Source organism: Onychostoma macrolepis, chromosome 07 (assembly GCF_012432095.1).
Source record: "Onychostoma macrolepis isolate SWU-2019 chromosome 07, ASM1243209v1, whole genome shotgun sequence".
Taxonomy (NCBI): domain Eukaryota; kingdom Metazoa; phylum Chordata; class Actinopteri; order Cypriniformes; family Cyprinidae; genus Onychostoma; species Onychostoma macrolepis.
Genome location: NC_081161.1, coordinates 41,440,461 through 41,512,549, shown reverse-complemented (window position 1 = coordinate 41,512,549; position 72,089 = coordinate 41,440,461). Strand labels below are relative to the sequence as shown.

At 36.7% G+C, this 72,089-nt stretch overlaps 3 protein-coding genes across 9 annotated transcripts in view; all 3 read left to right on the top strand.

Moving 5' to 3' along the window:
- arnt2 (aryl-hydrocarbon receptor nuclear translocator 2) overlaps nt 1-2,209 on the top strand; it is a 91,783-nt gene extending 89,574 nt beyond the window's left edge. For all 5 annotated transcript variants that reach the window (XM_058781724.1, XM_058781723.1, XM_058781726.1 and 2 more), the window contains one exon: nt 769-2,209. In XM_058781724.1, the coding sequence (XP_058637707.1) occupies nt 769-867 (99 nt within the window). In that variant the 3' untranslated portion in view covers nt 868-2,209. The remainder of the gene's footprint in view (nt 1-768) is intronic.
- Nucleotides 2,210-20,436: 18,227 nt separating this feature from the next.
- On the top strand, nt 20,437-61,403 carry abhd17c (abhydrolase domain containing 17C, depalmitoylase). The gene is made up of 3 exons (XM_058782279.1): nt 20,437-21,387; nt 43,655-43,834; nt 59,435-61,403. The coding sequence occupies exons 1-3, from the start codon at nt 20,903-20,905 to the stop codon at nt 59,652-59,654; spliced, it is 885 nt and encodes a 294-aa protein (XP_058638262.1). The 5' UTR covers nt 20,437-20,902; the 3' UTR covers nt 59,655-61,403.
- Nucleotides 61,404-67,690: 6,287 nt separating this feature from the next.
- Nucleotides 67,691-72,089, top strand: part of LOC131543563 (cell migration-inducing and hyaluronan-binding protein-like) — a 141,644-nt gene continuing 137,245 nt past the window's right edge. For 2 of the 3 annotated variants that reach the window (XM_058781025.1, XM_058781023.1), the window contains exon 1: nt 67,696-67,824. The gene's annotated coding sequence lies outside the window, so the exon portion shown is untranslated. Of the gene's footprint in view, nt 67,825-72,089 lie in introns of all 3 variants that reach the window. The other variant, XM_058781022.1, reaches the window with a different exon arrangement.

The following is a 72,089-nucleotide window of genomic DNA, read 5'->3' as shown; positions in this document are numbered from 1 at the left end:
ATTTTATTCATTCTCGGTTTTATTTTTTATTATTATAATCCTTTTTTTATTAAGTATTTATTATTAAAGAGTTATTTTAATAGAATATTATTATAGAATTTTCTAGAATTTATTCATATTTTGGTTTACCTATTATTTTTTATATTTGCAGTTTTAGTATTTTGACGTTTTTGTAATTTTGCTATGTGTTCTTATTTTTATGATTTTTTTTTTTTGTAATTTTAGTACTTGAACATATATTTTATGTCAGTTAGTTGTCTAGGCAGTGTTTCTAATTTTCATTGGTTTTCTAATATTTATTAATTGAATATTTAATATATTCATATTTAATATAATATTTATATTTATGTTCTTGCCAGAATTGATCAAATGTATTGTAGCCTTAAATGGAAGTAACTTTGGATAAAAGCATCTGTGCCTTATTTTAAGTTTTAGTTAACACTATCAAAAATTCCTCTGAAATCATATGATTATTTTGTTTTAGAGACAGAAATTTAAATCATTTTTTGGTGAAAATCATCTCTTCAGTTGTAGCTCCTAAATCTCATTTGCAAATATGCTGCATTATTGCTGAGCTGTGATAAAAACCATTTGAGAGAGAAATATTTTAATTTCCCCCAGACTTTTGTTTGCATTATTTGATTCTAATACATTCTCTTAGTCGTGCAAATTCATTTTGTAGCATCTCTTGATGTGGATCGGCTATTATAGTTACATTCACAGACACTAGCTTCTGATTCAACATCACGCTCTGTTTCTGTTCCGCAGGACATGCTGCCGATGCCGGGAGATCCCACCCAAGGAACAACCAATTACAACATCGAAGACTTTGCCGACCTTGGCATGTTCCCGCCGTTCTCTGAGTAATCGGAGAGACTTTTGTTTCATTGTTTGTTTCTTTTGGTTCGGACTGCAGTATCTTCATCTCACATGTGACGCACATGACGCTGCTGAAACACATTTCTGCATTCACACACACACACACACACACACACACACACACACACACACACTTGGCTTGATCCCTCATACACAAACAAAAGAGCAAAATAGATATATTCCCAGTCTGATGCTCTTCTTCCTCATTTAACCATCATGTGATGATTAACTGCTGCCATTATCACAAAAAAAAAAAATGAATGTGTAAACAATTTTTTTAATAAATTTGCATTTACAGTCACTTTTGTGAGCAGTAAAAGTGCAAGATTATTTATGCCAAGGCATAATTTACTTGTAATTAAGCAGAATCAATAATAAGCCTAATTTGCATAGAAAGCAGGCAAAATCATGTCTGGTTTGGGTGAAATGTGAATATGACGCAGGATTTTGCATCAAATTACTGTATGTTAAAGTTAGGATTCAGCCAGCAACCTCAAGTCAAGACTGTTTTCACACACACACATACATAAATATAATGAAGAGATTTCCTTTTTTTGACGTTTTTATCGTACAGAAGTATTTTCACGATCTTTCGAGAAGTGAAGGATCGTTTTCTTCACGTGTTGCACCTCATTTTTCGTTGCCAAACAGCATCTCGCTGACAAACAACGCTGAGATATTTTTACGCTTACCGTGTAAAATGTAGTCTATGTAGTGATGTCTATAACCTAGCTTAACTAATAATAAATGTAGACGGATGTAAAGACAAAAACCGTATTTGATTTGAATTGAAATTTTTCATTTGCAATTTGTTTTTGGTTTTTTTTACTTTTACATTTCTTACGAAAACACTAGCAACAGTGTCACTTTGTGAAGTAATCGACACCAGCCTCATATGAGCAGATGCAGCGTAAATATCAAGCATTTTGTGGTGTTCATTGTAATCTTTGTGGCAGCTGCGATTCTTACTATTAACTTTTGGACTAATAACGTGGAAGCTCGATCATGCCACAACTCTGGACTGATGGAAAGACCTTGACATGAAACCCTTTTTGGAAATCAAATGGATGTTTAATGTAAATAATGTGATTTTTATGTCGGACCATGGTTTATTTCACATACAGCTATATATACTTGTGTAGGTTTAATATCATTGTGTGCAATGTGAGTACATATTTAACTCTCTGTACTTAGTTAGCCCGTCCATTGTACAATGAGTTTAGGATTGTATAAATTGTGTAAATGTGTTCCATTATTTTTGTGTAACTTTATGACGAGAAATTGTGCTTGTGACAATAAATTCTCATTGAATATGTGGATTTCAATCAAACTGAGTGTGCTGCATTCATTGTGCTGCTAAATCGACACATTAACCTGTTAATATAACCTGTTTATATAATAAAAATATTTAAAATGCATTTCATACCAAGTATAGTTCAAATCTATTAACATATTTACTGTCATATCGCTCGAGACTTACTGATATCAAAATTATAATTAAACTTTATTTGTGGTATCACTTGTGTACAATGCACATTTCTTAATATTAAGCCTAAAATGTGTCACCATTGATGAGGATTGTATGATCTTTGAATAATATCTGTCTTTAAGTGCAAGCCGTTTAAAGTGTGTCTGAAGTATACTTGCAATAGTTCCACTTTAGCACAATCAAATATACTTCAGTGTATCTTTAGTTGGGCTTCAGCACTACTTCCTCACGATTAAAGTGCATTAAGTACAAAATTAGTTGTTCCAATTTAGCAGACTTTTAAGTATACTAGTTTAGTTTACTAAAAGTACAATTGCAGGGTATTTTTATTAAGCACATACATATGTAAATGTATTTGTAGTATACTTAGCATAACATGAAAGTATTTCAAATACACTGTATATTTATTTTTCACTATAGGGATTTTCATGAATTTTGGTGAATATTTTTCATTTAGGGTCTTGAATGTGCATGAAACGTTTCAACATACAGTAGATGTGTTTTGGAAAGGCTGTTATCCATTTGTCGACTACTTCCAAAAAAATTCTAGTTCTCATTTTACCTATACATGCAGCAATCAGAGTTGCATGCACCATATATGGTCTGTATACATACAAATGTATTGCTGCTCCAAGAAACATCAATGGACAGATTGAGACTTGCTGTCGGTTAATTTATGCTTCCTTATCCCTCTTGTTTAGGTTGTTGGTCAGGGAACAGGAAGGGATTTGACCGCAGGGATTACTCATAAACACCAGCAGACACTAAATATGCTTTCTGAATTCAGTTGGACGTTCAAGCTGCACAGAAGAAGAGTGAATGCCTTTGATTCTGCGGTCGGCTTATGAGGACCTGCTCTGACCTCATTTATACAGTGGGCCGTAGTATTTCCTAAACTCTGTCCTTATTGTTTTTATGGAGATTTTTGCTTCAAAAAGTGAACTTAGATGAAAAATATGTGCATAAATAATTTTGATTTACATGGAACAATTTTCTGTTTTTTTTTTTTTTCTTGCTGGTATTTATTCATAATCTGAGTTAGCTTTTATTTTAAATATTTTAATATTTTACTCATTTTGTTATGTGATTTTGTCATTGTTATTAGTTTTTGTTTAATATTTTTTATTTAGCTTGAATTTGTTTTTTGTTTTTTTCCCTGTGTGTTTATAACTTTATAACTTTTGACCAAAAAGTTCATAATTTCAATAATTTACATTTTTGTTAGTTTTTATTTTTTATCAAATATTTATATTTTACATTTTAGTTAAGTTATTAACACTGGAGAAAACAATATTACACACATTTTAGCTGAAGCAATGATTTGAAATTAAAAACATCTAAATATGGATTTCTTTTTCTTACATACACACAGCTTTTCGCTTCACAAGACATTAACTGATGGACTGGAGTTGTGCGGATTACTTGTGGGTTATTGTGATGTTTTTATCAGCTGTTTGGACTCTCATTCTGACGGCACCCATTCACTGCAGAGCATCCATTGGTGAGCAAGTGATGCAATGCTACATTTCTCCAAATCTGTTCTGATGTAGAAACAAACTCATCTAAAATGGCCTAAGGGTGAGTAAATTTTCAACAAATTGTCATTTTTGGGTGAACTATTCCTTTAAAGAAAATCGCAATTTCCAGTTATGTAATATGGTATGTTGTAACCCATGTGGTAACATTCACACATGCTCATCTTGTATATGACCGTTCTGACATGACCTGAAGATAGCAAGGCAGGTTTTCTTCTACGTGGATGTGAGCGCACCGAGAGACCATATCAGCTTGTCATATAATTGCATTTCTGTACACTGTCAAAAATGTTCACGTCAAGTTCCTTCTGGGTGAAGCATGACATGACTTGACTGGCTAGAAGCGTAAACATCAGATCCGTTAAATCACGTTCATCGCGTGCCTCTCAGTTTAATGCAGGAGTTCTTTTCAGATGTCTTCAGCATTCCAGGGGATCTCGATGCTCTTTGATTAGACTGTCTAAACACTCGCACGACAGCTCAGATGCTTAGTAGAGAAACTTGAGATGTTTTGCAGAGGTCAAGTCTGGCTGCATTCACTGTCATTCCCGCGTGTTTTCATTGATGTTTCGTAACAGCATGATGAGTTTTCTTAAACTAATGGAATTCGCTGTCAACAGTCAAGTAGGTCATGTAAATAATGATGAAGATAACTGAAGATGTACCCGAAAACCATGTTAGAAAGAAACAAATCCATCATTAAGGCATTTTAACATTAAACAAATCGCTTCAGACCAAAATATGAGTCCATAATCTGTAATAATGCTTTCTTCAGTGAAGACGTCCATCTCCTGTTGTTGTCTCACATCAGAATCCACCAACATAGAACTGTTTTGGACTGTTTCCGCTTGTAAACGATGCTTGATCTGTTCAAATTTCTGATCTTTTCACAGGAGAAAGCAAAGTTATGGAGAGCAATAAGCAATAGTTTTGAAGTTAAAAACATCTTAATTATGTATTTGTTTCTTACAAACTTGCAGCGTTTCACTTCACAAGATGTTAACTGATGGACTGGAGTGGTGCGGATTACTTGTGGATTATTGTGATGTTTTTATCAGCTGTTTGGACTCTCGTTCTGACGGCACCCATTCACTGCAGAGGATCCATTGGTGAGACAGTGATGCAATGCTACATTTCTCCAAATCTGTTCTGATGAAGAAACAAACTCATTTCCATCTTGAGGGTTGAGGGTGAGTACATTTTCAGCAAATTTTCATTTTTGGGTGAACTATTCCTCTATTAATTTGACACAATTTAAGATCTTCTTAGACTGAAATCTAAAGTTCAGTGAATGCATTTATTTGGAACAATGAAGGAGATGAATTCAACAACAACAAAAAAGCAATGCAAAGGGTTGTCATCCTTCGTTATAGTTCTGAATAATTGTAAACACTTTTGACTTAGTAAAAGTTTCATTCCCCATCTCTCAGGCCTGCAGCTATGCAATCAAACCCTGTTTTTGTTTTGGAATGCTACCGGTGCGTTTATTTAATGTTGCGTGCACTATACACTGTCATATCTGACAGGATCAGGTCAGGCCCTGTTGGGTTTTGCAATAAAACCATTAACAGGTTTTGAGTGACAAATAAAAATGTGACTTTCTGCCCTGCTGTTTGAATTGCTTCATATGATGTGGAAAAGAAGATGGTATGGATTGCTCTGTCAGATTAACAGGCAAGCATCATTCTGGCCTTCGGCTTTAGACAGCTAACTTTGAGTGTCTGTCAGATTTCCCATTCACCTCAATGGGAGTTTCTCTGCTGGCGCTGCTGGATGCAGGATGCTCCTGCTGTCTGAACTCACTGGAAAACTGACGTCATGACAGCAGCACTGACTACTAACGGCAGCACAAGAGAGCACACATTCCCAAAGCCTTCACTAGTGACAATCCTGAGCTGTGACGGCAAAGACAGTGAAAGATCAGCCCATTTCAAGCTGTTAACGCTTATATCTGTCCTTTGTTTGTTCATTTATTTAACATTCTGGCTAATTTGATTAGGATTTAAGATACTATCAGTGTTGTAGTTTCAACTTTGTTTAATATATTTTGCCACTCAAAAAAATGCTGAAGCTTAAATTTAAGATTTATTTGAAATGCATATAAAATTTCCATTCATTTAGATGACATAGTTTTAACATAAACTTAATGTGATGCATATATGTCAATCTTAACTGAAACCGCTAAGAAACAGGCAAGATTTATAGTTTATTATTAACTATTTGCATTTATTTGATTTTACTTTTTCAGAATGCATTTATTCAAATAGCTTAGAATCATCATAAATTGATGTGAAAACAATTACATTTCTTCAGTGAAGAAGTATAAACATGGTTAAAATATCTGTAGAACAAGCAAGTTTCAATTAGTTCAAATTTATAAGATTGAAACAAATATATATTTTAGATGTATTAATGATAATATAACTATTACTGTTTTTACTATTAGTAGTTATCATCTTTCAATGATGTATGACAAATATGCATCACATTAAGTTTATCAGTTTGTTAAAATAGTTTAATCCAAATGCATTTTATATGCATTTCAAATACATGAATCTTAAATTTAGACCTAATTTTATTTTATTTTTTTAATTTCTTTATTTTTTGAGTTCATGTTTAAATCTTTACCACAGAATTTACCAGATTTTCTTGCCAAAACAGTATAAAAATGGGGAAAAGGACTCAAGTTCAGTATGATATGTTGCAAAGTTTTTTTTCTCTCCCATTTTTAAACTTCAATCATCTGTAAAAAATGCTGTACACGTCTCTTTAAACATTTTTGTGTCAAAATAGTATTGACCTTAAAACAGCTGTGCCTGTCCTGATACATGACATATGTTCAGAGATGTTTCTTTCTGATTTCTCAGAAATTTCCGAGGCCCCTAAAACAACAACCCATCCCGCTGCACAGTACTTGCCCTCAGTTTGAGTATCTTCAGTTAAGTACAGAAACATTCGATTTTTTAGTGTCTCTTTTCCTCTTTTCGACTCAGTATTAAATTACACTGCCTTCTTTTTTTGGGGCTAAATTCTAAAGCGACAAAGAGATTTTTTTTTCCCATCACGGAGGCCCATGAAAAATCAAACACACTTAATCCTGTCATTAGTTCTCCAGTGCTTTGGGAAGACAGAAACTCCCAACTTCATTAGAGGGGAACAAGCTCAATCTTGGTTCTGATAAGATTCCCAGAATCTCCCCAGGACCTCAATTAAGTTACGTGTAACCTCCACGTGTGAAATGTGAGATGGTTTCTGGTTCCTCTTGAATGTAGGTTGACATTCTTTACCTTCCAAAGTGAAACTGTGGTGTTGGTGATCATTAGCTACGAGAAGCTCCCTTGGGCGAAACTTCCTTGAGGTTCCTACACAATGTTTACAGCTAAAACTCTTAAGAAGACATCAATTACTCGGAGGACCTGAGGCGAAGCTGTGATGGACACATCGATGAAGATATTTTGACAACCTCCTCCGCCTTCAAACCATTCAAAGAGAGGGCAGCTGGCCCCTGAAAATGTTTCTTTACTTTGAATGCGGTGTGATGGTGTAACAAACAATAAATCCATTCCTTTTTTCTCTGAACGTTAGACAAGAAAATTGAAGTTTTGACACATTTGTAATTTGCCTTCTTTTCTATTATTGTGGTTGTTTGTTTTTCTGCCCACGTTTGTGGGTTTATGTGATCATACAAGGAAGTTTAAAAAAGAACTCAAGGTACTATTATGTAAATACAGTCAGGCTTTTCTATGCGTCACTTGCAGTGTTTGAATCCGAAAACAAGTTCAATAAAAGATCGACAGGTGGGCTTTTATCATTAGCTTCTGTATAAACTGAGGATGAACTGATGTTTTGTTTGGTACCGAGAAGAATAAGAATATCTTTAATACATGTTCTTGCATGTGTCATTGAATAATTGGGTATGTTTACATGCACTAATTTTCATCAGTCTGAATCCAATTAAAAAAATGAAAAATAAAACATACATAGACAATAGCAAGTGAGTTTTTAATTATATTTTGACCATAGAATGATGAAATGTCCCTAGTTTTCAAACCGTAGATAGGCTAACATTATGTAGGCTATGTTTACATGCACTAATTTTCGTCAATCCAAATGAATATAATTCGATTACTCTTAAAGTTCACTTTATATGAACCCTACACTTTGGCCTTGTTTACACTGCAGGTCTTGACGTCCGTTTACACGTTCTTTCAATTGTGACCCATATCCGATTTATGTGTTTAAACTTGACCCATATCTGATTCATGTGTTTACCATACCATCTGAAACATTGCACATGCTTAAAGGGGGGTTCTTGGCACCACTAGCCAAGATGAACGAACGCGAAATATGCTTGATGCTAGCTCTGCTATTTATGCAAAGTTCTCCTGCGTTGTTGTCATTTACCGCCCTCCACACGTGCTTCCTCCTGAGAATAACATGACATCTTTAAACCGCGGAGAAGTACCAATTGTCGCAGTTTTAATGATTTACAGAACACCTGTTTACATGACAGTCGCATTGGCACATCTGATTTATATCCGATTTATTTCCACATTTGAATGAGACCTGAAACCGATCTCGAAATATCCGACTGCATCGCCACTAGAGCTACCGTGAGTATAAATATAATTTTTGGTTGTGGCTAGAAGGGATAGGCTACAGCTAAAACCGGAAGCTAACAATAAATTACATTTTCGACCTATTAGATTAGATGTTTTTATTAACGTCTACACCTACCCCATCCCTAACCCTACCCCTTACAATAATGCAAAAACAGTAATTATTGTTGTACAGTGTGACTAAAATTACGCTATATTGATATGTGCATGCATAGTAGTTTTAGGTGTATCCCTTCTAGCCTTAACCATAATTTTGGCCATGATGACATGTCTTGTCAGAAAGCTGACATAGCCTATATGTCAGACAAGCTGTTTAGCATATAATTATTAACTACTATTCAGTCTCCTCCACCGATCTGTTCGTAGGACGTAGAACATGTAAACATACACGTCACGGCACTTTTTTATTTTTTTGTTCGATTGCAAAAACGGTCGAATTCAAGCATTTGATTCATTTTTCGTTTTTACAATTACAATGTGTTACTCTAATCAAAAGTCGTTTTTGGAAACACTACTCCTTGTCTGACTTTCAAAACCTACATAGTTGCTGAAATCTACAAATATTGTTAGTTTTCACACCATCCCAGTGACTGAAAGTGCAAACCCTAAACCTTAGCACACCAAGTCACGGTTTTGCAAACATGCCTGCTTTCAATTCCCCCAAACCGCAGCCAACAGCGCTTTCAAAGCTAACAACCCAATCCTGGGTGAGGGATTGCTCACGTCTTGTATAAATATTGTTATTGTGTTCAGACAGCTTTCCAAAGTCATCTAATGGTTCTTCCATGACCGTATCAGCTAACCGCTGTTTCCAGAAACAACTCGGTTCAGGTCATGAAGTGATTGACCAGTTCTCTAGCCGACTTAACCTGGTAAAAACCAGTCGTAACAGTTACAGAAAACAAAAGCCGGAGCATTCCGCAGTCCAGACGTTGCTAACATAAGCTTCCAGTCAGTTGCTGTCCATTTGAGTAAATCCTTTTTTACTGCACCATCTGGAGAATTTTGCCACTGTCTTGTTCTATTAGAATATGAGGGAGAGCGTATAGTGAGCGCAGAGAACATTCCCATGTACTGCGATGAGTGATCCGGATGTTGTTGTAGAGTTTGGAGCCAAAACTTCAGATGCTGCTGGGATACTGTGGGAATGCCCAGGCAGGAGCGATGAGGCAGAGGGATGATGCATGGTGGGAAAGTAACAGGAAAAACAGTCCTGTGACATCACTGTGTTTATTTCCCCTAAATGTTATTCTCCTGCACATTGGTGTGTGTGTCATTGGCTTCTGATTAAAAATCCATTGTCTGCATTATGTATGCTGATGTTATGACTTAGACAAACAATGGCAGTTTACTGGAATAGTTTTGTCATTATCTACTCACCCTCGTGTCTTGTAAAGCTCACAAATCGAGGCAGGAGTTAGACACGTTGCTCAAGGTTTGACGTCACCGATGCCAAACACCATCAGTGTTTCGTAAATGTCATTTGAGAGCTGCAGCAGCGGGGAAGATTTTCATCCTGAATTGTTTTTATTTCCATTGTGTAACATTTATTTAAAAGTTTCTCTCACGGTCCAGACATTAAACAACATTACTTTGTTTATCTAAATCCACAGCCGTAATATCTCATGATGATTTTCACACGTAAATTCAGCTGCAGACAATGCATCATAGAAAGACAACATTCATTTGGGTGAATCTCACAAACATTTTCTTTTGCCTCAAGGAAATTATGCTGATTTATTGCATTGTAAGTATGTTTTGTAAGAATAATGTTTTTGTTTTAGTTTATTTGTTATCCACATCATATACTTACATATTTACTTAATTTCTATAATGCATTTTAATGTGAATTTTTAACTGTAGTTGCTTGGTATATAAGAACTTAATAATGTAGGAATTAGAAAAAGGAGAAAATAACCTTTAATTATGCTTTCATTATGGTACATTTAATGTGTGTATATACACACACACACACATATATATATATGTGTGTGTGTGTGTGTGTGTGTGTGTGACCCTGGACCACAAAACCAGTCAAAAGGGTCAATTTTTTGAAATTGAGATTTATACATCATCTGAAAGCTGAATAAATAAGCTTTCCATTGATGTATGGTTTGTTAAGTTTGACAATATTTGGCTGAGATACAACTATTAGAAAATCTGGAATCTGAGGGTGCAAAAAAAATCAAAATAGTGAGAAAATCGCCTTTAAAGCTGTCCAAAATTAAGTTCTTAGCAAAGCATATTACTAATCAAAAATTAAGTTTTGATATATTTACGGTAGGAAATTGAAAAAATATCTTCATGGAAAATTATCTTTAATATACTAATGATGTTTGGCATGAAATAAAAATTTGATAATTTTGACCAATACCATCTATTGTTGACTATTGCTACAAATATACCAGTGCTACTTATGACTGGTTTTGTGGTCCAGGGCCACATACAGTGCCCTCCAAAAGTATTGGAACAGTAAAGACAAAATTGCTCTGTTGGCTGTGGAGTAAAGACATTTACAAATATGATTAAAAGATGAATATGAGACAAAACTACAGAATGTCACATTTTATTATTGGGTGATTCAACACATACATGTTTTACCAGCTAAGAAGTTGAGCACTTTTAGAGTTCATCCCTCTATCTGATGTGAGCATAAGTATCGGAACAGTTGCCTCACAGGTCTTTCTAAGTGATCAGCTGTGTCCTGTTGCATTAATTCTTCAGATATTAAAAGCAGGGAATGTGTCGTATCAGTTATATCCAGTACTTCTGCATTCTGAATCTTGCATTCGATGATGACACACAAACCAGGATGAAGACGAGGGAGCTGACTTTGAGAGAAAAGCAAGCAATTTGGATGCTAAAAGAAAAGAGGAATTCAATTAGAGCTATAGCAAAAACAAAGGGCATGGAGAAATCAAGAGTTTGGAAACCACCAGCGACACCAGCAACCAACAACTACCTGATCGGCTGAGAAAACAACAGTGGTTGATGACAGACAAATCATGTAAAATCACCAACGACTTCCAGAAAGCTGGGTTGATGCTCTGACAATCTACTGTCCTCAGGAGACTTTGACACAGAATCACAGATGCTACACAGCAAGATACAAACCTCTGACCAGCTCCAAAAATAGAAAGGCAAGATTAGAGTCTGCAGAAAAACACAAAGGTGAGCCAGAAGAGTTTTGGAACTGTGTTTATGGACCGATGAGACAAAGATGAACCTTTATCGAAGTGATGGGAAAGCAAAAATGTGGAGAAAAAAAGGGAACTGCAATGATCCCAAGCATACAGCCTCATCTGTAAAGTATGGTGGAGGTGGTGTCGTGGCATGGGCATGCATGGCTGTCTCTGGAACAGGCCCTCTCAACTTTACTGATGACTTAATGTATGATGACAGTAGCAGAATGAATTTGGAAGAGTACAAAACCATCTTGCCTACCGATATTCAAGAAAATGCCACTAGATTCATTGGGAAGTGCTTCATATTGCATCAGGACAATGACCCAAAACACCCTGCCAGTTCAGTCAAGGAATTTATAAGGGCAAAGAAATGGAAAGTCTTAGATTGCCCAAGTCAATCTCCAGATTTAAATCTGATTGAACATGAATTTCACCAGCTGAAGAGGAGAGTAAAGGCAGAAACTCCCCAAAACAAGCAACAATTGGAATTGGCTGCATTAAAGGCTGGGGAAAGCATGTCAAAGGATGAGACCAAGAGTCTGGTGATGTCTATGGGTCACAGACTCACTGCTGTGATTGTGCACAAAGGATCTGCAACTAAATAATAGCTTTTAATCTTTTATATCTGCCTTATGTTCAACTGTCCCAATACTTATGCTCACATCAATAAGTGGGATGAACTCTAAAAGTGCTGTTCTTTTTATTTGGTAAAACATATATGTTGAAACGTCTAATAAAATGTGACATTCTGTAGTTTTGTCTCATATTTGTCTTTTAATCATAATTGCAAATGTCTTGACTCCACAGCCAACAGAACAATTTTGTCTTTACTGTTCCAATACCTTTTGGAGAGCACTGTATATAAAATGTAAATAATATAGCATTTTTTCCACATGGCCATAATGAGAATAGATTGCATTGCAATAATTAGAAAAAAAAAAAGATTATATAATTATATAAATTATTTAATTATTACTTTTATTATGCTTATTTATATATATTTTATACATTATGCTTATTTATATGTATTACAGTCATGGCCAAAAATATCGGCACCCTTGGTAAATATGAACAAAGAAGGCTGTGAAAATGAATCTGCATTGTTAATCCTTTTGATCTTTTATTTAAAAATTTAACAAAAATATAACCTTTCATTGGATAATAATGATTTAAAATGGGGGTAAATGATTTAAAATATCATTATGAAATAAATGTTTTCCTCTAATACACATTGGCCACAATTAACGGCACCCTTTTATTCAATACTTTTTGAAACCTCCATTTGCCAGTTTAACAGCTCTAAATTTTCTCCTATAATGCCTGATGAGGTTAGAGAACACCTCACAAGAGATCAGAGACCATTCCTTCATCCAGAATCACTCCAGACCCTTTAGATTCACAGCTCCATGTTGGTGCTTCTTCTCTTCAGTTCACCACTCATTTTCTACAGGGTTCAGGTCAGAGGACTGGAATGGCCAGCAGAAGCTTGGTTTTGTGCTCAGTGACCCATTTTTGTGTTGTTTTTGAGGTTTGTGTTTGGATTATTGTCCGGTTGGAAGATCCAAACATGGCACATTATAAGATTTCTAACAGAGTCAGTCACTTATTGATTTTTTTATCTGTTGGTATTTGATAGAATCCATGATGCCATGTGTCTAAACAAGATATCCAGGACCTCCAGCAGAAATATAGGCCCACAACATCAAAAATACAGCAGTATATTTCATTGTACACATGGGGTACTTTTTATCCCTGTGTTCACCAAACCCATCTTGAGTGTTTGCTGCTAAAAAGCTCATTTTTTTAGTTTCATCTGACCATAGAAACCAGTCCCATTTGAAGTTCCAGTCGTGTCTGATAACTGAATATGCTGGAGTTTGTTTTTGGATGAGCGAGGAGAATTTTTCTTGAAACCCTCCCAAACAACATGTGGTGATGTAGATGCTGTTTGACAATTTTTGTTTTAAAGGTTTTCTGACCCCGAGACTCAACTATTTTCTGCAATTCTCCAGCTGTGGTCCTTGAAGAGTCTTTAGCCACTCAAACTCTCCTTCTCACCGTGCATTAGGACGATATAGACACACGTCCTCCTCCAGGCAGTTTCCTAACTTTTTATGTTGATTGGGAATTCTTAATTATTGCCCTGATGGTGGAAATGGGAATTTTCACCGCTCCAGCTCTTTTCTTAAAGCCACTTCACTAATTTGTGAAGCTCAATTATCTTTTGCTGCACATCAGAAATATATTCTTTGATTTTTCTCATTGTGATGGATGATTAAGGGAATTTGGGCTTTGTTTTCCCTCCTATTTATATTTCTGTGAAACAGGAAGCCATGGCTGGATAATTTCATGTTCATTATCACCCTGGAGTGCTCAAAATTGTGAATATGAATGGGAATATATTTCAGAGATATTTTACTCATAAGAATTTCTAGGGGTGCCAATAATTGTGTCCAACGTGTATTTGAGAAAAACATTTATTTCATAATGATATTTCCTCCCATTTTAAATTCTTATTATCCGATGAAATATTACATTTTTTGTGAATTTTTAAAATAAAATATCAAAAGGATTAACAAAGCAGATTAATTTTCACAGCCTTCTTTGATCATATTTATCAAGGGTGCCGACATTTTTGGCAATGACTGCATATATGTATTTATTTACTGACAGATATACTCACCATCCATATAAACAATGTTAAATGAAGTCAAAACATGACCTGTTTTGACTTCAGTATTATTCTCATTGTTTTTTTTTTTTTTGCAGGGTCTGAGTGGTTATATTTTTTCATGTTCCCTATTTTCCGACATTATGGGCCCAATTTTCATATAATGAGATACTTGAGTGTGGCAGTGAATGAAATTACCTGTAGTGATTGTTGCAGGAGAATGCATGTTATGACTGAAGTGCAATATAGTTGTTTTTCCTGTTTTTGATCTGCAAGTTTCCAGCTCTCACAACGCTGCTGTCTGGCGCATTAAAACCCAATCCTGTGAGGTTCACACGATCCTGATCATTTTGGTTCAAAACCTGAGTGTGATGTGCTTAGGTCTCCTGAGATCAGAGGAGTCAATGCCCAGAATCCAGCTGTCTGCTCTTTCATTTAGACACATGTACAGCCCTGCAGACACAAAACTCCATTTCACAACCAACAGCTGAAAAGTGAGCAGACTTTGGTGTTTTACCAACTATGTGTTTGGAAGGACTTAGAGAAAATGTCTGGTATCGCAGCTATTTGAGAAAATTGCTTTGCAATGCTTTTGAAATTTATTACAAAGTTCATAGAGGACAGCTGCTGAATGCACATTGTGTATTCTGTGATGGCATGCCAACCAACAGGCCAATTTTATCAATGTACCGTGAGAAAACGGATAACTGATTTCACACCATTCTGATTCTATTGAAGAAAAAGTTTACCAAAAAAAGAAAATTTGCTGAAAATACACTCACAGCCAGGCCATCCAAGATGTAGATGAGTTTGTTTCTTCATCAGATTTGGATAAATGTCGCATTACATCACTTGCTCATCAATGGATCCTCTGCAGTGAATGGGTGCCGTCAGAATGAGAGTCCAAACACCTGATAAAAACATCACAATACTCCACAAGTAATTCACACCACTCCAGTCTCCATCAATAAGCATCTTGTGAAGTGAAAAGCTGCGTGTTTGTGATAAACAAATCCATCATTAGGACATCTTAAATGTAAACCGTTTCTTCTGGCCAAAATTTGAATCCGTAACCCATAATAACACTTCCTCCAGTGATAAAATCCATTCCCTGTTGTCCTGATGTCACGTCACAATGCATGACATATTTGTTTAGAACTGTTTTAGACTATTTTCATTTATAAATGGTACTTGATCTGTGCATATTTTCTCTCCTGATTCAGACGAAACAGCTTTTTCACTGGAGAAAGCAATATCATGGATAAAGAACTAGTAGAAGTTAAAACGCCTTGATGGATTTGTTTCTTACAAACATGCAGCTTTTCGCTTCACAAGATGTTAACTGATGGACTGGAGTGGTGTGGATTACTTGTGGATTATAGTGATGTTTTATCAGCTTTTTGGACTCTCATTCTGACGGCACCCATTCACTGCAGAGGATCAATTGCTGAACAAGTGATGTAATGCTACATTTCTCCAAATCTGTTCTGATGAAGAAAGAAACTCATTTACTTCTTGGATGGGCTGACGGTGAATATATTTTCACCAAATTTTCATTTTTGGCCAAACTATTCCTTTAATTAAATCATTTTAAATAACTAACTAACAGGTTTTAAGCAGTTAAATTGTTGTGCTTAAACCACTTATTTAAAGACCCCCGAATTCCAGAAAACATAATCTTCTTGGCCTTGATAACACGGCGTGGTGCATATGGTGATGGAGATACAGCATGTGGGTGAAGCCACGCTGAACGAAGCACACAGTCAGACCTGCTCTTTTGACCACAGGTCTGTTTTTTCCATAAATAATGAAAGTTATGCACAGGAAAAATGGGTGCATCTTATCTCCTCGAAAATATAAAACGCAGATGGAGCCAGAGCAATCAGCACCCAGTGCATTTCCCATGCATCCACACTTCTTCTGAGCAGGTCCCACAGAGCATTTCTACATCCACGAGCACATTATTACTATCTAGGAAATGTGCTTCATCCTCTAGGGTATGATAAATCCATTCCACCCTGGACTCCATATGCTTTTTACTGATTAGGTGAGAATATGAGGAATGTTAATCCAGGCTCCCTCTCTTTCTTTTCCCCATTCCATTCAGGACATTCCCAAGAGTAATATTCTGATGTTTGTGAGCCTAAAATGACTTCAAAGTGTCATAGTTAGAAATTTCTGTCACATTATGACAGAATTTTCCCACTGAAATCTGATTAAAGAAAAACTGCAAGTTTAGAAATATCACTGGAAATGTGAAACACTCACAACAAAGATAAATGCAGAAACCTCTGGATTTGGTGTCCTATTTCTTTCATTCTTATGTAAATACAACAAAATGAATGTTTCAAATGTGTGAGAACATTATTAGCACAAAGACTTCAATTCGATAACCACAATGGCATTCAGCATGGTAACAATTTAGATAGGAACACATATTCACTATTAGAAGTTTTCCCTCAATAAACTTGTAATTACTTCTTATTGATAGTACATAAGGTAGATGTTATACCCTATTGGGTAGGATTAAGGGATCTAGAATATGGTTATGGAGAATAAGGCATTAATATGTGCTTTATAAGTACAGCCAATATGCTAGTAATATGCATGTTAATAAGCAAAATATGTGTCGTCTAATCTAAAGTGTTACCAAGTAAATGATGAAGTTAGATTTTAACAGAAAGGCTAAAATGTTCATTGTTATGTATCGAAACAATTATATTATTTTATAAATATGATTGTGTGTGTGTGTACATACACATATACAGGTACATCTCGATAAATTAGAATGTTGTGGAAAAGTTCATTTATTTCAGTAATTCAACTCAAATTGTGAAACTCGTGTATTAAATAAATTCAATGCACACAGACTGAAGTAGTTTAAGTCTTTTGTTCTTTTAATTGTGATGATTTTGGCTCACATTTAACAAAAACCCACCAATTCACGATCTCAACAAATTAGAATATGGTGACATGCCATTCAGCTAATCAACTCAAAACACCTGCAAAGGTTTCCTGAGCCTTCAAAATGGTCTCTCAGTTGTCCTGAATCTGACAGTTGTCCAGTAAACAATCATTGACACCCTTCACAAGGAGGGTAAGCCACAAACATTCATTGCCAAAGAAGCTGGCTGTTCACAGAGTGCTGTATCCAAGCATGTTAACATAAAGTAGAGTGGAAGGAAAAAATGCACAACCAACCGAGAGAATCGCAGCCTTATGAGGATTGTCAAGCAAAATCGATTCAAGAATTTGGGTGAACTTCACAAGGAATGGACTGAGGCTGGGGTCAAGACATCAAGAGCCACCACACACAGATGTGTCAAGGAATTTGGCTACAGTTGTCTTATTCCTCTTGTTAAGCCACTCCTGAACCACAGACAACGTCAGAGGCGTCTTGGGCTAAGGAGAAGAAGAACTGGACTGTTGCTCAGTGGTCCAAAGTCCTCTTTTCAGATGAGAGCAAGTTTTGTATTTCATTTGGAAACCAAGGTCCTAGAGTCTGGAGGAAGGCTGGAGAAGCTCATAGCCCAAGTTGCTTGAAGTCCAGTGTTAAGTTTCCACAGTCTGTGATGATTTGGGGTGCAATGTCATCTGCTGGTGTTGGTCCATTGTGTTTTTTGAAAACCAAAGTCACTGCACCCGTTTACCAAGAAATTTGGGAGCACTTCATGCTTCCTTCTGCTGGCCAACTTTTTGAAGATGCTGATTTCATTTTCCAGCAGGATTTGGCACCTGTCCACACTGCCAAAAGCACCAAAAGTTGGTTAAATGACCATGGTGTTGGTGTGCTTGACCGGCCAGCAAACTCACCAGACCTGAACCCCATTGAGAATCTATGGGGTATTGTCAAGAGGAAAATGAGAAACAAGAGACCAAAAAATGCAGATGAGCTGAAGGCCACTGTCAAAGAAACCTGGGATCACCTCCATGCCACGCCGAATTGAGGCAGTAATTAAAGCAAAAGGAGCCCGTACCAAGTATTCAGTACATATACGGTAAATGAACATACTTTCCAGAAGGCCAACAATTCACTAAAAATGTTTTATTTTATTTTATTGGTCTTATGAAGTATTCTAATTTGTTGAGATAGTGAATTGGTGGGTTTTTGTTAAATGTGAGCCAAAATCATCACAATTAAAAGAACCAAAGACTTAAACTACTTCAGCCTGTGTGCACTGAATTTATTTAATACACGAGTTTCACAATTTTATTTGAATTACTGAAATAAATGAACTTTTCCACGGCATTCTAATTTATTGAGATGCATACATATACAGATAGATAGATGGATGGATAGATACACACAAATTAAAATTTGTTGGATAAAACAATGGATTTACTTTTGTTTTTAGATAGCAGATATTTTTGTATGACTTGGGGCATGTTGCCAAAAAGTCAATTGTATAGTCACAATTGATTTAATTAAAAATGGGGACAAAAAAGAAAAGGCTGGGATTTATTTTTTGTTTATTTATGTTTTCATTGTCTATATTCTCTTGGTTGTTTCAATGTATTATAAATTGTGCTCAGTTTAGAACAAGCGCTCGGTGAATGACTTGTCAGACTTCCAAAAAGAGCAAATCAGGAGCCCAGGCACGTTTAGCAGGAGTGTCTGTAACCTTAACAGTCCAATTGTTTGGTGTTTTAAGAACAAACTGTCTTTATGATTATAACTGTGTACAGAAAGCATGGCAAGACTTCATTGCAAGCAACACTGAAAACTGAAAGTGAATGACAGAAACCGTTGAACACTAAGCAGAACTGTGTCCAGACAACACAGAATTACTGCAGCAAAGAGACAGCAAACCTCAGTATTCACCTTGAAGACTTTGTTTCCACAAAAACCAAAGTCAACAGCTATGAAAGACCTGTAACTGCTAAAAAGTTAAGCACGGATACCAATGCTAAAACAATGTGAAAAAGATGGTGTCATGGCCATAAAATCTGGACAACATCTGCCCTGTCCAGACAAATCACTTGACCTGAATGTTATCACACCACTGCAGGAAGTTCTGGAGAGAAGAGTGAGACCTCAAACATCTCTAAAGCAGCATTCAGCTGGAGCCTATTCAGATGCTGTATGAATCTATTAATCTATTTAGAAGTTGGAAGCTTAAAGTGAATGGTGGTAAAACATCTTAATACATCAATAAATATTGCCTATTTCCCAGGTGTTCACATTATTTTGCCCAAGCCCTATATATTTCTTGTGCTCTTAAAAACCCTTTGATCTAAAGGCTTCTGCTCAAATGCCTGAAATTAGTTCCCAGCATACATGCATACTGTTAAAACATTTAAGCATGAACCTAATGAAGTTGATTAGAGAGTGTGCAGTGCTGAAATAAACAAAGAAGCAACTGAAAAATTCTAAAGTTTTTATTTGTTTAATATTTTGAACAAACATATTTTTTACTTTTTTTATAGTTTTGATTACTTTACAGGAAGCACCATCTTGCATCTCTTCTTCTTCTTTTTTGTTCAATGGCGGTTGGCAACCAACGATAAGGTGCATTGCCGCCACCTACTAGAGCATGACACTCAAATCTGGCTCGCGAGATCCACTTTCCTGCAGAGTTTAGCTCCAACCCTGATCAAACTCACCTACCTGTGCTTTTCTAATGATCCTGAAGACACTGATTAGCATGCTCAGGTGTGTTTGATTAGGGTTAGAGCTAAACTCTGCAGGAAAGTGGATCTCATGAGCCAGATTTGAGTATCCCTGTAAACGTAGAGTGTGGGCCTGAGTCAACTACCTCCCAGATAATAATAATAATAATAATAATACATTCTTAAATGATGTTAGTTAAGCCAGCGACCATTAAGTATATCTTGAATGAATGAATGATGTATTTATATATGCTAACTTCTATAGAACTTTGTTTCCCAATTTCTTTCTTTAATGTTTCTCTTTCTGTGATGTAGCCTACTTTTGGCAGTGACCTAGTAGCCTATGTGCTCCACTGATTCCTCATCCTGACATGATCACATAAACCAGTTGGATGTTTCCCTATTAGATGTAATGTTTTATTTAATGCACTGTGTCCCATTCTCAACAGTGTAATTATACCTTGTATTTTGTTATTTTCTTTACATACCCTCCTACTTCCTGCTTTTTCCTGCACGGATTTCTGTTACTTCCCTATCCCGATTACCATTCCTTAATATATCCTGACGCTCATCCAGCAGCAGGAGCCGGATATCCGCCACGACCGGAAAAATCCCATATTTGGGCATTCTTAGCTGGAGCAATGGCAGCTTACATTGTATGCGAACGGCTAGCTTGACGCTGATTGTGTAGCGTAAATTATCGATTTTTAGACATTTCCAACCCATTATCGAGACGGATGAGTAGCGGATTGGAACGTATATATTTTTGAAAATGTCAAAAACCCAGTACTAGCGACCGCTCCGTCAAACCACCACCAAACCGAAACCACTTAGCACGGCGTTAGCATCCTCGACACCGTTCGCGTATTCTGTCGCTACTCGCCCCGACTCTCACCCGGTATCTGCCGCTCTTCATGCCCGAGCAAGGCCCGAGGATGAACAGCTTCTCCCTCGGCGAATTGTGTTGGCTCTTCTGCTGCCCGCCGTGTCCGAGTCGCATCGCGGCTAAGCTGGCGTTCCTGCCGCCAGAGCCCACCTACTCCGTTCACACAGACGCGAGCGGCGCGACGAGCCTGCATCTCACCGAGCGCGCCGACTGGCAATACTCCCAACGCGAGCTGGACGCCGTCGAGGTGCTGGTGACCCGCACCAGCCGCGGGAACCGGGTCGGCTGCATGTTCGTCCGCTGCGCGCCCGCTAGCCGCTACACGCTGCTGTTCTCCCACGGGAACGCCGTGGATCTGGGCCAGATGTGTAGCTTCTACATCGGCCTCGGCTCCAGGATCAACTGCAACGTTTTCTCCTACGATTACTCGGGTTACGGGGTCAGTACCGGGAAACCGTCCGAGAAGAACCTATACGCTGATATCGAAGCGGCCTGGCAGGTGCTGAGGAACAAGTGAGTGTTTCTGAGCAGGTGCTTCTGTGTTTGAGCGCCAGTCCCAATTGTTCTGTGATTGTGTGGTGTTTCCATACACATGTATTCCAGCACTACTGTTTTCCTTATAAATACATGGATGCATGCATTCAATTTCATTATATGTGACCCTGGACCACAAAACCTGTCATAAGATTATTTATACATCATCTGAAATCCGACTAAATAAGCTTTCCATTGATGTATGGTTTGTTAGGATCGGACAATATTTGGCTGAGATGCAACTATTTGAAAATCTGAAATCTGAGGGTGCAAAAAAATCAAAATATTGAGAAAGTCGTTGTCCAAATTAAGTTCTTAGCAATGCATATTACTAATAAAAAGTAATTGTTATTTTGATATTTATGCTAGGAAATTTACAAAATATCTTCACGGAACGTTATCTTTACTTAATATCCTAATGATTTTTGGCATAAAAGGAAAAAAAAATTGACCCACAATATATTGTTGGCTATTGCTATAAATATACCCATCCTACTTACGATTGTTTTTGTGGTCCAGGGCCACATATTAGGTTTTCTTTTCAAGAGATAAACTGGTAATTTAGTCTGACTGAAGTTTACAAACTGATATTTATAATCAAAAGCAGGGCTATCAATTATCATTGCATCTAAACAGATTATGCGTCATTGTTATTAGGCTACTTGTAAAATATACACATTTTAAATTGTAGTATACCAAAAAATAAACAAATAACTATATTCTGCATATCAGCTTTTGGATGCTCCAACTTGATGATGTTGTTGTTATTATTATTATTATTATTACTATTATTATTGGTATTGGTTGATCTCTGTTATTGGTTCGGTTTTATTATTTAGTATCCTGCTGGTTTAAATACTTCTGAATCCTCTTTGTACCAGCCCACTTTTTTTTTCTAACTTGAGTGATGACATAACCAAATAAGTTGTTGCATAACCACGTCACATGTCACATCACTGACTGTCAGTCTTAAAAATTTTAATAACTTGTTTTGTTTTAAAGTTAGAGCTTGACTGATTTGTGTTTTTCTTTGGCAGGTGCTGATATCGATATCTAAAGTAGGGTGGCTGATAAAATGCCAGTGTGAATCAATTTAATGATAAATTAGTTGTAAACAACCTTATGAAAGTGAATGTGCATTTTGCAAAACATTTACTTAATATTCACAAAATAATATACAAATTATTCAATGACTTGTTGAAGCTAATCAATAGAATTTTGGGAAAGTGGGAAGATAACAGATTTGGTTAATCAATTTGGTCAATCAGCCTATTTCGTCTGAGCTTTGCACAATGTGAGCTATATATATATATATATACACACATATTGCCAAAAGTATTGGGTCGCCCCCTTCTAATGAACAGGTTTGACTACTTTAGTAATTTCCATGAGTACACGTCTTAATGTTTAAGCATATAATGATATTCTAGGGAATTGTGTGCTTCTAATTTTAAAGCAACAGTTTGGACAGGACCCTTTTCTATTCTAACATGACAATGCCTCTGTGTATAAGGCAAGGTTCAAAAAGAAATGATTGATTGAGTCAGTGTGGAAGAACTTGACTGGTCTGCAGAAAGCCAAGTCCTAATCCAAGCTGGACACCTCTGGTGTGACTTTAAATGCAGATCTTGAGCCAAAAGCTCTTTACTAAACACCAATGACTTGTACATACACTATATGGACAAACGTATTGGGACACCCCCTTCTTTCGAACAGAAAAAGGCACTTCCAAAACTGTGGCAACAAAGATGGAAACATAATTCATGTATTTAAAAATTGTATTTCCATCTCTGTTGCAACAGTTTTGGAAGTGTCTAAAATGACTGCACCTATATGTACAAGTCATTGGTGTTTAGTAAAGAGTTTTTGGCTCAAGATCTGCATTTAAAGTCACACCAGAGGTGTTCAGCTTGGATTAGGACTTGGCTTTCTGCAGACCAGTCAAGTTCTTCCACACTGACTCAATCAATCATTTCTTTTTTAACCTTGCCTTATACACAGAGGCATTGTCATGTTAGAATAGAAAAGGGTCCTGTCCAAACTGTTGCTTTAAAATTAGAAGCACACAATTCCCTAGAATATCATTATATTCTTAAACATTAAGATTTATACTCATGGAAATTACTAAAGTAGTCAAACCTGTTCATTAGAAGGGGGTGACACAATACTTTTGGCAATATAGTGTGTATATATAGGAATTCAATATTTGTTGGTTGGATGATGACAATCTGGCTCTATAGCGGTGGAAAAGGTGCAATAGGCCCAGAGTTTGACGATAGGCTCTGACTTTTTTAAATCAATTTAGCTAAAATATTTAATGTTTAGAACTTGTCAGTTCTTTCTGCTGAAAATCCGTATCAGAGTTTCTGCTGAAATTTCAGCAGAATTCTGTGGGCACAGTTTCCGTGTGGGCTTGTGTGTGGTCACAGCCTGTATGCTGAATGGTCATTCTGGGTATCTGCTGGTCCTTCATGTTGATTCAGCTCTTTAGTCATGAGAAGTTGAGTACTGCAGGCAGGTACCACATGATGCACATGAATATTATCTCACTACATTGAACCAAGAAAACCTTTGATTGTACCTTTGGCTAAACTGATCAGTTTGAACAACAACTGACCACATGTTTTGGTCCATGGATGGTATATTAACCATTGGACTTTCTCCTGACCAAACAGAAAAGCTTGTAATCTTCCAGAGGCAATCCAAGACGAAATGCCTTTAGAGACTAATGATTTATAACCGGTTAAGATCCTTTAACAAACTCATTAGAAAGTTGTGTTTCTGGCAGATTGAAGACAATTCCATAAAGTGCCTTGTCTTTAATAATATATAACGGGAGATGTTTACACTGGAGTGTAAATGTCTGTAATTATTTTTGAAGTAGGAACATGATCATTTGTTCGCACATCTGGCAGTGGTTATGTTGTCTAATGAGTAGTGGAGGCTGGTTGAATGCAAAATATAAATGGTTTGTTTGGTTGCCCTGCAGGCAGGATTTTAAGGCACATATGCATGTTTGTTTTGGCAAAATTTTACTGAAGCATTGTATTTATTTTCATGTAGAAGCCAATATGTTATGCCAATATGCTCAGTGGAAAAAATGAATCTAAGATGGTGTGCACAAAGAAATAATCTTAAGTATTATTTATGCAATGCTTAGTTGAAAATGGTCTGTTTTGCTTCAATATTTTTGTGCTGTTTGTATGTTGTTTTTATTTTTTTATTGCATTGCATTATTAGCAACATCCTGTCCTTTTTAATGGCTGTCCTGTGGTTACTGGTGCTATTTGTCAATCAAACTTTCCAGAAAACCATTAGGAAATAAAGCATTTTTCTGGCCATAAGGAAGCTCAAATACTGCTTCGTAGCAATAATCAATTATTTATAGAGTTTGAGTCTTAGTTAGTAGGTTCCTGTTTCTACTGTAAATGCTGTATAAGAGAACAGAAGTAGTGTTTGCTTTTAGGATGCACTCTTTGCAGTTTTCCTTTTACAGAGTTATTCTAGGTAACTAAAACTGAAAAAAAATTAAAAAAAGTCACTTGAAATAAAATTAACTCGAATTAACTTGAAGTACTAAAATAACTGAAACAAAAACTAGCTATATATAAATATGTAGAACTTCCTGTGTAACTACTGTACTGTGTGCAGTAGCCCTTCAGATTGACTCGCTTTAACCTTCCACCGTGCTGACAGCTCTACCCTGAAATTGATCCGGTGACATACCGAGTGTTGAAGTACTCGTATGGCAGGGTAAATTAACTCGGAGCCTCTCGTACATTTGCTAGCACAACAGTAGTAAGTGACGCATTCTCTGTAGGTTCCACAGGATGTGCAAACGTTTGCTGAACGTTAATGTCGTGTTTATTTGGTGATGCAAAGATCATAATCATACTGAACTGTATTTCAGAGTTGACAAAGTAATCTAAAATTCATTGGATTGTGAAATTAGTTTTAATATTAGATGAATGCCAGAAACAACAGTCCAAGGACCTTGCGTGCTCCTGCAGTAGGAAGCCAGTAAAATACAAATGTATAAACATGGCCTTTTTGAAAATTGTTTTAAGTTCTCCAATGCTGTCGTATGGAACATCATGTTTTGGAGAAATGCAATTGGAAATGTCATTGTTCCAATCGCTTGGAGAAATAGCTCACCAACTACAAGCCATTAATGTCTATAGCAAAAAACGTTGCAGTGCGAGTTACATGATGAAGGTTTGGGATCTGCAGCTTAGGCTTATTACCTACTAACAATTGACGCTGTCCATTACGGATATGAGTTTAAAGTTTAATAATCTGAAGTCGAGAATTCTCTGAAGTTGAACTGCTCTATTTGTATTCAATGCAAAGGCGGAATCCTTCAAACTCATTTGAATAAATTAAAACTCATTAAATTGAGAACATAGCTCACAGTACATTTTAATGCTAATCTGTTTTAAGTATTACCATATCAGCACCTGACACCTTTTTGAGGCCATTTGCTCCATCCAAACATTTGGTGGTTTTATCCGAGGTGTTTGCTCAAGTAAGATAATGCACAAAGGATTTGACTTTTTAATGTGTTATTTACCTCCTCTGCACTTTCTCCTGGGGTTTCTGGCCAATATTTGGTCCATTGTGCAGTAAGTCCTTTTCTGTTTATGGAACGTTATGCATTTCATATAAGGCTATAGGCAGAATTACTGGGACAGTCTGGAGGAAAATCCTTTTTGTCCTTTTCAACAAAACATTTGAAGGCCAAGGTCTGTTGGGAGCATTTTCTCCAGCTTTGGCATAGTGAGCAGTTTCTATAAAACTGTGCTTCTCACTATTAATCTGTTGTGGGTTTTTTTATGGTCTAGAAATGATAGAAGACCCACACGTTGCCGTATCTTGTGAAATGTCCTATATTCGTTCAGTCAGCAGTGTTTCAGTCTCACGACCCTCTTCAGGCAATAACGTTGTCTGTATTCTGTGCACCTGCTTGCGTCCGTCCAGGTGTGTGCGGGGTTTGGGGGGTTTATGCAAGTAATAAATTAACTTCAGAGGCTTTCTGAAGGAAAAAGTCTGTCAATTAAACTTTCCTAAAGTCATCGGAAAAGGAAAAAATCTTCCCCATAACAATTTTAAAACTTAGTGTTCATTAAGTTCAGCCTGACAGTGCAGGTTTCACTGTAGCGCGCTCAGAGTCTCTCCTCTTCTCAGTGTGAATTATTTACACTGCTCCTAATGAACCAGACAGAGCTGCCTTGGATTTTTGGATGGCAAATTCTGATACTCGGTCTGTTACCTGCAAATCCATGGCTACGGTTGATTCTTATGCTAAACTTGAGATAAAAAGGTAAGAAAAGTAGGTTAAAGTTGCCTCTTTTTTTTTTTACTTTTGTAGCATTATCTTACCTTGTAGCAAAACCATAATTTAGCTTTACCTGATTAATTTCCACCCTTTTTGCCATCTTTCGAATTAAACAGGCTTTATTTGATACTATACCCTTTAAGATTTGTACAAGTGACCTCTTAAGATTGATTAACCTTTAAAAAAAAAAGTGTAGGATTTAGTGTGAAACAATTTACTCAGAAATTGCTTGTGTATTTCACAAAGAATTACTTTTCTTGTCAAATATACTCTAATCTTCAAAATTAATTTTATTTACTACTTTTGAAAAATCATTTTTACAGTGTGCACAATAGTTCATCAGGATGTGCTAAGCTGCTGAAAACTGAAGCATTGTTGGTGCATCAAACTAATATTTAAAGAAAGCACTTGGAAAACAGTCTTGTTTTTCACAAAATGTCCATTTTAACTTGCATCATTGCTTTTTGCGTTTCATGTAGTCCTTAGGCAGTGGTTTATGTATTCTTTGCAGAATTTCTCTAGTTTGCAATGGGACAAATTGCTGCTACTTGGGAGGCTTTCAGTGGAAATGCAACAAATGCCTTTGAGTTATGGCACTTCCACACGTGTGCACATTTTATTCAGCTTTGCTGCTATTGTAGCCTCAGAGCTTGGGAGGATGAAACAAGTCAAAAAAGCTTTTAGGGGAAAATGCAACTGCACTAATCAGTCACATTTACAACGAGTACATTGTATACTCCCATGTAGTCTGAATACAATTGTATTCTTACTGGAAAAGAACATGGAGACCCAGTAAAAAGATCAGTTGTAGCCAACCAAAAATAGCTAGATTTGCCGTTATTGTTTTTAAATGATGTCCTTGTGTTAAGGGCACCAAGTTGTCGATCAAGCTTTTCCCGAAGCCATGTGCATACAAAACAATTTTTCCCCTTAATGATTTTATGATGGTCGTATTGAATCGTTCGATCCATTCAGAATGCGTAACGCTGAAAAAAAAAAAAACACTTGCAGTCCAAAAACACTTTCATATCTTCAATGTATTTACCTTCAACCTTCAAGGTTCCTGTTTCTACTGCTCATTTTTAAGCCACACTCTGTTTGCATGTCATGTAGCCCTTAGGCAGTTTCTGTTAATTTAAGTAAGTCTTATTGCTAAATTTCCCTGTTAGACTGGTGGAAATGTAATCGCAAACCTATTCTTTCATCCACTTGCTTCTCGCCTCTTTAAACACTGTTTCCCCTTTCACTAGCCAGCGTTTGTCCTGCTTTTAACGGCAGAGCTTCCTCCGTAATTACTGTACTGTGTGCACTGGTCCCTCAGTTTGACTCTCTTTAACCTTCCTCTCTGCTGACAGCTCTGCCCTGAAAATGATCTGCATGGCTGATCAATGGTGCACTCTTGGACAGCTAGATCTTCACACTTTTCTTGAATTCTGGGATATCTCGTACCCATTTAGCAGTCCAGAATGAATAATTTTTTTTTTTTTTTTAGGTCCCTTAACCTCCATCTGAAAAGGCTTATCATTTTTGGAGGGTAGCAGTAATTACGTTTTTACATTGAAATCACATAATTTTAGGGTTCATTGCGAACCATTTTTAGCCTACAAATCAACAAATTTCTCTCTTAACAGTCTTAAACATTTAAGGAAAGTAGATTTTTATGGTCTCTGAAGAAAATCTGCCACAATGCTAGGATGTAGAGTGGGGGAACTATGACGTTACTTTGTATGCGGATCGGCTGTTAGCATGAAACTGGTTCCCTCGACAAAAAAGTCAATAGGATTTTTCCATAGGCTTTTGGATTATCGCAAAAAATAAGCTCCGTGTTCAGTCATAGTTCATGAAACTTGCACGTTTTGTCCATCAAGATAATCTTCACGAATATAACTGAATTTTGAAGCCTAAATAAAAGTGTCAAAACTTAAAAGCTAAACTTAGGCTATAAAAGAACTACACCACCACGGTCGCTCACGTTCAACGTCACCACCACCGTGCTCCCGACAACTATTTCAAACTTATTTTTAACGTGTTCAGTGAAAAGTATTTACTCTATATATGAATTTTAATCCACGCTACACAAACCTTTTCATATAAACTGGAATAAATACAAAACTAGAGCCTAACTAAAGCTGAAATGAGACATTAATAAATAGTATGGTCAATAAATGAAATAATCATAACTAAAGGACATTTGAAAGCACGTATTTCTGTACTTTCCGAAATAAGGAATTAAGTCAATAAATCCTTGATTAATATGGTTATTTTAATTAAAAACGTGTCTCCACGTACTATTCAATAAAATTCTATTTTAAGTGCATTTAATCTATTAAATAACAGCGAGTTTTGGGATATGGTAAGATATTAAACTTATTTTTGTGAATAAAGTACCACGTTTCAGCTGTAACTTTATGGTGGGTACACAATGTTATTTTATCCTTGCTTCTAGGAAATCCTCAATCTATATGCTTTCTAACAGCTTCATGTGGCCGCAAACATTTCATTTTAACGTAGCTTTAAGCACTATGCATCATTAAAGTTTCACTTTAACCACGTAAAGCTGGTAAATGTGGTGTTTACATGAAATAATCGTACGAGTTTACCTTATGGTCTGAACCCATAGTCTCCTCATCAGTAGGAAAGCGATAAAACGAGTATCTTCCATCTCAAGACTTGTTACATTTCGGGGCAAAGCAAAAAAACGTTGTCGAACAAAAATATAAAATGCGGGAAACTATTCATTGGTTATTCTACGATTAATTTTATTACAAATTATACTACAATTGGAAAATACTAAATTGATAAACTGTTCGGTGTGATGATGTTGAATGTCTCCGACAGCGCCTGTAGTCCCATTTAGCAACTTGTTAGCAACCGTCTTTTTTAAGAAACAGAAGTTTAAAAAAAATCACGAGTGGGGTGTAACTGGTGTGTTTTATGTCGTAGAATAAAACGTGAAAGTATCTTCAGCCTGTGTGAACCACGGACCTTATTTAAGGGATTTAACCAAACTCCAATTCATAAAACCCATTGACTCTGGGACGATGGAACCGGAAGTGCTAAAATGCACTCGCTTCCGGGTTTTTGCCTACAAAGTGACACAGTTCCACCACCCTATTGAGTAGGGTGTTAATTTGTGGTTGGTAAGGTGTTTTGGTTGGTTACTTACTGACAGATGACATTGCCTCCAATTTTCTACGACATTCTGGTCTTGAAGTCCCTCCTTTCTTTGTTCCCAATTAGAAAAATCATAAATGTGATCACTTAGAATTCATCAAACCCCATTAATTGTGGTGTCATTCATGTCTGAAGTGTAATATTTGGGGTTTGGGATTTCAGACCTAAGTGTGAGCGATTGTGACTTGTAAATCCAGGAGTGAATGATTTAAATTGGTTGGCACTTAAAAGTGTTTATTTACTGAAATCAAATCTCTTCCTGTTGGCAATCCATCCCGTCTGCCGTTTCCGTGAAGACTGCCGTAAAAGAGTAGGTAGTTCCCGTTCATCGCGTGTCGTTTTTCCACCCCTGCCAGTTAATCTCATTTCAGAGCGACATCCGTTTGTGATCCCCGTGAGGACTGCAGGAGAACAGACAGCCGTTTTTAATCAGGCAGCATTCACAGGTACTATTCACCATATGAGCTTGAGCCCGAGACTTACATGGTCCATGGCTCCACATTCCACTTTCCCATTTAAGATTAAGGTTTTTCTCCCTTTCTACACAAGACATGGGCTTCCTACTGGTAAACTGTGTACAGCATAGCAGTAAATCCCAAATGATAAGAGAGGAGCAGCCGGTCACCAGAGCCCCCCAATAAAAACAGCAGGATACCGACAAGAGTAGTTTTAGTGTTGTGATGTACTGAGATTGTTTTGCACCAACCAGATAGAAAAGAGGGAAAATGTGCTTCTATTAAATTACTTTTAGTTCAATGCAGCGCCCCACTTGCTGACTTGAAACAACTCAATTTTAGTAGGGGATGTCCTGCCGACTTCTTTCTGACATCTCGCCCTCATCTGTTAGAGGTCTGTCATGCCCACAGATTCAAAATGAAATGGAGGTGATGGACTAAACGGTTGTCTTGGGTGTTTCTCTCTGGTTCCTAAAGAAGTCAGAGCAGGATTACCACACAAACATTTGAAGTGGACTGAATTAGGATGTAGTTTTTGGAGTCGTTAAAGTGATAGTTCACTCAAAAGTGTACATTTGTTATCTAATCTCCTTCACTGAATGTTCTGGGGTCCAAAAGTACCAGCTGACTTTGACTGTATGGGCAGAAAACATTCTTTAAAAAAAAAATAATAATTATATGTATGTGTATATATTATTATTATTATTATTAATTTTTTTTTTTTTTTTTGTATTCTTCAGAAGAAAGTTAAACTTTTTTGGTCCCTAAAGCCTGGGAACGAGTTTGCATTTAAAAAAAAAATAAAACTATTGGGTTTATCATTCTGAAGTCAGTGTTTATTTTTCTTTTTTTTTTTAAAATGGGTTTTTGGTTAAATACCTGAAATAAGGTCTGTGGTGAACACAAGCTCGATATTCTACAACACAAATACAGCAGTAATACACTACTCGTGGTTTTTGGGGACATATAAACATCATCATGGTGGACAGGTAAACCCATCTACTTTCTAGTTTGCTTTTAGAGCCTTGTGTTAACTCTTGGATTCAAATTATACTAACTCAAAGCTTCCCAATTTGAAGATTTTAAAGTTGTCAGAAGTGTAGTGGTGGTGACACTGAAGTCATGACACTGTGGTGTACTTCTAGCTTTTTACTTATGCCAATTGTATTAAGGCTTCAAAATTCATGGTAGTTGTTTTTTTTTTTTTTTACCTTTTATTTATATAGCGATTTATACAATGCAAATTATGTCAAAGCAGCTTTACAGTATTAAACAGGAAAATGGTGTTTCAATAGTGGAAGAGGACAATAGTAAACACTCAATTTTCCAGTTCAAGTCAGTTCATCATTGATTCAGTGATGCCATCGTCCAGCTCAGTTCAGTTCTGTGCAATCAAGCCGACAATATTGCCAGAAATTAAGTGTCCCCAACTAAGCAAGCCAAAAGTGACGGTGGCAAGGAACCAAAACTCAATCTGTGACAGAAATGGAAAAAAAAATTTGGTAATCAGTGTTATTTACATTCAGTAGACGAAGCGCGCATGCCGAACGTAAACAATGCTGATTACGTTCTGGGGTATTCTCCAAAATGGCGGAAGACGGTAACTCGGGGAGAAGAATTGTTGAATAAATTGTTTTCTTTGCTCACAAAAAGTAGCTTCTCGTAGCTTTGTAAAATTACAGTTGAACCTCTGTCACATGGACTATTTTACCGATGTCCTTGCTACGTTTCTGGACCTGGGAACATGGCAATTACATTGCTGTCTATGGAGTGTCAGAGAGCTCTCGGATTTGATCAAAAATATCTTAATTTGTGTTCCAAGATGAACGAAGGTCTTATGGGTTTGGAACATGAGGATGAGTAATTAACGACAGAATTAAAATTTTTGGGTGAACTATCCCTTTAAGAGTCATACCGCTATAATCCAGAAACCAATGGAAAAATCCTATTGGATTTTTATGCTGGGAACCAGGGTGATGTGAACTTTTGGGATGCCCCACAAAAATCATCCCCTCAGCACTCTATGGGTCTTGGAAAGCATGCATACTTAAAAGTAAGTCTTTTAAGTGTAGGTGAACCCCAGAAAACCCCTCGGTATAACAACCACCGTTTTCTGAGGGAAACTTTAATACCAGATCCAAGCGGGACAGTAGATTATGAGTTCGTTAGCGTGAGAAACAGCTCATTGGTTTCTGCAGAGACCTCAAGAGCCCACCCCAGACTACTTTCAAGCTAGTCAGAAGTTGTGTTGTGAACCGGCAGGGCTATTAACTAACGCAGCAGGGAGTTGAGGCGCTGGAGCTGTTAACGCTCACCCACTGAGATGAGCAGCTGCGTCTCCGTCTGATTCTTCTACTAGTCTGTCAGTGAGGCTTATGACTGAGAAAATACTAGTAAGATGCAGACGTCAGAGTCATACAGAGACGTGGGTTGAGAGCGGGAAGGGAAGTAAGTGTGTTCTGCAGTGAAGCGTGGACTAATTTTTAACTGCCCTGGGTTTGTGTGACAGACATAGCAACCCTAAAATCCTCTGCTTTTCACACCTAGAGTTTTTTTTTTTTAATATAAACTCTCCAGTGATCCATTTTATATTTGCTTGCTTTCCTTGTAGTCTTTCCCAATTCTGTGAATGCGCTTCTGTCATCGACTGCATGCTAACTACACCTGCAGACTGCCTTTTATATAATGTAGTCTGGATCCTGGCATGGCACTCTTGAGTACCTGAGGTCAGGAAAACCTTCAGCTTGGATTCGATTCATGTCTGATTGGGCCTCTGGTGTTGGCTGCAGGTTTTTTAACTGTGATTCATTGTTTCCAACAGAACTTGTCTTGCAGAATATTCAAAGAATCACCCCATATGGGCAACGGTATTTTTGTATTTCTGCTGTGAGTCACAACTGGGAGTGTTGATGTATTTAATTAACCAGAATTCATTTTGCAATTCCAGAAGTTTGTTCTTCAGTAAAACAGTGGTTGCACTTTGTTCCCCTTTTGACATTGATTATAACCAGTGCTGAGTAGATTACTTACAAATTGTAGTCTGTTACTGATTACAGATTACATGATGAAAACTGGAGTTAGTAATGTAATCTAGGGTACTCATTTTAGGTAATGTATTCTGGCTACTTTTTAGATTTTTATTTACTTATTTTTTACCTAACTTGTTTTAAACTTGCGGTAACACTTTATTTCAATAGTCCACTTTAGACATTCTACTAACAGTAACTAGTAGTCATTAGAGTATTAGTAGACTGTCTGCTTAATATCTTCTAACACTTTATTTTGATGGGTCCACAACATACAACAAACTGACTATGAGAAACTTTGCAAGTATGTCAACTTATTCTACTAACCCTAAACCTACCCTACTGAGCGTTAGTAGACATGTAGTTGCAAATTAATGAGAATCAGTCGAAATAAAGTGTAACCAAACTTGCCATTAAATGTACCATATTGAAATAAAAAAGCAAAGAGAAAGAAAATATATTCCATTATTTGATGTCAACATCATGAAGTGCATTAAATATTACATTACACCAGGGTTAATGTAAGAGCTACAGTGGGCTTGTGAGTTGATTTAAAAAGCTAATCAGTCATAAAAATGTGAAAAAATTTTTTTTTGAAACAATCCAAATAGACCACTTGAATGCTAAAAATAGAAATATTTGCTTACCTGCATGTCAGTGTGACCATTAGCCAACATCGGAGAGCTGTGATCATTTGAATGTCTTATTAAATTATTCAAATGAACTTTCTCCGAGATATTTCAAGTAAATATTTCATGTTAAAGGGGTTTGGCTCACAAAAACGTTTTTACAGCTATAAAAAAAAAAAAAAACATGTTTAATAACTTTCATAATTGTTTTATACATAGTCTAATTGCTTGAGGGTTGATTTTTTTTTTTTTTTTTCCAAATTCAGAAGCATGGGTCCCAAATTTGTTTACATTATTGTATATTGTCGTATTATCATATTGTGAATATAGTCAAAGCTAAATGGTATAACACAGTAAATTTATTTTGGAGAAAACTTTAAAAGAGAAAAAGAATTAGGGAGCATCAATAATTTACTGCCTTTTTATGAATTTGTAATCTGTAATCTATAGGAAAGAAACTGTAATCTGATTATTAGCATTTTAAAATGTAATATAATCCATTTACAAGTACTAAATTTTTGGAATCTGATTACGTAACTCATATTACATTGTAGTCAGTTACTACCCAGCACTGATAATGACTAACTTTGCAACCACGCACCAACTCTCATTAGAGTATTAGTAGACTGTTAGGTTAGGGTTAGTTGTAGAAAACATTGACGTACTTGCAGAGTTGAGGCTGGAATACACTACACGACTTTTAAAATCTGAACAGATTTTTAAAACACTAGGCATCATACACTTACCAACTTTGTAAATAGTGACAAAGGAAAACTGGGCATCATACACTACGCGACTGAAGATCATACACTACCAGACCTTAAAGTTGTTCCGATCACAACAAACTCATGCAGAAACGTGCGCCTTGTTGCTTGGCGACGCATGACACATGAAAACATACGTGTTCTAAAATCAGCTGAAAATCTCAAACATGTTTGATATCCTCCGAATGGATAGAATCAAAGTCTGAAGCTTTGATCATCATAGACCATCATACACTACGCGATTTTCTGTGGAATCTGTCAGCTGTAATCTGCAGACTGGCTCCTACTTTCCTCAACTAGCATCAACTTGTTCAGACTGTAAAATCGGGGGAAAATTGGGGCAAAAATCACGTAGTGTATTCCAGGCTTTACTCATAGTCAGTAGAATGTCTGTTGGTGCACCATCAGAATAAAGTGTTTGCTGATATTAAGCAGACAGTCTATTATTATTGATAACTTTTAACACGTGGTTGCAAAGTTACTTAAGTCAACTGAATGTCTAAAAGTGTGACACACCATAACAATTGTTACTAAGAGGGTTAATAATTTAGATACTTTGAAGTCATCCTGCCTCCCCTTGGAAGCTTGTTGAAGACACCTAGCAGGCTACTGAAAATGATCCTACTCTTTTCATTTGTTTCTGGTCTAATTCGGCACCATTCAATTTATTTTTAATCAAAATGTAGCTTGATACTTCTCCTGAAATTGTTTCCTTTTAGGCTTTCCTGATTACCAAGCACTTTTCTTTTTCAACTCCTATTCAACCATCATTCTGGTAAATAACTTCCACTTTTCCCAATCCAGCCAATCCCCAATTAATAATATCAACCATATCACCCACTCAGACATTGTATTCATCAGATTATTTTATTTTATTTTTTTTAGCAGTTTTAAAACAACCGATTTTTAAGCCTTTGAAACACAAACAACAGAACTATATGCGTGCGCCATCTGTTTATGTGTGAGAGGAGCGCACATTTTTTGCCACTTTATTGGCTTTGAACGATTAATTTACACAAACATACTTATAAGCATCATAATCCCAGTCTTTGCAAGTATCCTCATAAATGCAGTGATTTAGGACTTAAGAGAGAGCGTAAACAGCTGAAAAAGAAAATGCATATGTAACGGTATATCCGGACTTCAGTCTTAAATGGGAAGCTGTCCAATATTTGTCCTGTCTGCCATTCATATTAATCAAACAACATCTCTCACCGCTATTAACTAAATCACTTTTGTAACTTTTAAGAAATTAAAATAATAACTTATGTATAGAATCTATACATAATACTCGTGTTAATTTCATCTATCTATCTACCTGAAGACTAATTAATTTACAAAGTATGTAGCATTTATTTATTGTTTTTGTTTTGTCCTATTAGTTTCTTATCCTTATTTCATCACTGACTGTTTATTTATCTTCAGTGAGCTTGTTGTTTTTTTTGTTTGTTTTTTTGTCTTTTTAGGCTTGTATTAGTTTGATATTGACATTGGTGACAAGGATTATGAAAATTCTATGGTATCAAAGATTTTAATATCATAAAAACCTTTTTAAAAGAAAACTAACTATATCGTTATCGTGATAAAATGACTCATTCTGATTTTGGTCATATTGCCCACTCCTAGTTCAAACTACGTTGGACACAGTTAACTTATTCTGTAGGCAAAAACCAGATTCATTAAAATGTCGTCTTCGTTCCATAGAAGAAACAAACTCGTAAGGTTTGAAACAACATGAGGGAGTAAATTGATAACAGAATTTGCATATTTGGGTAAACTGTCCCACTTTTTAAAATTGAGGTGTTTTAACCAGGAAGACAAAATCAAATTTGTTAGATTATTTGCATTTTATTATATCCGTGTGGTGTTTGACTCCTGCATTGAGAGAAGTAATCTCATGAACCTGAGGTAATCTGGTGTTGGCAGGTCACTCTTGACTGCACAGGAAAGCAGTAAAAGGATTTTAAAGTGCTTTAGGAGCTCGTCTCCATGCAGTAAATTAAACCTTTCCATTACGTTTACAAGTGAATTTCTCTTTAAAGAGGCATGTGAGGTCAGAGGACATCCTCTTAAAACAGCCGTTTCTTTCTTCCGGCACACAGATAGTTGAAAACATGCATGCCACGCTGTATAACCAGGCATTTTCACTGGACGTTTTATGCAGATGCATTCGCTTTCTTGAGCTTACAGAATAACTTGCTCTGACGGTTCAGAACAGAGAGTCTTTGGTGTCAATTGTGGGATTGAGGTTTTTGGAGGATTATTTGTAATTGCAAGCCGGATTGGCGTGTTGGATAGAATGAAACTCCTGTCAGTTCTGTTCTAAAACCAAATGAGCTGCTCTGCTGCCTACGTAGGATGCATCCTAACTGCAATTGATTTGGAACGCTCTAGTAGACGACAACTGTCTATCATACAAATAGCGTGTCTCCAGTTCATCGCACTTAGAGACTCGACTCCAATAGAATACATTTTGGAATTAATATTGAGTTGCTTTCAATATTTAATCAGTATTTCTTATAACTGAATGTCTATGGTCATCGCTCTCAATTTATCCTTGTTGCACTGCATTATAGGATTGCCTTCTTTGCACACCTGTGATGTTTTAAAATTCTGCGAAGCTCACTTGGATTTGGAGCTCATCCTGTGTCATGAATGATGTGAATAAAGTCTTAAAATCGTGTCTGCTCTGTTCGGTAGGAGCTAAACAGATGCCCCTGAATTTTAACCTTGCTAGTGTTGAGCTGCTTTGGATTCTTCTCGCAGTGCACCGGACCTAAAAAGTGTTTGTCTGTGCAAGGACCGCTAATGAATTGCCTGAAAATTAGTTATGGATAAAGCTCAAGTTATTATCAGCAATGCCGGCTAATTAAAATGCCCTTTTCAACCACAGCCAGGAACACTGAACCACATCCGTGTGACATTCAGTTATTGCAGAGAAAAAATGGCATGTGGATGAAGATGCATGAAGTCTTCTAATCCTGCACAGCTGGGAGGCCATGTTAAGGAGGATTTTGGCAGCAAATTAACTAACAACTTGTTAACACTTTTTTTTGTTGTTGTTGTTTTGTGTTCTTGGTCCGTGCACATTCTAAAACTGTGTAATTACTCTCACTTTTCTCTTTTTGCTGTTTCATGATGGAGGAAGGATGTGACAGGTCATGAGGTCAATGTACTGCAAGGAAGTTCATAAAGTTTGAACTTCAGCTGATTCTGGTTGCCTCCATGCCTCAAGTCCTTGTTGGATGCTTATACTGGAGGTGACAAAATACAATAGAACCTATTATGCTGTCTACACTGGATGCGGCGCGGCACGACAGAAAGCTGCTGCTGCTGCGTTCTATTTAAGACGTATTGGCACACATTGCAAATGATTTTCAACAGTCGCTTTGTCGCGTCCAGTGTAGACAGACTGTTGCGGTGCGACAACTGTCGCGTCCAATGTAGAAACAGTGTTAAGCTGATTCTTGCAAACAAAAGTTATATCATTGTTTTAAGTGTTAATATTAAAACTTTTAAAGGTGCTGTAAGCTTTTTTTTTTTTTTTTTTTTAATGGAGTAGGAATTATTGGAATTACTAAAACTGTTGATTTTAAAGATGTTGCATTTATAGAAACATTGCAAAATATGCATATAGAGGTTGACCGATAGTGGATTTTACCGATACCGATAGCTAGGATGGACCACACTGGCCGATACCGATTAATCAACCGATAGTTTTCAAAATAGATACTGAAAGAGAGCTAGTGCTTTACTATTTAAACCCCAAAAAACAGCAACAATACTGAACCATACTTTGTAAATGAATAAAAATATTAATATTACTTACTATTTTGATCATTAAAGTTATTTCATAGTTTGCTAATGTTAAAAGAAGAAACTTTAAAATTAAAAAATGTAGCCTATTAGTAGCTAATAGTGAATGTTGAAATGAAGAAACTCTAACAAGGAACAATACTTCTACAGTTTTCATTACAAATGGACCCTTATTGTTAAGTATTAACATTTAATTTCAACAGCAATGCTTAAAGATGGCCATCTTTAAATATCTACACAAGGCCATAGCATTAAAATGACATACATATGGATATTGTATGTGTACTCACACACTTTTTGCTTTTATTTTTTAACACTTGATAATTATCTAATCAAAAAAAAAAAAAAAAGAAAGTTAGTCACACACCGGGCAAAAGCGCAGCGCTGCGTCTAGGAGAACTCGGAGGTATCTCTCTCTCACACACACACACACACACACACACCAGACGCTTTGCGTTCAAATCAAGTGGCGGCCTAAAACAATTTATTTAATCATCAAACGGACATAAGTTTGCTTCAAGAATGAACAATGTGGCATAAATGAGTTTGAAGTTCGGTGTTTAAAAAAACAGAGCAAGCGGAAAGAGAGAGCGCGATCTGTATTACAGCTCTATATGAAGCATACAGACTTTATTAGAGCCACAGAAAGACAAACGTTTTGCTGAAAAATGCACATTACATAATTTATAGCCTAGGGTGAAGTCATTATACATTCACAACGATTTGGGACAAATATAATGTCATTTAATAGAAAACTATGTGAATGGCGCTCTGTTCCGCGGCAGGATTTTCTGTCGGCTGTATTTAAATGCGAGTCTGGAGTTTCCCGCTCTGCGCAGCGCGCAGTGTCGTGTGTCAAAATAAACAACACGTACTGTCAGTGATTTCCGCCTCTAGAGGCCGCTCGCGTACTGTATAATGCCAGCGGACCCTTCTCAGCCACTCCGGCAACGGTTGCAAACCGTAAAACTATCGGCATGGATTTTTGCCGATAACCGATAGTTGTGGCAATCAACTGTCGGTGCCGATTAATCGGCAAAACCGATGAATCGGTCGACCTCTATATGCATATATTCTCTGAATTGTGGCGATTTCATTAAAGAATCACTTGTAATGTAGTTTTTCCACTAGGCTGTTAAGCTATTATTTAAAAAATAAGTTAAACAATATCATATACCACTGGTTAACAACCTTGTAGCTCACACTATGTCTGTCTTTAATGGTTTACAAGTTATTGTTAAAAATATTCCTCAATAGAGAAAACGAATGGTGTATTTTTACTTCCCAAACCGGCTGTTGAACACACTTCAGTCTGGTGTAAGATACGGAACAGCTGATGTTGCTAACAGTATGTTTAATGTTGCAGTTTTGCACATGTGACTCAATGAGTTTCTAGCATGAAGTACTTTGCTTGTTCAAACTGAATGCGTAACTCTTTTCACCGTAAACCATCTCTGACAGTCCATTCTCGTCAAGGGCCCTCTAAAAAGTTTCTTGCAAACAACAGTGCAACTTCTGAATAGCCGTCAGTAAGGTTTGTGCATTCTATAGGATAGCATGACACTCCTGCTAGTAAATGGCGCTGCTACTCTATTACACACATCAGTGCTTACTTGAGGCATCATTTGCATATCCATAATTCGTATGCATATGGATTACTTAAGAATTTGTAAGGCATAGACATGCATCTGTTTCCATTGAGAGCCCAGCGGGGCATTTACAGCGAGCCTCATTTTTGGGGTAAACCTTTCAGGTTGGCAACAGCATGCGAATTTCAGCCCAAAATCCATCTGTAAATGTTTGCTTTGGCGGAAGGACGGTTTCACGAAACAGACTACTGTGTGTGTGCGCCGTTCGTCCTGTGCAGGATCGCAGAGCTCCTCTTATTTTTCCGCAGATTAACATATGCACACAAAAACACGCATCTTTCCCAGTCTCTCTCAGGTTCTCGTATTGTTTCAGCTCGGGAAATCTCGCCGAATCGCTCGTGAGCGTAGCTGTTTGTGCCGCTTCGGCTATAAACACAGAAATGTGTGTTCGTTCCAGTTGTTCCATGGAATCGGACCCGCTGCTTGTTTGGACAAGCCATTTCTCATTGCCTTAATTCAGGCTAAGGAAACGCAGCATTTACATCGACTTGTGTGTTTTTCGACTTGCTTGTGTTTTCAGTAGTTTTCCACATAGGAAAAAAGGGGGATGCTTGTGCTAGACGCAGCGTGTTTGTCCTGGCTCTGAGAGTTTTCCCTCATTCAGAGCTTGATTTCGGATCGATCTGATGTTTTCTCAGTATGTGGAAATGGATTTGTTTTGGCAGATCCTTGAGGTATTATCACACCCTTGCTCTCGCTATCTCACCATCAACACTTGGATTTTTCCTGAAATGATATTTGATATCAGATAAGAATAATTAATTTCCCTGCGTTTGAATCAAAGGGTTTTTCTCCTTCCAGAAAATAACCTCGCAGCACATGAGTGACAGGAAGCATATTGAGGCTTGAAAAGAGCCTCTGATTGGTTTGTTTTGGCCTGGTTCCCTTTCCAAACCAATGTAGGTATCCTGATATCCAGCTAACTTCCTTCTCTAAGTGTTTTTATTTTTATCTGGGCCTTCAGAAAAATGACATTTCCTGTTTCCGTGATGTAGTTGTTGTATAACCTGGCGTTTTGGGTCAGCGCTACGTTGAATTACTGATGGTTGTTTGAGTTTTTCCAGCTTGACATTCTGCTGTGGAGTTTTGTGGTATGTGGTGTTTTTCTCTAAACATAACAGCATGTACTTTTCACCAGAAAGTTCAACTTTTGTTCTCTCCGTTCAAACAACATCGCTGTTGTTGAATATCTTGGTGGTCTTCTGCAAGTTGTGAGATGGACAGCAGTATGTTGTTTTTGTCTTCTGTAACCTCCTGTGAGCAACTTCCTTTGCAGTGCTTTTCTTGGATGTTGGTGGATCGGTGAATTATCGAGAGATAAGAGATCCTGCAGATCCTTTGAGTGGTGGTCTCTGATCCTCAAACAACTTTGTAAATGAAGAGTATGACTGGAAGATCCTCTGTGGGACACCAGTCTCAGCTGTCATCTTCTCTGAAGACTCCATGACATGCCCTTGCATTGATCTTTGTAGGACACTTACTCCTAGGGAATAGAAAGTGTTGAATTTTTTTTTTTTTTATTTTTAATACATTTTTTCTGCACTCAGAGTTCAGTTGTGAGATCTTATAGTTCCATTCGGAAAGGTTTCCTATCCTTCCTGCTCTTTATTTTATTTTATTTTTTGCCAGTGGACCGAAATGTATTTTGGTCAGGAATCTTTTAGTGCTTTTGATCTATTACTTAAATTACTTTACGTCAATCGATTTATTCAGTTAGTTTATCACAATGCTGTGCACCATTTGGTTAAAGGTACACTTGATTAAAAATAAAAATAATTGATTATATTTTTGCAGATATATTACTGACAATTGTTAAACAACAATACATACATAGTTATAATTTTAGTTAAACATTGTACATTATATCCTTAGTTAATGTTAACAATGAAACCTTCTTTTAAAGCATTAATAATAGTTGATGTTAATTTCAGCATGTACTAATAGATTTTTAAAATCAAAACTTGTATTTTTTAATATTTAGTGTCCCTAACATGTACTAACAATAAACGGGTATATTTGTTTGACTTGAACAATGATTCATAAATACTGTAACAAATGTATTATTCATTAATGCACAACAATAATAGTCTAATGTACAAAATTATATGCAAAAACTTACTATTATTATAATATAGGTAAATGATTCCCCCATGACTATTGATTGTGATGGTTAAATACATTTAATAATAATAGTAATGGTAGTAATTTATTATCAGTAGTAGTAATTTATGTATAATATATTCATTTTCATTGTATTTATTTTATTTATTATTATTATTAATTTTAATTTTCTTTTCTTTACTGTTTACCTTTTAAGTAGGACTTGCGGGACCATTTTATTTGACAACTGAATTAATTTGAATAAGGTTTAAGAATTTAAACCTTGCATGTAAATCCAGTTTATACGGTTCACAAATTTTTCCAACTATTAAGCTGACTCTCAATGTTGATCGTTCTTGATGGAGATGGATTACCTCGCTGATGTATTTTCTCTCATCACATCTCGTCTCATCTCTAGAAACTTGATTTCCAAGCCTGAATTTCACAGTGTCTATCTGCTCAGTCACGTGGGTGGTTGTTTATTTACAAGAGCGCTCTCAGCCTCCTCTTTTCACCCTGTAATATCTGTCTGTGTGGGAGACGGCGATGGAGACCTCATGTTCCGTTTACCTGATAAAATCTTGCCAAAGCTAGTCAAGTTCAGAGGCTCGTTTACTCTTTGTACCGCTGCGTGTGCATTGGAGACTTCCACCTCACGGCTGCTTTGTTTCTCTACCCCATCTCACGCGGCCCTGGGCTAGCCTACGGTAAAAACCTGATAAAGCCTGATCTGAGGTCAGACTTCAAACGCGTTTGCTTTCTGTCATTGACCAGGTGTCAGACCTGACTGCAAAGCTGCCCGGGAAAGTCGGAGAACAAAAACCTAAAGAGCATAGCAGTGCATTTTCCCCTTTCTTTCTGCATCTACGCTTTGACTTCTCGCTCACCCCCTCTGGCATTTCCTTTGAGCACATCTTAAAGTGTCAAATAAAGCTTCAGCCCTGTGTTCACTTGCTCAGGGACTCACTTAGTTCTTTTATGAAGCCTGTGAGTTTATATCTGCATTTCATGTCTCTATTTTTAATGGTTTCTCTTCTGTTCATGCCCTAACATGCTATTTTGTCCAATTGGATTATCTAATAATAAGCCTTGATGGAAATACATTTTGCCACAAATTGTAATGTTGCTATAGACACAAACGCAATTCAAAGTAAACATCACGAGCTGCTTGTGTTGTGATTGTAACTTCACTCACACAGATGAGAGGATGCCAGATTTGTACCACGCTTGAAGTGTTGAAGTGATATGCAATGATTTGCAGCTGTTTTTAATTTCTTCTCTCTCTTTTTCTTCCGAAGGTATGGAGTGACTCCGGAAAACATCATCCTGTACGGTCAGAGCATAGGGACGGTGCCGACGGTGGACCTGGCGTCCCGGTATGAGTGCGCAGCAGTGATCCTCCACTCTCCCCTCATGTCCGGCTTGCGTGTGGCCTTTCCTGACACCCGCAAAACCTACTGCTTCGATGCCTTCCCGAGGTAAGATCCAAACATCTGTGGACCAGAATGCAATGCATGAGAATGCAGACTCTTATAGCTACACTAAAGATTTATTTTAGTGTCCTTGAGATGCTATTATAGTTTGCATTAATTATTTCGTAATATATTTTCTGATTTCAGCATAATTTAAGTTAAAGTATTAGTAATCTTGTTTTTATTAGATTTTTTGTTTTTTAATGTCTGTAGTTATAGTAAACATTTTTTGAGTTTGTTATTTTGGTAGATAAGGTCAACCAAATGAAAATAAGAAATGTTGTTAAATTTATTTTTTTTTTTTTTTATTTTAATGAACTATAATAGCCCTGCTATACTAACATTCAGAAGTTTGGGGAACATTATTTTTTATTTTCTTTTGAGAAATGTATATTTTATTCAGTAAGGATGCATTAAATTGAACAGAAGTGACGATGAAGAAATTTTGGATAATGCTTTAAATGATCCATTTATTAGTTAATGTAGTTAACTACATTAGATAGCATGACCTACCATACTAGCATTACTACATAGTACATTTTGAAATGAACATGTAGTAATACATGATTAAAATAAGTTGCATCGATTCATATTATTAAATGGACTTGAGCTAACATGAATTAACAATGAACAGTTATATTTTAACTAAAGTTAATAAATACTGTAGCGATATTTAACATTTGACAGCATTTAACATTGTAAAAGATTAAATAAAATAATTGCTTTTCTTTTGAATTTTTTTCAACAAACCTGAAAAATATACACGTCAACATATGCATCAACCTACATATTTTGTATATATCAGTATTGATGACGATAAGAAATGTTTCTTAAGCAGCAAATCAGAATGATTTCTGAAGGATCATGTGACACTGAAGACTGGAGTAATGATGCTGAAAATTCATCTTTGTTCACAGGAATAAATTACATATTACAATATATTCAAATGGAAAACGGCTATTTTAATTGTAGTAATGTTTCACAATATTGCCGTTTTTGATTTTAAAAATGCAGCCTTGGTGAGCAGAAGAAACGTTTAAAAACAAAAAAAGCTGACCTTAAATGTTTGATGGATAGTGTGCATGATCTCAGTTTTTATGCATCATTGTTTTCCAGTTTTGAGTGCAAAATGCATTAGATGATCCATGAATGGGCTGTTTGGTGGCATGTAGCATCAAACCAGTAACAGCCTGAAGCTGCGCACTGTTCACCGCGGTATCCACCCAGATGCTAGCAGGAACCTCAGGAAGCTCAGAATGGACTCATTACTCATACAACAGGGGTCTGAACGAGTCGAGAGTTGAAACTGAGTCGACACAGCGAATCACAGTTGCATCCTGTAACCCTCCTCTAGCCTTCATGCCAGCTTCTGTCAAGCTTTGTTCCCTTACCTCCTCTTTTCCATTTGTACAGTTTATTTCCGCTTCTACACTCTATCTGAGTTTATAAAGTGGGAAGTGACTTGCGTTTTACCATGCCAAGCTAGAAAGTGCTAAAAGTGAGCCATTTGCCTTTCAGCGTGAGCCTTTCAGCATTTCAGGCAATGACTTTCAAGGGTCTCACTGCTGTAGCCATTTGGGGTTTTATTTTTTGCTTCAAAGTGAAAGTGGTGGTAGACGCGGAGTAATGTAATGAAAATTTGCATACGTTTTTGCATGTTTGTGGAATTGCCAAAATGCAAACTGTTACCGTTTTTATCTAGTTGTGCAACATAGATGATGTGTATATATACAGTAGAAATGTTACGGTGGAGGTACTGATATACGGTTTATACTGTAGTATCTCTGTAACCATATGGCTATTAGTGGATATTGGTTCACGGTTAATATATAACCCTTTTTAAATGCATTTTTGTGTAACTAAGACTCCAAATCTTTGAATGCTAGTGCTTCTGTCATATAAAATGCATCTGTGATATATACAGCAGATGTTGGACATGTGGATGGTCTATAATTGCAAAGCATATATTAAGAAAGAACGGCTGGTTATTGCAATTATCTGCAATTAACACTCAGACGTGACTTACACAGTATAAGCACACAAATACACTCGCACACAGGATTTATTTCAGTCTCGCTGCCAGGGACAGAAACTTTCATCCATTCTGTCAAATAAAACCTCCCGTCAAGTCCTCTCAAACCCGAGAATTGCAGGACGTCTGCGCTGACAGAAGGTGTGTTTTGCTTGGACAAGTTGTCGTGAACTATGTGTGTAACTGCTCTTAAAAGCCGTCCCTGTAACCGGTCACAAAAACCCTTGATCGGCAGCGTGAAACTGCAGTTGCTCTCGTACTGCTACATTACACAGCTTGAAACATGTCAGATTACACGCATTATCTTCAAGTATTTTTGGTAAAATCGAAGTAGTTCTTCTGAAACCCCCTGTCGTGATAGTTGACACCCTTGACTGTTTCTGTGAACGTGCATCGTTTTTCCCAGAAAGCGTTGGGTGAGGCGTGCGTTACCTCTGAATCTCATTCCCTTCATCTCGGCTGTAACCTCTGCGTCTGGCTGCTGAGATAAAGCCGGTGAGAAACAGCTCACCTGTGCAGCGGAGGAGACCTATCTTTATTCCACGCTCACTTATATCAGTCATGATATTCCCTCATCACGACTCGCAAACCCTTTCGCTTCAGCTTTCTACAAGTTAGTAATAATGTCTTTTCTGTCACTTTTATTCCCCTGCTGCAGATTTCGCATGGTGGTGTTTTTTTTTTTTTTTTTTTTTTTGGGTCGCCGAAACGTTTAAAATCAGACCAACAAAATGTCACTCACTAAAGTGCTCTTTTAGAAGAGTTATCAAAATCGTCATAGTAAGTGGGTTGGTGCACAGACAAGTTGTTGTTGCATGTCATGAGACATTTCTCGGTGGCTTCCTGCTTTTATTATTAAATGTTTTGGCAGAGATTGTATGGGGAGACAAACCACACCTTGTAGAGAAATCATTCAGAGAAACTGTACTGTTGTAAATTCTCACATTTCAGTTATTGGTAAAACCAATACCATTTGAAAATTTGGGGTCAGTACAATTTTTAAAATGTTTTTGAGAGGTCTCTGCTGCTCACCAAGGCTGCATAATATTCTGAAATATTATTGCAATTTAAAATAACTGTTTCCTGTTTGAATACACTTTAAAATATCACTGTTAGACATTTCAAAGGATTTTTACAGTAACTTTCTGGCAACACTGTTTCCAGTAAGTTACTGTAATTTAAGATTTATAGTAGCAAACTGTATTTGATTTAGTTGCAAACTGTACTGTTTTACAGTAAATTACTGTTAAAAAATCCAATTCATCAGTATACTACTGTAATTCATTCATTTTAATATAGGTTTCATTAGATTTTATTATTTTTGTGTTGAATTCATAAATTTTTTTTACTCCATAGGTACTACTGGTATTCAATTAAAACGGGACACAATTACAAAATATCAAATTCTTTATTTAAAATATTGCATGTAGCCTGTAACACTTAAAAATACAGTCTTCCAATACTGGAATGGTGTATTTTCACCTTTTCTCCTGTCTTAGGACGTTTTGCAGTGCATTGTTGTATTCTCTGGATTTATCCTCACAAAGAATCTTTAGGCAACAGAAACATAATGGGGGGAAAAAGACAAGCAGCCAAAGAATACATAGCCATCTGCAAAACCCAGGTGCTGCTCCAAAACCATTCACTTTGTTAGTGACAGAAATGTCTTCTCTGAAAAACAAGTAGAAATGGCACACTTTTAAAAGGCAACCCCTATATAATACACACACCTCTCAAAACCATAGTTCTTTTACCATGAATTATCAGTCTCAGGGTGGCTGGCCTGCTCATGTTTTTCTTAAAGCTTCATTGCAGTTGCCTTTAAAACACAAATACAAAAAAATGCAGTAAGTCTTAAATTCCATTTAAAAACTATAACAAACTAATTCTAAAACTAGAAAGGCAGTTTAACCTAGCTAACATACAATTTTATTTTCTCAATAGGCTACTGGCCAAAATTAACTGCTAACACCTGAACAAACGCTCACATTAGTTAACCTAATGTTAATATAAGATGAGCGTTGCTCGTTAAAAATAATTTTAATTCAGTAACTTAATTCAATAAGCTGACAAAAGTCGTTTGAAACAACAGCACAGTTTACCATAGTAAAGTTTGTTGCCGCCATGTTGACAGATAAATGTTACTAGGTTAAACTGGTGTGCAAAAATCTGACAAACACACAGACAAAAGTACATATTTTTACTTTGCTTGCTGGTCTTATTCTCTCGTAAGGAGCATCGACACACAGTGCAGATATTCTCCGGAGCTCTTCCACTCTCGCGGGTTCATCCCCGGGAAAAACTCTACAAAAGACAATATAGAACCCATTATATATACTATCTACAATGGATGCGGACAGTAAAGTGATGCCCCGGTATATTTCTGCCATACAGATGTACTCCAGATGTGTTTTTGACACGAAGTGCAAATGGATTTTCCAATCATTACACGCGATGTAACACATCCAGTGTAGTCAGTCCCAAGCTGTTGCATTGTTGTAGACACGGTGGGGCAAATCGTGTCAATCCAAATGTAAGAAAAAAAATTAAACGACTTCAACAGAATGGTGCCAAAGAGGCCGTTACAGCAAATACAGTAGTATACAGCAATTTAAAAAAATAAAAAATACAGTAAGTCTCTCTATGTGGGGTCTGACGTCACAAATTCCTATGATGCAAAGAGTATTACAGTTATTTACAGTAAAGGGAATATTCAGTATTTTACTGGGTGATATACAGTAACTGTAGAAATTACAGGAATGCCTAACAGTGACTTATTGCTGTGATCAAAGTTGAATTTTCAACATCATTATTCCAGTCTTCAGTGTCACATGGTCCATCAGAAGTCATTCTAATAAGCTGATTTAAACAGAGATTTGTTTTAATGTCTTTGTTACATTTGGCCAATTTAATGCAACCTAAAAGTATTAATTATTGTATAAGATAAAATCCCACTGACCCAAAGCACAGTGACCTCAAAGAAATTCTCAAATTAATTTTTGGACCGTACAAGTGTATCTGAGTTTAAATGGCCACATATAGTACATGCACAATTAGATAAAGCGAGCGTAAACTGAATTTGCAATCAGTGAGATTGAGTGCTTGTTGTCCGTCTGGATTTCTCGGCGTGCATCTCATGACACATCAGAGTGGGCGTCCATGTCTCATCATCGGTTGTAATTGTGAGCTCTTTCTGACAAGATGTCACCATCAGCTGGTGCTTACATTTAAATAGATTAAAACTGGAGCATTACAAGTGCATGCTGCTTTTTCTGCATTTCAAAGCAGTTGCTAATTTAGGACCTTATGATTTCCATGGTGTGGAAAACTTGGACAGAATCACCGAACCAGTCATAAAATGTAATTTACAGTATAACACGGAATGTTGTGGAACTTAGTAATTTTTTTTTTTTAAATCAAGTTTAATTTTAACATTGAACATCTGTTGTGCAGCAATTTGCTAAAAAAAAAAAAAAGGAATATAAAAGCAATTAAATTGATTTACTTTTTAAAAGCTTAATTACATTTGTATTTTTATGCCTTCATTTGATCACCAGTGTTTGATTAAATTAGTGTTAAATCGTAAATCCAGAAAAATTTAAACGGACAACAGTTTCATAAGACCATGTTATTGTAAATTGATTGACATGTTTTCGGATTTTTAATATTTAACTGAACCATTAAAGCAGAATCCAGAAGCATTAAAACAGATAAATTATTCAAGAAAAATAAATCTGAATATAAGAAATAAAACTGATTTAATAGGGTCCTAAACATTTTTTTCTTTTTTTTTTTTTTGCTAATATTTTCTGCCTGTTATTTTCTTTCAGCTAAAACAATTTAAGTGTATGCCAAGTGAACTTACTTGCCTTAAATGGGCTTTGGTTTCACTTTTTTGTGTCATTAGTTTTAGTCTTAGAATGCTACCTTTCAGCTGTGATCAGATTTCGCCCTTAAGAGGCATCACAAAAGGTTTATGGGTAACGCCTCTAAGGAGCTCACATGACTGCTCATTTGGACGTTGACCCGATACTCCTGGGTTTAATCGTCAAGTCCTCTTTGAGATGCTAACGGAGGTCATAGGTCTTCAGTCCCTGTATTTAAACTACTTACTTGATCTGCACTTGAAGAGGGATGGAACAGGAGGTCAAAATAATACTAAGATATCCAAGTCGTTCATTACTAGTCGTTGAAGTCAAGCCTCGGTTAAGTTGTGTCTGAATCGGAAAGCAGAATGTGGATTTCTGGATTAAACGCGATTAGACGCCAGCGACTGGTCTGGGACGCCTCTTAATCGCTTATCCCATTTTATCCGACCTCATATTTAAATCTAATTAAATTGCGACAAGATCAAATTGCAAGATTAAGGGCTATAATGGGAAGATTACAGCTGTGGCTCTCCGACAGAATGCTGTCGAGGCTTAAGAAACATGTCGGCAGAACGAGACTGACGGAAACCTCCTCAGTCTCGTTTCGCTCTCTCTCTCTGCTCCAGACCGGGTGAAATTAGCCATGGTCGGGAGCGTGTTTCATTGTAATCAAAGTGATTCTCTCTCGGAGGCAGATGTTCTTTTTCTCGCTCTCTTTTGGGTGATGAATGGGAGTCGCGGAGGCCTGATTCATTGCTACTCCGTCAGCTCTGTCAGTGTTTCATAATGAGAGGCTACAGTCGTGAGAGATTGAACCGTCTCTGTGTTCTAATAGCTCGCCAGCCGGCCCCGTCAAAGACCCGTAATGAACACGCAGCCAGCTGACGGGAGTTGTTAATGAGCTAGCTGTCTTGACACCGGCTTGCAATTTGTCAAAAGCATTATGGTTTAACACGTCGTTCGTTCTCCTTAATAAAATGTGAAATCTTGGAGGGGGTGGATTCAAAATTGGGATTTTTGTTTTTTTGGTTTGAGCAAGATGAGAGGATTGATGTGGTGGGATTAGGACTGATGAAGCTTTAAGTAAATAGTTTTCACTTTACACCCAGTCAGATGATGAAGGTTGGGATAGTGCTAGGGTCAAATTCTGAGGCTTGAAATTCGGCACCGTAACCTTTACTCACCCTCGTGATGTAAAGCCTGTTTTTTTTTTTTTTTTTTTTTCTTGCAAGAAATTGCAAGCCCCAAAAAGACAATAAAACTTCAAAAAAATCACCTTAAAAGTAGTTGTTTGCTTCTAAAGTCTCATGGTGTTTTTTTGTGAGCGTTAGATGAATCTTTAGATTATTATTCACAAATGTACTATGACACTAAGGTCTGTCCTCACGCAAAGCTATCGTATGGCTTCATTAAACTTCTTCTGAAAATAGAGCATGAATCTTAACTTTTATGGTGCTTGTTTTCCTTTCCTGTCTTTTTTGAGCTTGACGTGGTCACTATGAACTATTACTAATCAAAAATATTGTTTAATAAGGGAATAGGAAAGTATATAATTGCAATTTTTCTGATGATTTTCCTCATCTGCTATTGTAAAGTAAAGTTCCATGTTTGTTGTGCTTGTTTGTAGAACTGAACAATTTTGGCCAAAAATGATTTTTTATATATATATAAATAAAAGGATGGATGGGGAGAGAGAGAGGGATATAGATAGAGACAGACAAACAGACACAGTGCCCTCCAAAAGTATTGGAACAGTAAACACATAATTGCTCTGTTGGCTGTGGAGTCAAGACATTTACAAATATGATTAAAAGATTAATATGAGACAAAACTACAGATTGTCACATTTTATTATTGGGTGATTCAACGCATGGATGTTTTACCAGCTAAGAAGTCCAGCACTTTTAGAGTTCATCCCTCTATCTGATGTGAGCATAAGTATCGGAACAGTTGCCTCACAGGTCTTTCTAAGTGATCAGCTGTGTCCTGTTGCATTAATTCTTCAGATATTAAAAGCAGGGAATGTGTCGTATCAGTTATATCCAGTACTTCTGCATTCTGAATCTTGCATTCAATGATGACACACAAACCAGGATGAAGACGAGGGAGCTGACTTTGAGAGAAAAGCAAGCAATTTGGATGCTAAAAGAAAAGAGGAAGTCAGTTAGAGCTCTAGACAAATCATAAAAGCTGTGAAAAATGAATCCTAAAAGACGTGTCTGTAAAATCACCAACAACTTCCAGAAAGCTGGGTTGATGCTCTGATAATCTACTGTCCTCAGGAGACTTTGACACAGAATCACAGATGCTACACGGCAAGATACAAACCTCTGATCAGCTCCAAAAATAGAAAGGCAAGATTGGAGTCTGCAAAAAAGCATAAAGGTGAGCCAGAAGAGTTTTGGAACTGTGTTTATGGACCGAAGAGACAAAGATGAACCTTTATCTAAATGATGGGAAAGCAAAAATGTGGTGAAAAAAAGGGAACTGCAATGATCCCAAGCATACAGCCTCATCTGTAAAGTATGGTGGAGGTGGTGTCGTGGCATGGGCATGCATGGCTGTCTCTGGAACAGGCCCTCTCAACTTTACTGATGACTTAATGTATGATGACAGTAGCAGAATGAATTTGAAAGAGTACAACACCATCTTGTCTACCAATATTCAAGAAAATGCCACTAGATTCATTGGGAAGTGCTTCTTATGCCATGGTCTGTCTGAATACTCGATTCTGATTGGCTGGCAGGTGTTGATTAAATTCGTTGAACTGCACAGGTAGTTCCAGGTCCGTTTAATCACGTTCTATATTAATGCGCTTCCTATAAACATTGGTAACCATAGTAACATACAGTTACAGTTGAATAGTAATACAGGCGAAAATAACCGTCATTTTTATCGTTCCGGTCAAATATTGCAGCGCAAATATTATTAACAGCTTTAATATGTGAATGCTGGCAAATGACCATGGCATAAACGGGATAATCAACAGCTAGCTGTGCATTAAACGATTTGAATGCACTTCGCGAAGGCAACCACCCTCCGCTGCGTGTCGGGCGGTTCTTCGCCTCCATGTCGTGCATTCAAATCGTTTAATTCACAGCTAGCCGTTGATTATCCCTTACATATTGCATCGGGACAATGACCCAAAATACCCTGCCAGTTCAGTCAAGGAGTTTATAAGGGCAAAGAAATGGAAAGTCTTAGATTGCCCAAGTCAATCTCCAGATTTAAATCCGATTGAACATGAATTTCACCAGCTGAAGAGGAGAGTAAAGGCAGAAACTCCCCAAAACAAGCAACAATTGGAATTGGCTGCATTAAAGGCTGGGGAAAGTATTTCAAAAGTATTTCTTTATCCACCATTCGAACAATCCTTCGTTGTTGTTTTTCATTAAATTTGCTCTTCTGTCCTCTTGTAAACCTCTTGATGATATTGTGCACAGTGGACACAGGAACATTAAGATCTCTGGACATGGATTTGTAGCCTTGAGATTGTCCAGGTTTTTTCTCTCAAGTCCACAGATGGATGGATTCCCCATCTTCATAGAGAACGTGGTTCATGGAACTTGCTCAGAGTCAGGGCGCTTTTGAAAGCTGAAAATGGCGCAGCCGCGATTTCCACGCATTTTTAGACGCTGTAAACAGGGAAATCTGTTAAGAGCACCTTTATTGTATTAATTAAAATGTCGATATTTGGCGCCAGATATCGATTCTCAAATCGCATGGAGAAGGATTGCGATATATCACCATATCGATTTATTGTCCCACCCCTAGTATATATATGTGTGTGTGTATATATGGCTTTACTAACTTCTTGCATGTAAAAGAACACAGTTCTGCACTTCAGTCTGAAACATGCACTGCATATCTTTTGTGATTGATAACCACATCAAACTGTATTTTGATTAATCGTGCAGTTCCTCTATGAAGTCATAGCTGCATGAACATTTTTCAAAATTCTTCTTTTGTGTTCCACACAAGGACAAAAACACTCTGTTTGAAGCACCTCAGGGGTGAGTAAATACTCAAACTTTTCATGTTTGGATGAACTATACTTTTAAAGGAATAGTGATTTTGGGAATTAACGGAGGCTGGTGTTTCATAATTAATTTGGACACCTGTTATTTGATTGTTATTAGAGTGCAGTACAGATGTTCCTCAACTGTCTTGGAGAGAAACAGCTGTTTTTCTCCCCCACAATCCCTTATGTCAACCCAACTAGTGATGAGGGATGTGTAACAGATGCCACTGCATCAGTGTACCTGGCTGAAGGTGCGTTCACACTGACCACGAAGATCTCTGTTGCTTGTTTGCATTTGTACTCAACTGTACGAGCCGACAAGCTACTGTCTGCACTAGTTGTCGCATTGCATCATTGTTGATTACTCAACTTTCACCACCAGACGCTGGCACTCACGCTCTGTGGAAATCGCTTACTCTTGTTGAAAACGATCGACCTGGGGTCGCTTCAAAACGCTGTCAGTGTGAACGCCTCCTTCAGCAAACATAACACCCTAAATAATCCTCAGATTACAAGACTGGAAGCAAATCTGGTGGTGTGAGTTTTGGAAACCACCACTGCCAAGTCCAGGATTTCTCTTCCAGTTACTGATTCCAGATACAGTGGACTCGAGGGACGCAGGAGGGGAGTGTGTGTGTGTGAGATTTGGTGGGTGTTCGCAAAGCCTGTTGTGAATGGACAGTCAGGCTGAATGAAAGTTTAATGACTCGCCTGTCTCTGTAGATTTGCCGGCTGCAGTGTGGCATGGTTTGAATATTAAAATGCGGCAAGGGTTGACTCCTACAGTCAAGGTCTCTTAGAGACTGTCGAGGGGTAAAGAGGAACAGAGACGGAGTCTCGTCTCATATCGGCGCCTGCAATATTGCTTCCCTTCCTTGCTCCATGGGTCATTTTGGCTTGGCTTTCTTCAAATTAACTCTTGGACTTCAATGAATCATGGGTGTCATTTTAACCAGACTTCCAGTCAGTAGTGTTGATTTTTCAATACATGTTGATTTTGAATATTTGAAACGGTTTCAATGTGCGTTTTCCACAGTATCAATACACCAACTGGACGAACTGTGCTTTCGTGTCTTCTCTTCCCTCTGACATCAAGTGCTGGGCTATTTTATACTTCACATTTTGTGACGATGCAAGCAATCAAGCAGTTGAGATGTTTATATAGTATATATCTGCCTTTGTGAGTGTACTGTTTGTATGCAGATAAAGCTGGACACATCCAATTTTCTATAAAAGTCTCTTGTCAAAGACACTTAAGTCTCCTTGCAATTTTCTGCCAAAATAAAGGCTTAAGGGTTTAACTATTGCCATTTAACTACTGTAAAGCAAAATAAATGCAGTTGTATTACAGTTAGGGGTGGGAAACACCAGAGGCCCCACGATACGATATCACGATACTTGTCATGATACAATATTATTGCAATTTATTACCTTTTTACAACTTCAAATTATGTCCCAACAGGAAAACTTTGGTAACATCTGTTTTAACTAAAAAGAATCATTTCTCAGTTTGTTTCTCACTTTAGTTTTATTGCTGCAGTGCAAAATGGGATTGTCAAGCAGACAAACTGACCAACACTTTCTTGAAAACCTCTCATAAATGTTGTATGCACCAGGCAAACTCAACTATTTGTATTACAGTCTAGTCTAGTCCACCTTAATTAAATGTAAAGAGGTATGCACTGCTGTGCTACTGCAGGTATTTTGAAAATTGCAACTTGAACTTATACAAAAAAAAGTTGTGCAGACCCTTCAGCAATTGGGGCATTTGAAAGTAAATTGCGGTTAAATTTAAAATAAAAGGCTTACATTTTAAAATAAAAATGTTACATTTAAATTAAACATGTCATGTACATGTTATAACATGTATTAAAGTAAACAATGTGCTACAACAGGTATTCTATGCACTGCCATCTACGTCCATCTCTGAATGGTGGCGTGTGAGATGAGCCCTCAAGTTTGTGGTATTCTTAGAGTATTTTACTTTCATATGACACTCCTTGCAAATCTCATATGTCCAGGGGTGCGCACAAGTTTTTTAGCCTGGTTCTCAGAGTACCTGGATATTTGGTTTGGTCTTCACACTACATATAGTATGACCCATTAAATATAACTCTTAAAAAAAAAAAAAAATTAATAGTGATGATAATATCATTGGAATTTTAGTAAAAAAAAAAAAAAAAGCGTGGCAGTACTATTGTTTTAAAATAAAAAGGGAGTAATAAATAAAAAAATACAATTATTTTATAGTAAACTTAAAAAATAAAATATTTACTTTAATGTTTATTTTCATCATTTTCAAGTATACGAGTCTCGTATGTGTGTCCCGTATGGAAAGTCACTGTGCTGTGTTCTAGATCTCCTGGGTTTAGCGCTTCCGATTGAAGAGCGTCAGTGAATGAAATGTCACGTTTTTGCATTGTGCTTTGAAAACGGCAGCAAATAGCCTAGAATTATGCTTTCAGTTCGAATAGAAATCTTACACAGATCGTATAATTGATTTTATAATTCTGCTAAATAGTATCATAAAAGATCGATACTTGGTGTCCGTGTGTCGATACAGTATTGCCACGGAAAATATCGCGATACTATGCTGAATCGATTTTTTTATTTATTTTTTCCACCCCTAATTACAGTACTCGTGTATTTATATTTTTATCATTATTAACTTTATTTGTATAGTTTTTCTTATTATTGGTACTGAGGAATTGCATTTTTGTAGGTTGCATGGAGATCATAACATTTTCAAAAGCATGCACTTCGAAACACAAACTCAGAAGTTTTTCAGGCCCCCTAAATGCTGCTGTTGTGCAAATGAATGGTAAAAACACAAGATTTTTTTTATTTTTTGTTGAGAATGTTGTCATGTAAACGCCCCCCCTCAGTTTCATTTGATATAATAGTTTGACTATGGCCAAAAGTAAACTTAACTTTTACTGTGAAAGTTTTATTCCTTAAATGTTGTGGCATTTTTTTTTTTCCTCATGGTATCGATGGTACTGAACATTGATATTTTATTAAGTATTTCATCAAAGTCAGATATTCCAGCATCATAACACTTACCAGTCAGTGTGAAGTCTGTCTTGGATGCAAGAGTGAAATGTCAGGTGCAAATCCAGGAATAGATGGAAAGTCCAAAACTAGGCAGGAGTGAATCATTCAGGTTGAGGGAAAAAAAGAAATACATTTGGATTAAGTGTGCTGAGGTGGTACAGTTTTTAATAAGAAAAAGATGAGTGAGGGTAAAGGTGAAGTCAGCCAGTGCCGCAAATCAATTCTGCTCCCTTACAGACTCCATGGAAACAGAATGCAGTTTTGTGGATTTTAGTCTGTTTGTTAGCATTGAGGATGTCTGTCTATATGCTAGCATAACAGATATGCCGTTTTAAAATTGACAGTTTTTCTTTTCTCAGACTGAAAATATTGATGACGACTCTTGTTCACAGTGGTGTGTTCACATTTTTGTTCAATAAAATGTTCTAATGAATGGAAATGTTCCACCCGCCTATGACCAGCAATAGCAAGCAGCAAATCATAGCTCACAGCAGTGATATAACTAAAGGTTATTGGCATGAAAAAGCTAAAATCCCATCCAAACTTTCAGTAGGAAATATCAAGTTAGCTTGGTTTTGCCAGTATTACACCATTTGGGGATTAAAAAAAAAGTAGACGCTTGCTTAGAATGTCTATGAATAAATATGGCAGATTTCAAAAGGTTTACTGCATTTAATAAAGAATATGAATGCTATCGAATAGATTTCGCCAGATACAATGCTGTGATTTTCTGTATTTTTGCAGGTTAACACTGTAATCAGATCTTAAAGGGATCGTTCACCCAAAAATGAAAATTGTCGCCATTTACTTGCCTTCAAATTGTTCCAAACCTGAATAAGTTTTTCTTCTGTTGAACACAAAAGATATTTTGATGCATGTTGATAACCAAACAGTTGGCAGTCAATGGCTACCATCAACTGTTTGGTGAGAGAATTTTCATTTTCTCTTTAAACCGAAACCTGTGAATGCATAGAAGTGGCCCTTTTAAATGGAAAAAGCAAAAAAAAAAAAAAAAAATCCCACGTTTCATGCATTTTTATTATTAGAAAATTATATAACATCAGGTGTCCCATTTGGGAAAAAGTCACTGTGCTGTTATAGACCACCTAGTCATGGGATCCCTATACTTTGCAGTAATATGATGATAAAATGCATTTTATTTTAACCGCGGAAAGACATCAATACACACATTTTTCAAGTTTAAGTTCACCAAAATTAATCTATTCTCCTGTCTGATTTGTTTGTTGGGCAAGATGGCGGATTCGGCGTTATGATTGATCAGACCGCCTGTCAATCAAGCTCTTTGCGAACAGTCAATTAATGAGGGAAAGCCTGGCTAAAGACTGAAAAACAATCTTTTTAATAAGAGTTCCCCAATCAATTTAAAGCATTTCCCTGCGTGTTGCCTGATTAAAAAATGCAGTATTTACACTTTGTCAGTCATGCACTGGAATGTGTTGAGTTGAAATTCATGCTGCATATTTATTTGGTTGGTGTTGGATAACTGCATCATTCTTCATAGGCGGTGTAATTATTCCATCAGCTCGTGTGACGCATTAATCTCCTCACTTACTCAAATTTGATTGCCTGTGCACCAATGAGGAAAATAAGCAACAATTAGGCATGTTGAGCGACAAATTAATTAGCAGGCCTGTTTGACTCTCCTCTGGACTGTCCTGCGAGGATCACGCCAGGTGTTCGCAGACCTGCACTAACCGGGTTGGAGCTGGTGTAGTGATTAACCTATGAAACCGTTTACTGCAATTATATGGCTATTGATAACACAGGACCGTGTGAACAGCTTTTTGAGATGTATGGAGTGTTAACACATGGATAGTCTTGCCAGACAGATGACATTTTTATTAGTCATTTTATTCTTTTTTTTTTTTTTTTTTTAAGCAATGTTTGCATACATAACAAATGGCATGTAGCCATTTCAATTCTTATTTGAAATGATTCACACTGCCATTCAGAAATTTTGGTCCCTTACATTCACCATTTATTTGATTTAAAAAAAAAAAAAATAGTGAAAACTGAAATTGACAATTTAAATCAATTCTGTTGTGCAATGCTGAATTTCCAACATCGTTATTCAAGGCTTCAGTGTCACATGGTCCTTCAGAAATCATTATAATATGCTGGTTGGTGATCAAAAAACATCTATTATTGTCAAGATTGAAACAGTTGTTGCATAATATTTTAGTAAATTTTGTAATATTTTGAACCCCCTTCCCCCATTCTTTTTTTTTTAATGAATCATTTACTTTCACTAACAACTGAGAAAACTACTTAATTCTTTTTGATGCATAGCATTGTAATCATAACATCTACATGTTTCCGTGCTGGTTTATTATTGTTCAAATTTTCTCTTAAACAGCATTTTAAAAGAGAAACTGTTGTTGATCATTTAAAGGTTGTCTTGTATGCCATACAGTCTCTTCCTGATTTATTTTGCCGCTGCTTGACTAGAGAACCTGTAAAGTGGATTATGATGAGCTGCAATTAAAAAAAAAAAAAAATCAATAAATTCACAACTTGCAAGACACTTGACGGAAAAAAATATCTGTCAGTTTCATTGATTTACTTGTTATTTGTCTAATACACCTTCTATCTGCCTTCATGTGTTTCAGCATCGACAAGGTGTCAAAGGTGGCGTCTCCAGTGCTGGTCATCCACGGCACAGAAGACGAAGTGATCGATTTCTCCCACGGTTTGGCCATCTACGAGCGATGTCCACGTGCCGTGGAGCCCCTGTGGGTGGAGGGCGCCGGGCACAACGACATCGAGCTTTACGCTCAGTACCTCGAGAGACTCAAACAGTTCATCACGTTTGAGCTGGCTACCTCCTGAAGACGCGGCGCAGCGCGGCAGGCCGAGGCGCACGCACACTCACGCGTGTCGTGTAGGGTTCCCCTTTACCCAGGGCTGAGGACGCCATCAGTACTTGCACTTGCTGACGAATAAAGCTGAAGTCTCTCTCTTGATATTTAGGAGCGGGACGTTTTCATCCCTACGGGGGAAATGCGTTTTGATGATTTTGAACCACTTACTATTCTTTTATACTTGATAAATAAACGTTGACATTTTGCACCGCATTCAATACGTTGCATTTGACGATTTGTTTTTTCCTCTTGTTTTTCTGCTGTTTTTTTTTTTAAATGCTCCTCAAGGGTTAATTAAACTGCACTTTTATTGTGCAGGTGTTTTCAGGTTATTATATTTTTGTTTTTGGCGGGAATTGTTATAGCATTCCGTTTTATGTTTCAAGTTGATTAGTACAAGATCAACCATTGACTGACTTTTTACATGGCCAGTTTGTGTGTGTGTGTTTAGACTCGTTCATACGCACATGCGTTTTCAGTAGTGACCTTTCAGTCGAGATAATTGTAACTTGGGATAATTAAAACTGGAAGACCTGTGGAAGTGACTTGACCCGTAAATAATGAAGACGTACTGTCTGTGATTTTTGAATCCAGTGGGAAAGAGGAATCGTGTTGTCTTTTCAGCGGTGAAACATGGTGCTTTGTCGCAACACAGCATTCAGGGCATTGTTTCGGCGTAAACACTACATCGTTCTAATCGTGGGTTGTATTAAAAATGTGAAACTTCAAGCTTTCTCTGTTGCTTTTAGCATTGACCTTACAATAAGCCTTATGTTTTCAGACATTTCGCTCCGACATTCCTGTCAATGATTTCTCAGAAAGGGGATTTTGAAGATTTTCTCTGGGCTCCCGCTCGCTGCTACTCTAAAGGGAAAATCACTGTGAAAACGGAACCTTCGCTAGATATAAATAAGGTACCGCACCTTCTCACCGCTTCGAAGTTCATCCTCTCTTCCAGACAACGGACAAATCACAAAACCCAGGAAAATGTATTGTTCACTCAATGTTTTCCCCCATATGGCGAATGAAGGACTGTGTTTGTAGACACTTCACCATAGCACTACACAACAGGATGATCGGAAGTGTTTTCCACGCTAACGAAGGACGTCGATTGCTACCAAACCGGTGCGATCGTCTGATTGTATGTTTTTAACGCATAGCAGAAGTTGTTGTCGGTTAACTTGACTTGTTGTATTGCTGTAAGGTTATGCAGTGGCGGTTCATGTATCATGTTGTTCGGAGATGAAGCTCTTTGACCTCAGTGGACTTGAGACTCTTTTTAAAGAATGGCAGAAACTGACCACATCTGAGCCTGTCATTGCTTTTGATACTGACATTTATACAATGTTTTTTCAGTAATTATTAATATTTACACCACTTTTAATGCTGGTTTGTAAGATAACCGTACTGTACACTCTCCTCTCTCTCTCTCTCTTTCTATATATATATATATATATAGGTATGTAAAATATGAAGTAAATGGTATTTAGCTTTGATTTTTATTGACACTGGAATCACAGTATGCAAATATAATGCAGAGAAAACCCTAGTTGGTACAGACACGTTTGTGTAGATTTCTTTTTTCTTTTCTTTTTTAAATATCTTTAAAGCCTTAAATGTGCCGCGAGACAGATTATTGTTCTTTCTGTTGGTTGTTGCTTCAGTGCAACACAGTGGTTATTGTACTGCATATAAAGGAATAAAGGATGCATGGAAACCCAAACCAGTTTTCTTTTTATGTTGCTCAATATATCTTACAATTACTCATGTTGTTGCTTATTCTTTTAGGTTGAACATGTGAGCATCAAAAAATAATTACAATGTTACAAAAGGTTTCCATTTCAAATATAAGCTTTCCTTTGAACTTTGTTCTAGGAAAGAAAATGACCGTTTCCAGTAAAATATTTCAAAGCACAGCACTGTATACACAGTATTTTCAATCCTGGTAATATAATAAATATTTGAGCAGCAAATCAGCATATCAAAATGATTTTTGAAGGATCATGTGACAAGACTGGAGTAATGATGCTGAAACTTCAGCTTTGCATCACAGGAATAAACTACATTTTAAAATATATTTAAAAAGAAAATTGTTCATTTGAATTTGCAGTAATATTTTACAATAATATTGTTTTTGTGTTTTATCATCAAATGCAGCATTTGCAACCCCAAACTTTTTAACAGCAGTATAATTATTACATACAAGAAATAAATCCAGATATTATTGTCATATCTATGTATGCATAATAAAGTGATTTGATAGGAATTCTTATGAGGTGCAGAACAGAGTATCAGTTCTATTATACATTAGCGTGAGGAGATTGGGATTCGGGAGAGGGGTGGAATATAGTTTGATGCTAGACATGGTCAATAAAATTGCTATTCAGTTTTCTTTTCAATGAAAATCCAGCTAGCGTTTCTACAGATTGTGCATATGGTTAGAAACAAGAAAACAAAATTATTAATATTTTATTGTAAGAGCTGGCTATGCTTAAAATTAATAGTAAAAATGTGACATTTGTAAATCAATTTTGTATCAGACTGAGAAAATCAAATGTCTAAAGTAGTTCAGCAGTGCATCAAAAATAGAAATGGGTCAACTGCAGGTGTCCATCAAATGAAAGAGCGACAGACGCTTCCAGTGCAGGCAGTGCTATTGATTATAATGGGACTGGTCTAGTTTTGATGGCCATGTCCTTTATGGACAGTTTGTTACTTTGGATTCCAGCAAATTGGTTTCAGACTCATGTACAGAATTATTTCTTATGTTTTATTTATAATTTGGAACTTTTTATCCAATCAAAGTCTTATGTAGTCGAACGAGTCATGATTGCATGTTGATTTTTCCCATGTGCGTGTATTTTACCTTTTTCTTTAATAGTCAACACTGTGTGAGACTTACCTGTCTGAACTCATCCTCAACGCAGTTATAATGGGAGTTACATAAAACATCTCACCTCCTTTGATCCTTCAAACATCATCTTAAATTTAACAGTAAAGCGAATCAGTGCCATGTCAAGACTGAACGAGCTGCTGTTCCTGATAACTTGTTTGGATTAGAATACAGTTATTATTGCAGTTGTATGCAAAGTCTGCACAGTACATTTTCTGTAAATTGTTGATTGTATCCGTAATTTCAAAGAAATCTAATTTAGTTGCTTTCTTAGCCCGTTATTTGATTGGCCAGCCAATAGTTTTTTTGTTGTTGTTGTTTGTTTTTGTTTTTTTTTAAACAAAATTGCATTAAAAATGCAAAATAACAATTGTGACAAATTACCTTCATGCCCAGCTAACAGGGAATGTTCTAGGTTCTCTCAAAGTTATGAACAAATGTTCCTCCAGTAGCATTATGTTTATTCAAAGTTTTCTGGTCATTAATAATGTTTTTAACTTTATTTGTATACATTGTTGATGGAACGTTTTTCTGAAACTTTTTTGTTGGACTTTCATCAAACATTTTCTTCACAATTTTTCTAATGTTGGCAATAACGAGGGGAGGGGGAAAAATTTAGTTTTAAAGCATGGAAGCCCGTTTCCACCACTGGATAAAAAAAAAAGAAAAAAAAAGGTCATTGCGAGTTTTTATCTCACAATTCGGACTTTTTTCACGCAATTGCAAGTTTGCATTTCGCAATTATGACTTTTTCTCTCCTCAAAATTGCATTAAAAAACTAACACATAGGCTAAGCTCAGAATTGTGAGTAATAAAGTTGGAATTGCGAGATATAAACTCACAAATCTGAGAAATGTAGTCGAACTGCAAGATATAAACTCATTCTGACTTTTTTCGCAGAATTGTCAAAAGTTTTCGTTTTTTCCCCCTCACAATTGGGAGTTTATATAATGCAATACTAACTTTATAACTCGCAACTGCGAGTTTATATCATGCAATTCTGAGAAAAAAAAGTAAGAATTGCGAGATGTAAACTTGCGATTGTGAGGGGAAAAAAGTCCGAATTGTGAGAGAAAAAAAGTTGCAAAACTTTTTCTTTTCTTTTTTTATTCGGTGTAGGAAACGGGCTTCCATATTTTTCACTTAATAGCTTCAAAAACATTAATTTTAGTTGGATGCTGTCTTATGAAGTTAACATTATCCTACAGAACTACTTTCTACTTAAAAACATTCAGAAAACATTCAAAAGTAACGTTTAGATAATGTTTGCAAAATGATAAAATGCAATGTTAATGAAACATATTTTTGTTAGCTGCCCAATGTCTTGTTTCACTTACTGTTTTCAAAAACTGCAATATACAGTGCTGCAAATTATTCAGAGTATTCAGTAAGCCAGTGTTCCATTCTGAACATAGCATTTTTTTTTAGCTTTATCTATAAGTGATGATTCTTGCTCCACAGTTTCCTCGCTTCCACCTTCCCCTTGTTCTTTCTCTCTTCCTCACTTTGTAAAAGTCGTTTTCATATAAAGAAAGGCTGTAAAGTTAAGTTTTGAATGCGTCTGTCGATGAACACACACGCTTTTCATGTGCAGAAAGCGACAGGCAGGTGGAACTGGAGCGACCATTAAGCCTCATCTGTTGGAGCCAGTCACGGTTTACTTTGGCCGGGGACCAGAAGTCCTGCGAGGGCAAGGAATTGGCAGAGCTTCAGGTTGAACATGTCTGCTGATCCAAACAGTTGGGGAGGGCGAATGTGGAAGTCCAAGAAGCCACTGGGTCATATTTTCACTGGGTCACGGGTGTGTATCCACTTTATTTGTAACGTGAGACTGGGTGCGGAGTCGGTAACTTGAATGTGCGAGACTTCCGGTGACATTCGCTTCCAATTATTTTACCTGTAAAAAAACAGTCCTTTATGCTGCTTGATACTGCAAAATGATATTTGTTATTGCACAGTTTTAGCGTATTATTACAATCATAAACACGCTTGTGGTTTGTAGCGCAAATAGTTTTAGTGTTCATGCACATTTTGTTATTTACCTACAGTGGTAAATGAAGCGGAAGTCTCGCGAGTTCAAACTAAATGGTTTACATTCGCGTTGCAAAATAAGGTGGATACATATGCTATGATTTCTGTTAGCTTTAGGTGCGTAGGTGTTTTAAAGTAAACATGAAATGCTAATACGATGTATATGAAATAGGATATTTAGTGAGGGGAAAGTAGGGTGTAAATCCAAAAACATGCATAGAGAAGGAAAATAAAGTCCATTTGGGTTGCATTAGATTTTTACTACTTTTTCTTAAGTTCTTCCTGGAGATGGATGGTTTTAACAGTCTTGCCCATGACATAAGGGCTACAAAAATGAAGCAGACCATTTTAAGATTAGGAATGGGCGTTGTGGGCCAATGTCCCACATTCCCAAGAGGACTGCAGGAGTTCCCACACTTCGCCGGGCAGAAATCCACCCCAGATACCCAGACAAGAGGCATCTCAGTCCGCCCTGCGTAATCCGCACAGGAAGTTTACCTTTCCGGAGAGCATACGCAGGCCGTTCTTCCAGACTTGGATAAGTGACAGATTAATTGGGAATGGGAACCAGACTCACACTGCCTGCTCTGCATTTGCCAATATCTTTATTAGAGAACTGAAGCATGTTTAACCAGGACCGAGTGCAGACTTTCCAAATGAAACCCTCAATCATCAAGACAGAGATTGATTCTGTTTCATATGCCTCACCATTTTGATTTAAAGGCCTTGTATCATACTTTTTTCTCTCTTCTGAGGTCACACAAAATGTTTGTGTGTGAGATTTATATTTATTCATATTCTTTAATAATATCCTACTTCCTCATTAGCATTGCTGACATGTACATAGGCAGTCATATATTAATGCTTCGAGTTTCATATGTCAGAAATGTGGCTGGGAACTGGAAAATATATTTTTTTTATAGTACAATGAGTTCTTTAATTGCAAAAGATCAATCAAAATTTGATTTCTTATTATATGACCCCTTGAATTTATGTTTTATTATTATTATTATTTTTTTTTTGACTGTCTGCACCTTATCTAGAGACAGAAAATTGCATGCAGATTGCAGAGCTCCAGAGACGGCAGTCACACTGACTTGCGTTCAACCTCGGGGGCCATTAAACTTCACCTTTTTCAGTAGCAGGGAGATTTGACTAAGTGAACTCAGATGTCCTTACGCTTGAATGCAAAGGAGGACAAGGTATTTACCTATCTCAGCAAGCCAATGCGAGGCAGCGTCAGCATCTCTGCTGGGATAATCTCCTTCCAGGAAAAACAATGTGCATTCCAATTTTCATCACTCCATTTAATTGCATTTTTGTCTGTTGTTTTGAGTCCTTAGAGAGTCTTTGCTAATTCAAATAGGAATGCTGCTATAGTGTTGTCATATGTTTGCAGAATACCAAATAAATATCCTCAGCCTACATGCATGTGTGCGTATGTGGTTGTGTATGTGTCCTACAGGCAATAAGAGTGGAATTTGGAGGTGTATGATGTATGGGTGAAATTTAAATCCAGAGAGATTTATTTTAGATGTCTGCAAATATTAATGCATCATTCATGGAGATGATACCATCAAGCCTCTGTGAAATGAAATGTGGCAGCATCACAACCCTCCTGAATTTACAAAGGCAACTTCAGGACCACTGGAAATGTTGTGCAGTCTTCGTTGTAAAATAATTATTGCTTTCTGTTGTGTGCTAATATGTAGGACTATGTATGTATGCATGTATATAAAAGATTTGATAAGATTTGATTTTTATTTAATTATTTACTGGTTGTAAAATAATCTGTTGTATATTTTTATTTTTTATTTTCACACACACACACTCACGTATGTATGTATATATAACATTTTCTATAATATTTTATTCTTTTTATAATTTTTGTTTTAAAATAGTCATACTGCTCTATATGAAAAACAAATAAATATAAAAGAATACAATTAAATATGAATTTTTTATTTTTTTATTTTCTTCTTTTATGTTTACTTTTCTCACATACAGTATATCCTCCTTCCTCAGTATCATTGTTGACATGTAAATTGGTAGTCATGTTAATGTTTAATTCTTTTGGTGAGTAGGAATTTATATAAGCATGCTGTTCATTGTATTTTATATCCTCCTATTCCCTGTATGGGAACCAGATCCTGACTACCATTGATCGGAGATATAAAACAGCCTCCATTAACTAGGCAAACAGTGAAGTCCATCTGTTGTTTAAACGGATCAAAACGCCTCAGAAAAAAATATGCCCATTACATTGTTTTCAGAAAGTGATTAGCATTTTGTTCAGCATGCTTCTCAAAGCAGTTTGCGTTTTATAAGAGTGTCGAGAAATAAGCTAAATGCAGCTGCATGAGTCATTTAGGAACAGCTGATTATTTAGAAATTCCGTTTGAATCCTCAAGTCAATATGAATCTCAACAGGATGCCTCTTTATTAAGTCTTATGTCTCTTGGAACAATGCTAATAGCGACCTCTATGGATTAAAACTGATAACTGTTATAATCGTGCAGTATGAGTCAACGCGCGCGCGCTCTCTCTCTCTCTCTCTCTGTAGGGTCATAATTCATAATCATTATGATTCTATAACAGTGCTGCTTTCCACAATTGCAGACAAAACTACCAGCACATCTTTCCATAACTAAATAGAACGGCTTCTATTGCGCTCCTCATTTGCAAGTCAATTTTGAATAAAAGCATCTGCTAAATCGACATAAGTCAATTGAATAGAATCACTTTTGTTGTTGTTTTGAATAAAATAAAAGCATCCGCTGAAATGCGAGCAGAATTGAAGTCTCATCATGACTTCGGACGCAATCATAAGTGCGGTTTTCAGTGCAATACTTTTTTTTGGCCATGACCTTTTACAATCTCCCTAATGAATAATCATCTCATTTACAGTAAGAAGGTTATAGAACGCATCTGAAGCGTTCTGTAGGAACGCCACTGTACACTGAGTTCTCGAACCGCACAGGGTTCCGTCGAGCCAATCAGATGCAAGTAGGCGTGCCTTCGAATACATCCAGCCAATCGTGGCGCAGTGGGCGCGGCTTCGCACCGGCGTTGTAAACAGTGTAAAGCAGGAGTCTGAAGGTGTGTATAAATATCAGTGTGTCTCCAGTGCTGTTTTATGAACTCATGCCGCACATCAGCTGCTTGTAGTCCGCACTGTTTCCGTGGAGCTGACGGCAATCTGCTCACGCTACAGGTTGGTCTGCACTTCTGGACCTTTATCTTTGTGGATTTTGAAACTCATGAATGATGTCACTGTATACTTTCAAGGGTACAAACTGACATGTGTACTTGAGTGAGACAAGTGCGCTTTGATTTCTGCGGATCTGTATCTCACTGGTGGCGGTGAGCGGTGCGTAAAGGTGCGTCCCTTCTCATTTCGTGCCATCCATTGCGCGCTCGTGTGTTTTATCCAGTGCCATTTTTGCACAGTGTCAACAAAACCGGCGCGTTTTTGCAAGCGAGACCGCTCAGACATTGCATAGAGAAACCTATTACAGTTCTGTGAGTTTGCATGTGTTTGTGGCAACACGTTTCACCGGTGCAAGTTCAGACATAAAGCGCATTAACAGCTCGCGATTGTGACATGCGCATCATTTCACCTGAGCACCTGACATATTTGACAGTTTAATCTGATTCTGATAGTCGAGATAAAACACCGACACTGACAGATTACTATCTTACATTCTCATGTAATAACGGTTAGATAGCCTATGTAATGTGATATGGGAATGTAATGTGCAATAGTGTAGGCTATAATAGTTAGGGGCAGATATTAAATCTTATAGTGTGATATTGTATAATGTGGTAACGTATAGGATTGTTTAGTGAAGTATAGTGTACAGTGTGATGTGTGAAGTCAGTATAGTACTATAAGGGATGGTATATTGTGCCAATGTGCAAGGTTAGTATATTTTAGTATGGTATAATACAGAATAATGTGGGAGCATAGTATTCTCTTTTGAGTTATACACCTCAAATATAAGCATGCACCTTTACCTTTCCCATGACACCTGGAAAGTAGGACCCTGTGAAGGACGATAGTTTCCACCCATTTCATCATCATCTTGGAAATCAAGGTATGCAATGCTTTATTACTCTCTATTGTGCATGTGACAGTATTAAAATGCATACTTCCACTGGAAATGGTGTAATTGTGCTTGTGTAAACCCGTTAGATCCACATTCCAATCAAAAAGCCATTGGATCGTAATGTGATGATTCACGGTATCAGCGACAAAGATGATTTCCATACTGCACATACTGTGAAAAAGGTCCTTGTTATGGCATCTCCGCCTCTGTGGTCACCAGACGAATGGCATGGTACCAAGCCAGAATTTCATGTGTGGAATTCACTGCATGCAGCAAGTGCACGCAGACTCTTCTGTGTCCAAACAATGCAGACCGGCAGCAAGTTGTTTTCGTGCATCTGTGAAATTACAGCCCCTCATATGTGGTGCCCAGCAAGTGGGCAGTTGTTTTTTTCAAGCCGCATTCATCAGCTACTAAATGGTGTGTGAAATTGTAGAGGGCAGATATTTCTCTCTCTAGCTATGCTTTGCGAGAGGGTTGGAGTTTATTTATTCATTTAGACTACTTGTTAGTGTAAAGAAGTAGTATGAAACCTTTTTAAAAGTGTTATTTCTTGGTGCGTAGGATAGAGTTTGTACTCATTTTTAGTTTTAGCAATTTTAGTAATTCCCCCGCTAACAAGAAACGTTCTCTCAAAGTTACAAACGAACATTTTCCAGTTAATGTTAATATGACGTTATTTGATTTTTACTAATGTTCTCAAAACGTTAGCACAAAAATGTTCATGGAACGTTTTATTTCTGAAACATTTTAGTTAGACGTTCATTTAAAGTTTTTAGAAGTTGTTTCAAAACGTCCAGAGAACATTCAAAATGTAACATTCTCATAATGTTTGCATGTTCCCTTAACGTTCGTATAACTAAGAAAATGCGACATTTTGAATGTTCAAAGAACAGTCCGAAATTTTGTTTTCATAACTTAATGCAACATAAGCAAAATGTTCGTAGAACACATTTTTGTTAGTTGGTCAGCTTAAACTTTTTTTATTTCAGTTTTTCATATAATATTTATATTTTACTTTATTTCAGCCTCTGAAAAAAGTAAAACATGAATCTAAAATAAAACATGAAATAAATGTAAAATATATATATATAAAAAAAAAAAAAAAAAAATATATATATATATATATATATATATATATATATTTTATATATTTAAAAAAAAAAATATATATATATATATATATATATATATATATATATATATATATATATATATAAAAATATATATATATATATATATATATATATATATAAATCCCAGCAATAGAAACCAGAATATCATAAATACTTCGGTTTTGCACAGGCAAGGACATTTTCTTTGTATACAATGTTTAAATCACGTGACGATCCAGGGTCCAGATTTTCATGCCGATCTGTATGATGGCAGCTACCCATGCTTGAACTTGAAACGTTGGCATGCACATTTGAACGCAGTCCAGCATTTCAGCTATGCAGAGTTGGATGTTTTATTGAGAGCTTTCATCTAGTAGTAACTTGTGCATTGTGAGCAGGGGTCTTGTGTGCGAGTGGCAGTTATTTTAGGCTGTTCATTAAACACCTATGAGATGCAATGGCTGGCTTCAGGCTGACCTAGTTGAAGGCAGGTGGAGGTGGACAGATGTCCTGTTGCAGTGTGTGTGCATGTGAGTTTAGGACATAATGTTCGAATTTGGCCGATACCTTCCTATTGCAACAGTCTTCGAGTCAGGTGTACGCCTGTCATGTCTTGAAACGAGCCTACTAGGTTGTAGAGCGTTCCAGTTCGATCAGTTTTGAGGTTCTATTTCAGTTAAAATGCTGCTTTAGACAGTAGACAGCAAGGAAGATGACTAGGTTTTGGAACAGAGCCCTCTGTATTCCCAATGCCTGTGTCTCTCTCTTATTCTCTCTCTTTCATCCTTTTTCTTGCCTCTGGGCTAAATCTAGGTCTGAGTTATAAAAGCTTGTAACTACAGTCCACGCCTGACCACAACAGATAAAATCCTTGAAATATCACTAAAGACTTATGAAAGAGTACATGTTGTAGCACCTTATCACCAATGACTCACATGTTTCAAGCTGCAGCTGGAAAATGTCATAAATGGAGTATCAAAAGCATTGTGAGCCTTTAGTTCATGGCTAACATATGAAGTCATTATTTGCTCCATTCCTTGACAACAACATATCAAACACATCTCACTGTAAAAAGTGATAAGTTGACTTAACTTAAAAAAATTGAGGAGTTCACTTAAATTAATAATTTTAAGGCAACGGGTTTCCTAAATTTTTTTAAGATAAGTCAACTTATCACTTTTTACAGTGAATTATGAAAGGAATAGTTCACAGAAAAAAAATAATAATGTTCCCAATCTGTATGCTGTTACTTTTTTCAGCGGAACCAAAAAAGATGAATATTTGAAGAATATTCATGCAGTTCTTTTCCAAACAATGACAGTTCATGGTGACGATGACTGTCAATCTGTGTTCTTGTGTTAGAAAACATCTAGACACAGCAGAGCAGAAGGGAATAGAATGCAGGGGTCTAACTATTTTTAACGTGGCGTCTTAAAAATGTGGCGCACATGGTGTCAGATGCTGAAAATCATCAAGATCCTTCGATTGTTGAAAGATGTTTATCTATTTAAACAATCTCAGTGTCAAGACGCCATTTTTCAATCTAATTTTGATTCAGCAGATGGGTAGATTATTAGTGAATAACCACTTATATTTCACTCTGTTCCACACATAAACTTATTGTATGACTTCAGATGTTTTGCAGTGTAGTATGGAAGCCCATTTCTTCTACAAAATAAAAAATAAAAAATAAAAGGTAATTGCAATTTATAATCTCACAAGATATATACTCAGAACTGTGAGATATAAACTCCGAATTGTGAGATATAAACTCCGAATTGTGAGATATAAACTCTGAATTTCGAGATATATACTCAGAACTGTGAGATATAAACTCTGAATTGAGACATAAACTCCAAATTATGAGATATAAACTCAGAATTTCAGGATATATATACTCAGAATTGTGAGACATAAACTCCGAATTGTGAGACATAAACTCCGAATTGTGAGATATAAACTCAGAACTGTGAGACATAAACTACGAATTGTGAGATATAAACTCCGAATTTCGAGATATAAACTCCGAATTTCGAGATATATACTCAGAACTGTGAGACATAAACTCAGAATTTCAAGATATATATACCTTGAGATATAAACTCAGAATTGAGATAAAACTCAGAATTGAGATATAAAGTCTCTCTCTCTCTCTCTCTCTCTATATATATATATACAGTAGTAAACTCAGAATTTCAAGATATGAACTCGCTCTTCTGATGTTTTTGCTCATGATTACAAGAAAGAAAGATCAA

Bases quoted from the DNA above. Each gene is read 5' to 3' on its own strand.
- abhd17c (XM_058782279.1), top strand. From the start codon at position 20,903: ATGCCCGAGCAAGGCCCGAGGATGAACAGCTTCTCCCTCGGCGAATTG. The intron at 21,388-43,654 runs GTGAGTGTTTCT...TTTCTTCCGAAG, and splicing joins TGGCAGGTGCTGAGGAACAA to GTATGGAGTGACTCCGGAAA. The intron at 43,835-59,434 runs GTAAGATCCAAA...CATGTGTTTCAG, and splicing joins TGCTTCGATGCCTTCCCGAG to CATCGACAAGGTGTCAAAGG.